The 72,089-nt window shown below is 45.1% G+C and overlaps 3 protein-coding genes across 4 annotated transcripts; all 3 read right to left on the minus strand.

Moving 5' to 3' along the window:
• Positions 1-15,213: 15,213 nt before the first annotated feature.
• Positions 15,214-21,449, minus strand: LOC123069498 (probable folate-biopterin transporter 4). 2 transcript variants are annotated; one of them, XM_044492374.1, is made up of 6 exons: positions 20,869-21,449; positions 17,804-17,871; positions 17,266-17,718; positions 16,980-17,177; positions 16,455-16,592; positions 15,214-15,792 (listed from the first exon to the last, which is right to left on the minus strand). In XM_044492374.1, exons 2-6 carry the CDS (start codon positions 17,854-17,856, stop codon positions 15,531-15,533), a joined length of 1,104 nt encoding a protein of 367 aa, XP_044348309.1. In that variant the 5' UTR covers positions 17,857-17,871; positions 20,869-21,449; the 3' UTR covers positions 15,214-15,530. The 2 variants fall into 2 exon arrangements, with proteins under 2 accessions (XP_044348309.1, XP_044348308.1); XM_044492373.1 differs by lacking the exon at positions 20,869-21,449 and having other exon boundaries at positions 17,804-18,038.
• A 225-nt stretch (positions 21,450-21,674) lies between these two features.
• Positions 21,675-23,051, minus strand: LOC123069499 (ERI1 exoribonuclease 2). Its single transcript, XM_044492375.1, has one exon. It carries the CDS (start codon positions 22,880-22,882, stop codon positions 21,884-21,886), a length of 999 nt encoding a protein of 332 aa, XP_044348310.1. The 5' UTR covers positions 22,883-23,051; the 3' UTR covers positions 21,675-21,883.
• A 27,680-nt stretch (positions 23,052-50,731) lies between these two features.
• On the minus strand, positions 50,732-55,713 carry LOC123069500 (probable folate-biopterin transporter 4). The gene is made up of 7 exons (XM_044492376.1): positions 55,374-55,713; positions 54,589-54,716; positions 53,236-53,457; positions 52,698-53,150; positions 52,414-52,611; positions 51,896-52,033; positions 50,732-51,258 (listed from the first exon to the last, which is right to left on the minus strand). Exons 1-7 carry the CDS (start codon positions 55,473-55,475, stop codon positions 50,997-50,999), a joined length of 1,503 nt encoding a protein of 500 aa, XP_044348311.1. The 5' UTR covers positions 55,476-55,713; the 3' UTR covers positions 50,732-50,996.
• Between the last annotated feature and the right edge of the window lie 16,376 nt (positions 55,714-72,089).

The following is a 72,089-nucleotide window of genomic DNA, read 5'->3' on the forward strand; positions in this document are numbered from 1 at the left end:
AATAACTTCTTTAAGCATTTTAATAGAAGTGTTATGATCAGCACTACTAGTTGGAATAGCTTCTACCCACTTAGTAACGTAATCAACAGCAACTAAAATATGTGTATAACCATTAGAGGCAGGAAAAGGTCCCATATAATCAAAGCCCCAAACATCAAATGGTTTAATAACAAGAGAGTAATTCATAGGCATTTCTTGACGTCTACTAATGTTACCTATTCTTTGACATTCATCACAAGATAAGACAAACTTACGAGCATCTTTGAAGAGAGTAGGCCAATAAAAACCAGATTGTAGTACCTTGTGTGCAGTTCTATCTCCAGCGTGGTGTCCTCCAGAGGATTCAGAGTGACACTTGCGTAGGATCTGTTCATGTTCATGCTCAGGCACACAACGTATAACAACACCATCTACTCCTTTGTAAAGGTGTGGGTCATCCCAGAAGTAATGTCTTAAATCATAAAAGAACTTTTTCTTTTGCTGGTATGTGAAACTAGGCGGTATGAATTTAGCAACAATGTAATTAGCATAATCAGCATACCAAGGAGCAGTACGAGAAGCATTAATGACCGCTAATTGTTCATCAAGAAAGCTATCATCAATAAGCAGTGGGTCATCAAGAACATTCTCTAACCTAGACAAGTTGTCTGCAACGGGGTTCTCAGCTCCCTTTCTATCAATAATATGCAAATCAAATTCTTGGAGCAAGAGAACCCATCTAATGAGTCTAGGCTTAGCATCTTTCTTTTCCATAAGATATTTAATAGCAGCATGATCAGTGTGAATAGTAACTTTGGAATCAACAATATAAGGTCTAAACTTATCACAAGCAAACACAACTGCTAAGAATTCTTTTTAAGTGGTAGCGTAATTTCTCTGGGTAGTATCAAGAGTCTTACTAGCATACTGGATAACATTCGATTTCTTATCGACTCTTTGCCCTAGAAAAGCACCTACAGCATAATCACTAGCATCACACATAATTTCAAAAGGTAAATTCCAATCAGGTGGCTGAACAATAGGTGCAGTGATCAAAGCTTTCTTAAGTATTTCAAATGCTTCTGCACAATCATCATCAAAGACAAAAGGAATATCTTTTTGCAATAAATTAGTCAGAGGCCTAGAGATTTTAGAAAAGTCCTTAATGAACCTCCTATAAAAACCGGCATGACCAAGGAAACTTCTTATACCTTTTATGTCCCTGGGACATGGCATCTTTTCAATAGCATCAACTTTGGCTTTGTCAACTTCAATACCTCTCTCGAAAATCTTATGCCCCAAGACAATGCCTTCATTAACCATAAAGTGACACTTTTCCCAATTCAGGACGAGACTAGTGTCTTCGCATCTCAGCAAAACTCGATCAAGGTTGCTCAAACAATCATCAAAAGAGGATCCATAAACGGAAAAGTCATCCATGAATACCTCACAAACCTTTTCACAAAAATCAGAGAATATAGCCATCATGCATCTTTGAAAGGTAGCAGGTGCATTACATAAACCAAAGGGCATACGTCTATAAGCAAAAGTACCAAAAGGGCAAGTAAAAGTAGTTTTAGATTGATCCTTCGCTGACACAGGTATTTGAGAGAAACCAGAATAACCATCTAGAAAGCAGAAATGTGTGTGTTTGGATAGTCTTTCTAGCATTTGATCAATAAAAGGTAAAGGGTAGTGATCTTTCTTAGTAGCTTTATTTAACTTACGGAAATCAATTACCATCCTATAACCTGTAATAATTCTTTGCAGGATCAATTCATCTTTATCATTAGGAACAACGGTAATACCTCCCTTTTTAGGAACACGATGGACAGGGCTTACCCATTCACTATCAGCAATGGGATAAATAATACCTACCTCAAGGAGCTTTAGTATATCCTTTCTTACCACTTCTTTCATCTTGGGATTTAGTTGTCGTTGAGGATCTCTAACTGGTTTGGTATCTTTTTCCACTGTAATATTGTGTTGGCATAATGTGGGACTAATGCCCTTGAGATCATCCAGAGTATATCCAATAGCTTCTCGGTGCTTCTTCAGATTTTTCAATAATCTTTCTTCTTCTTGCTCTGGAAGGTTAGCACTAATAATAACAGGATATATTTCCTTTTCATCAAGATAAGCATACTTAAGATTTTCAGGTAATGGTTTGAGTTCAAACACGGGACCACCCTTGGGTGGAGGGGGATCCCCAAGAATTTCAACGGGAAGGTTATGTTTCAGCATAGGTTCTTGTTTAAGGAACACTTCATCTATTTCCCTTCTTTCCTTCATAAACATATCGTTTTCATGGTCTAGCAAATATTGTTCTAACGGATCAGTAGGAGGCATGGCAATGGAAGCAACACCAATAATCTCATCCTTACTAGGTGGTTCCCTATCACGAGGTTGTCTATGAAACTTAGCAAAATTAAACTCATGAGACATACCATCTATGCCAACGGTGATAGTATCTTTTTCACAATCAATCTTAGCACTAGTTGTATTCAAGAAGGGCCTACCAAAAATAATGGGACAATAATCATCTTGTGGGGAGCCAAGAACAAGAAAATCAGCAGGGTATTTAACCTTCCCACACAATACTTCAACATCTCTAACAATCCCAATAGGTTTAATGGTATCCCTATTAGCAAGCTTAATAGTAACATCAATGTCTTCTAATTCAATGGGTGCAATGTCGTGCATAATTTCTTTATATAGATCATAAGCTATCGCACTAGCACTAGCACCCATATCACATAAGCCATGATAACAGTGATCTCCTATTTTAACAGAAATAACAGGCATGCCTACGACAGGTCTATGTATCTTAGTATCTGGTCTAGCAATATTAGCAGTCTCACCATAGAAATAAATAACATGCCCATCTAAATCATTATCCAAGAGATCTTTAACCATAGCAATACTAGGTTCAACATTAATTTGCTCAGGAGGTGTATAAGTCCTAGTATTACTCTTACGAACAATAGTCGAAGCTTTAGCATGATCCTTTATCCTAACAGGAAAGGGAGGTTTCTCAACATAAGTAGTAGGAACAATCGGATCACTATAGGTGATAGTCTTTTCTTCAACTGTAATAGGTGCAACTACTTTAACTTCAACAGGAGGATTATATTTAAACCACTTCTCTTTAGGGAGATCAACGTGAGTAGCAAAAGATTCACAGAAAGAAGCTACTATCCCAGGGTCAAGTTCATACTTAGCGTTAAATCCACGAAAAGCATCGGTATCCATAAAAGATTTAGCACAATCGAACTTAGGTGTCATACCTGACTCCTTACCATCGTCGGAACCCCAAACTTCAGAGTTGCATTTAATTCTTTCCAATAAGTCCCATTTGAAATCAATAGTCTTCAGCATATAAGAACCAGCACAGGAAGTATCGAGTAGGTTGCGATTATCAAGAGAAAGCCGAGCATAAAAGTTTTGAATAATCATTTCCCGGGGGAGCTCATGATTGGGGCATGAATATAACATTGAATTAAGCCTCCCCCAAGCTTGAGCGATGCTTTCTCCTTCGCGAGGCCAGAAATTATATATGTAATTACGATCACGATGAACAAGATGCATAGGATAGAACTTATGGTGAAATTCCAACTTCAATCGCTTATAATTCCAAGATCTCGTATCATCACATAGCCTATACCATGTCAATGCATCTCCCTTCAAAGATAAAGGGAAGACCTTCATTTTGACAACATCATCGGGAATACCTACAAGCTTAAATAATCCACAAACTTCATCCACAAAGATAAGGTGTAAATCGGGATGCAATGTTCCATCTCCTGCAAATGGATTAGCTAGCAGTTTCTCTATCATGCCCGAAGGAATCTCAAAGTAAATATTTTCATAAAGTTCAGTAGGCTGAGGAGCAAATCTTTGCTCTTCTGGTCGGGGTGAAGATACCCCGAACAAGCCCCTCAAAGGATTAGTTTCCATAGTGACAAGTAACAGAAAATTTCAGCACACTATATAAATGTTTCCTTACCAAGTTCCACTCACCAAAAGCGCTACATTCCCCAGCAACGGCGCCAGAAAAGAGTCTTGATGACCCACAAGTGTAGGGGATCTATCGTAGTCCTTTCGATAAGTAAGATGTCAAACCCAACGAGGAGCAGAAGGAAATGATAAGCGGTTTTCAGTAAGGTTTTCTCTGCAAGCACTGAAATTGTAGGTAATAGATAATTTTGTGATAAGATAAATAGTAACGAGTAACAAGTAAATAAAGTAAATAAAGTGCAGCAAGGTGGCCCAATCCTTTATGTAGCAAAGGATAATCCTGGATTATTTCTAATAATGAGGAAGGAGCTCCCGAGGACACATGGGAATTATCGTCAAGCTAGTTTTCATCACATTCATATGATCGCGTTCGGTACTTTGATAATTTGATATGTGGGTGGACCGGTGCTTGGGTACTGCCCTTACTTGGACAAGCATCACACTTATGATTAACCCCTATTGCAAGCGTCCGCAACTACAAAAGAAGTATTAAGGTAAACCTAACCGCGGCATTAAACATATGGATCCAAATCAGCCCCTAACGAAGCAACGCATAAACTAGGGTTTAAGCTTCTGTCACTCTAGCAACCCATCATCTACTTATTACTTCCCCATGCCTTCCTCTAGGCCCAAATAATGGTGAAGTGCCATGTAGTCGACGTTCACATAACACCACTAGAGGAAAAGACAACATACGTCTCATCAAAATATCGAACGAATACCAAATTCACATGACTACTAATAGCAAGACTTCACCCATGTCCTCAGGAACAAACGTAACTACTCACAAAGAATATTCATTTTCATAATCAGAGGGGTAATAATATGCATTAAGGATCTAAACATATGATCTTCCACCAAGTAAACCAATTAGCATCAACTACAAGGAGTAATCAACACTACTAGCAACCCACAGGTACCAATTTGTGGTTTTGATACAAGAGATGGACTAGGGTTTTGAGAGGAGATGGTGCTGGTGAAGATGTTGATGGAGATTGACCCCCTCCCGATGAGAGGATCGTTGGTGATGACGTTGGTGATGATTTCCCCCTCCCGGAGGGAAGTGTCCCCGACAGAACAGCTCTGCTGGAGCTTTAGATTGATTCCACCAAGGTTCCGCCTCGTGGCGGCGGAGTTTCGTCCCGTAAGCTTGCCCACGATTTTTTCCAGTGTAAAAGCTCTCATATAGCAGAAGATGGACACCGGAGGCCCACCAGGGGGCCCAGGAGACAGGGGCGCGCCCAGTAGGGGGCGCCCCCCACTCTCCTGGCCAAGGTGTGGGCTCCCTGATGTATTTCTTTCGCTCAATAATTCCTATAAATTCCAAAAACATGTTTCATGGAGTTTCAGGACTTTTGGAACAATGCAGAATAGGTTTCCAATGTTTGCTCCTTTTCCAGCCAGAATTGCAGCTGCCGGCATTCCCCCTCTTCATGGTAAACCTTGTAAAATAAGAGAGAATAGCCATAAGTATTGAGATATAATGTGTAATAACAGCCCATAATGCAATAAATATTGATATAAAAGCATAATGCAAAATGGACGTATCAGTGCTCACCATGCGGGAGCCAAATTGATGTTCCCATTCTGTGTAGTACGCAGAACATACAGAAAACACAAATTATTTTGTTCGATGCCAAGCCACAAAGTCCTCCGTGAGGTGTTGTGATAAAGGAATTCTGAGAATTCTTTCCGCATCCATTGGGAGGAATAGATTCCTAATCAAGGACTTGTCCCAGCTCCCCGAATATGGATCAATTAGTTCATCTACTATTTTGAATAAAATGTTCCCTCTCCTTGTATACACCATCCTTGTTGGGCTGCTCGGGATCCAATGATCAGGCACTATTTCTTATATAATCAACAAATCAAAGGTTGTGATTAGCGGGGGAAAAATACCAATGGATGTGTTAGAAGACTGGTTTTAGTCTGTTTAGTTGGTTTTGTTGGAGTTTTTTTAGAGAAAAGGCATACGCCCGACTTTATAAATAAAGCCACACGACGAAGTAACAACCAAGCAATGACCACACAGTTTACCCAAAAGCACACACGGTCAACCACCACAAATAACACGACCAGAGTTCAGTGGCATGCATGCCTAAATGACACAGATAATGGCACGTGGGCCAACCACCTACTGCTAAGGAGAGTAACATCAACTACGGGGGCGCATCGGCTAGGGGGAGGATAGAAGATTGGCAGAAGCCCGAACTTTGCTACCTTCAACCCGTCCCGGTCCACATGCTTAGTTAATAATTTCCACTGCCGCAAAAGAATAGAAATTTTAAATAAGATATCAGTAGGTGTGTTAGGAAACACCCCCTCAATGGTGAATTTATTTCTGATAGTCCATAGCGACCAGCAAAGAGCACCCAGCCCAACTCAAAAAATCCTCTTAGAACCTCCGTGAAGATTAGAGGTTAACAAATGGACATCTGCGAAAGTAGAGGGAGCCCAAGAGGTTTGCAGCCACGATCGGACATAACCCCACATCAGCTTGGCCAGAGGACAGCCAAAAAAGATATGGTGAGTGTCCTCCTACACCGAGCAGAGCTTACAAGCAGTCGAGCCAGGGCCGTTCCTTTTTCGAATCTGGTTTGCAGAGGGCAGCCGACCCCTAGTGGCCTGCTAGAGAAAGATCTTGATCTTGGGAGGGATCTTGGCAGCCCAAATGAGTTTGAACTTAGAAGTGGAGGTACCCGCAATAATCCTGGTATACAAAGACTTAACGGAAAACTTTTCGGACGCAGCATGATGTTGGGAAACATAACATGCAATTTCAAAAAAAAATCCTACGCTCACGCAAAATCTATCTAGGAGATACATAGCAACGAGAGGGGGAGAGTGTATCCACGTACCCTCATAGACCGAAAGCGGAAGCGTTTGACAACGTGGTTGACGTAGTCGAACTTCTTCTCATTTTGATCGATCAAGCACTGAACATACAACACCTTCAAATTCTGCACACATTCAGCTCGATGACGTCCCTCAAACTCTTGATCCAGCAAAGTGTCGAGGGAGAGTTCCGTCAGCGCGACGACGTGGTGACGGTGATGGTGAAGTGATCCGCGCAGGGCTTCGCCTGAGAACTACGACAATATGACCGGAGGCGTAAACTGTGGAGGGGGACGCCGCACACGGCTAACAATCATTGGTTTGTGTTTTAGGCGCCCCCTTCCCGCGTATATATAGGTGGGAGGGGGGACAGCCTTTGGGCGCCCCAAGTAGGAGGAATCCTACTTGGGGGCCTTGTCCAATTCGCCCCCTCCCCCTACCATATTATCCGGAGGGGGAAGGAAGGAGGAGGGAGGAGGGGAGGAAGGGGGAGGCTGAATCCCTTCCCTTCCTTCTCTCTTCTCCCCTTTCCTTCCTCCTATGGTCTGACCCATATGGGGGGCGCAGCAGCCCCTGCTGGCTGCTGTGTTTCCCCTCTTGGCCCATTAGGCCCATATCTTTGCCGGGGGGTGCCCGGAACCCCTTCCCGTGACCCAATACATACCCGGTACCCTCCGGAACACTTCCGGTGTCCGAATACTATCGTCCTATAGATCAATCTTTACCTCTCGACCATTTCGAGACTCCTTGTCATGTCCGTGATCTCATCCGGGACTCCGAACAACATTAGGTCACCAAATCACATAACTCATATAATACAAAATCGCCATCGAACGTTAAGCGTGCGGACCCTACGGGTTCGAGAACTATGTAAACATGACCGAGACATCTCTCCGGTCAATATTCAATAGTGGAACCTGGAAGCTCATATTGGCTCCTACATATTCTACGAAGATCTTTATCGATTGAAGCGTAATGACAACATACGTTATTCCCTTTGTCATCGGTATGTTACTTGCCCGAGATTCGATCGTTGGTATCTTCATACCTAGTTCAATCTCATTACCAGCAAGTCTCTTTACTCGTTCTGTAATACATCATCCCGCAACTAACTCATTAATCACTTTGCTTGCAAGGCTTCTTATGATGTGTATTACTGAGAGGGCCCAGAGATACCTCTCCGATACTCGGAGTGACAAATCTTAATCTCGATCTATGCCAACCCAACAAACACCTTCAGAGATACCTATAGAGCATCTTATAATCACCTAGTTACATTGTGACGTTTGATAGCACACAAGGTATTCCTCCGGTATCTGGGCGTTGCATAATGCCGAGTACTGGAACTCCAAGGTTCTATGGCGAATCATGAGTTGTTGCATCATATTACATAACATGATCATTAAAGACGAGAGAGAGATGCCTGAGAACTTTTGGTACATCACCAACGGGGCTCCGGTTGAGCTAGAGTACGATACAAACAGGATCTTGACATTCCTTGAAGGGCATCGCAAGATCGAGAACAGTCAATTTCATACTCAGCTCCAACAAGATATTGTTGAGCATCATTGGCAACGTCTAAGCGAGTCCTAGTTGTTCTATGAAATGCTATTTGCTACATTTGAACCATTCTACATGTTTAAATTCGGTTTGTAAACTTTGAATTCACTTTGTAAACTATATTTGTAATCTGGTTGAACATTCAAATTTATGTTAAGTTTATACATGTGTGCCAATATGTAGTTGCGATTTATACTAGAATTGCAAAGTTTAGAAAAACACAAATTTGCTCAGTTATATTTAGGGAATCTGCTAGGTCCGGCCAAAAACTTAATGGAGTATATATGCTCCACTAAGCCTTTTACTCCACTAAGTTTTAAGGGATCGGTTAAAAATGACCTTCGAGACTAAATGATAAAGGGATCGATTAGAGATGGTCTTACACTTATTTTTTTTCCTGGACGTAGTGCTAATAGTGTTGCTCATCTTTGTGCAAGAGAGGCACTTACTTCTGTTTCTGATGCACTTCCTTCATTCCAAAATAATAGACGTTCCCAAAATTTTAAGACAGATTAAGGTGGCGGCTGGAATCTCCTTTATATCCTTCGATTTTCTACTAGTGAGTAGTGACTGAACAACCATCGTTAAAGTGGAGGAGGAGCCGGTAGGAAAAAATGATGGGAAAGATGAACCAGTGACTCAAAGTGCAAGTATTTCGAAAAAATACTGCCCCCTCCGATCCAGATTAATTGCTGCTATTTTTGTACTCCCTCCGTTCCTAAATACTCCGTCCGTCCGAAAATACTTGTCATCAAAATGGATAAAAAGAGATGTATTTAGAACTAAAATACGTCTAGATACATCCCCTTTTATTCATTTTGATGACAAGTATTTCCGGACGGAGGAAGTATATGTTTTTAAGAGATTTTAATATAAACTACATACGGATGTATATAGACGTATTTTAGAGTATAGATTCGTCCATTGCTTCTATGTAGTCCATATTAAATGAAATCTCTAAAACGACTTATATTTAGGAACGGAGGAAGTACAACTTACCGAAAAAGGGTTTCCCCCACTTTGTATACAAAGCAACCAACCGAACATACATGGATAGGTGCTGGGGCGGAAGCAGCACAGTCACGCCCAAAAGAAACGACAGAGAAAAGCAAAAGAAACAAATGCCGAAAATGGCGGATCAACAAAACGAAGAAGCCTCGCGATCGCAGCGCCCACCATGATCTTCCACTAGACTCCAAGACTCCGAAGCGCCGGCACCTATCAACACCTCCAAGAAGGATCGCGACGATGACGACGCTGCTGTTAAGGGTTTCCCCCGGTACACGACGAGGTGAGAGGAAGGGTAGCTCCCACGCCCTCCCGGAAGGTCAGGTGGCACCCACAGGCGCCACCGCGCCGGTGTTGGCCATGCCGACAGGGGTTTCCCCCGATCCCAACCCGCACCTCGGGCGCCCCGGAGCCTGCCACCAAACCAACCACCATCGTGCGCCAACGCGGTCTTGAGGCCCCCACGTCGTCTCACCACGGCACCGCGAAGTGAGGATAGCACGACGAAGAATCAGAGCCGGGACTAGGGCATCAGCACCATCGGCACGCGGGAGGGCCCCACCTCCACCGTCCGCGACGGTAGCCGTCCGGACGCAATAGCGGGAGCACACCAGGCCCGTGGGCCCACCGGCCCGGTCGAGCCCTCGTGGGCCCGCAAAGCTCCCGCCTTCGCGCTGCTGCCGGCACACCGGCGGTGCCGCCGCCCCAATCCAAGCCGCTCATCCTCCTCACCGCGCCGTAGACAACGAGGCCACGCCCAGGGACCGGCCCGCTAGGACCCAGATGGGGCCCTAAGGGCCCAGATCTAGGCCGAGGACGCGCCGCCGGCCACCCTGCGCAACCAGGCCGCCCCGCCGCCAAAGGACAGCGCCACCACCGCGACGGGCCGCCGCCATCCACCTCCAGGCCGCCTGGCCGCCGTCAGCCGAAGGGCACCCGTCGCCACCCCTGTCCCCGGGTCAGGAGGTGCGCGCGGGGGGTAAGGGAGAGCCCGCCGCCGCCAGCCCGCCCGGCCAGATCCGTGGGCGCCACCGGCGGCGGCGGGGGGAGGGGCATGGGGGAGGAGGACGGAAAGGCGAGCGGAGGGAGCCGCCCCGGCCGCCCCCCGGGGAGGCGGCGCGGGCGCGGGGTCGAGGGAGGGCAGGAAGTACAACTTTAAAGAGGCCTGCTGAAAGATCGAGGATGTCGCCTAGAGGGGAGGTGAATAGGCGCTTTAAAATAATTACGGTTTAGGCTTGAACAAATGCGGAATAAACCTAACGGTTAATTTGTCAAGCACAAAACCTAAAACAACTAGGCTCACCTATGTGCACCAACAACTTATGCTAAGCAAGATAAGCAACTATGTGATAGCAAGATATATGACAAAGAACAATATGGCTATCACAAAGTAAAGTGCATAAGTAAAGGGCTCGGGTAAGAGATAACCGAGGCACGCGGAGACGACGATGTATCCCGAAGTTCACACCCTTGCGGATGCTAATCTCCGTTTGGAGCGGTGTGGAGGCACAATGCTCCCCAAGAAGCCACTAGGGCCACCGTAATCTCCTCACACCCTCGCACAATGCAAGATGTCGTGATTCCACTAAGGGACCCTTGAGGGCGGTCACCGAACCCGTACAAATGGCAACCCTTGGGGGCGGTCACCGAACCCGTACACTTTGGCAACCCTTGGGGGCGGTCATCGGAACCCGTCAAGATGCTCGGGGCGATCTCCACAACCTAATTGGAGACCCCGACGCTTGCCCGGAGCTTTACACCATAATGATTGAGATCCGAACACCACCAACCGTCTAGGGCGCCCAAGCACCCAAGAGGAACAAGCTCAAGGGCACCAAGAACCCAAGAGTAATAAGCTTCTCAAACTTCACTTCCACGTATCACCGTGGAGAACTCAAACCGATGCACCAAATGCAATGGCAAGGGCACACGGAGTGCCCAAGTCCTTCTCTCTCAAATCCCACCGAAGCAACTAATGCTAGGGAGGAAAATGAGAGGAAGAACAAGAAGGAGAACACAAAGAACTCCAAGATCAAGATCCAAGGGGTTCCCCTCACATAGAGGAGAAAGTGATTGGTGGAAATGTGGATCTAGATCTCCTCTCTCTTTTCCCTCAAAAACTAGCAAGAATCCATGGAGGGATTGAGAGTTAGCAAGCTCGAAGAAGGTCAACAATGGGGGAAGAACACGAGCTCAAAGGATAAGGTTCAATGGGGAAGAAGACCCCCTTTTATAGGACCTCCCGAATCCAACCGTTATGTGCTCAGGTCGTGCACAAGCGGTACTACCGCTTGGAGGAGCGGTACTACCGCTTAGCACGCTCAAAACAGCCCAAACGAGAGAGAAAACACGAGTTTTTGGTCCGGGGCGGTACTACCGCTTAGGAGCCACAGTAGTACTGCTCTGGAGCGGTAGTACCGCTCAGGAGCCGCGGTAGTACCGATCTAGAGCGGTAGTAAAAAATTACATCCGCTCTAGTCGCGGTAGTACCGCTGCAGCCTTCACCAAAACAGCCACAACTTTTGCAAACGGACTCCGAATTCGATGAAACCAAGTTTGTTGGAAATCTAGCGACAAGGGCTAACACAATCTTGAAAGAAATACCAATAATAAGAAAATGAGAAAAGGCCCAAAAGAAAATGGTGAGAACCCTTCCTCGGAGAAGACCGGTAAAACCTCCAACACCGAAAACATCATAGAAGACGCATGCAAACTCCGTTTTCGATGAACTCAAGCTTGTCATAAAGATGACCATAAGCTCTAAGACTCACAAAGAGAATCAAACAAGAACCAAGAAACATGATGCAAGGATGCAATGGTTTGAGCTCTCGACGAACGATACGATCAAGCTACTCACTTGAGAGCCCCCCTTGATAGTACGGCTATCGATCCTATAACCTGGTCTCCCAACTACCACCATGAGACCGGTAAAATAGAAAACCTATCAAGGGCAAACCTTTGCCTTGCACATGGTCCACTTGAGCTAGATGATGACGATCTTGACTCCCTCAAGTTGGACCACCTTTCTTGATTGCATTGGCTCGATGAAGACTAGATGATTGCTCCCCCATAGTCCACTATGGGTGAGCGACTCTTCAGCACATCTTCACAAGTCCATTTACACCACAATGGATGGCAAGATTCAAACTTGATTGCTCCCCCATACTCCATTATGGGTGAGCCACTCTTTGTGTTGCTCCACTTGAACTTGCACACTGCAAACTTGATGATGATCACCACTTGATGTCATCCTCCATGGGTTGTATGGGATCTTCCTCTTGACGCAAGACCATGGAAACATACCTAACCCCACAAAGAACTCTCACGTAGACAATGGGTTAGTACACAAAGCGTAATGGACAATGCTTACCATACCATGGGAACACTTGGTCCCACTCGGTACATCTTCTATGCTTTGTGAGTTGATCAACTTGATTCACTCTTGACTTAGTCTTGATCAACCTTGAATCTTTCCAACTCTCTTCATTTGGATGATGTCTTGAAGGTAAATATGAATGATCACACAATCTTCTTCTTCAAGACATGTTTGCAATAAGCTCAACACTCACATGACCAATCTTTGGATAATTCCTTAATAGCACCTTGGTCAACCCATAAACTCCTTGAAACCAACACATGGACTTCAAGAAATGCCTATGGAAACATCCTTCAAATATAACTCGATGCAACCATTAGTCCATAGAGAATGTCATCAATTACCAAAACCACACATGGGGGCACCGCATGTCCTTTCACCTGCCTTTGTTTCGCACTGTCAGGCATGCAACAGGAGATGGAGCTGCCGCAGGCTGGTATGCTCTTCACAGGAGGACAACTCATCACCTCTGCTTCCCTCACGGGACGATGAGTATCTCAATAGTTGGTGCACTTGTGCTGCCAAGTTTCTCAGTTCAGGGTCTAGGATTTCATGGGTCAATGTACATGTGTCTTCTTCATCCTGACCGGTCGTGCATGTGGGGAGAGGCAACAAAGGGTGTGTTTGAATGAGGAGCCAAATGGAATGGAATGGAGTTTCATGGTTAAACGGATCGGTTTCATTCTTTTTTGAAAGATCCAGTTTTGACCGGCTTCATTGATTTAGGAGAAAGCATACGGGAAACAGCGGGGATCAAGTGATCATGGGCACAAGAGAGGTGTGCAAACGGAGAGCAAAAGGCAAAAGAAACATAAGAGAAAGTAAATTGGGAGGCCTTTGACGCGCTATCTCGCAGCGGCGTCCCCGAATGGGGGCTCTAAGCATGTCGCTCCGGCGAGTCTCCATTGTGCAAGATCCAGCTTGATAGCCTGAAGGACGTCGTCTGCAGTGGCATTTTAGCTCTGAAAACACAAGTGTTCCTCTCCTTCCAAATGTGCCAGGCGATCAGAAGCACGCCGGTCAGTGTGCGTCTGATCATCTCCTGGCAGTGCTGCAGAGAGTTGTCGTGCGGCGGCTTGACATGTCTCATGGCCTCGCAACCATTCTAGGTCGAGGCAGTTATCCAAATCATCCAGGAGAAGGGGCATTCCCACATGAGGTGCAACGCGGATTCCAAGCTTCTGGTACATAGACTGCAGAAATAATACCCGTTTGGCCAGCCCCGCCTCTGTAGCCTGTCATTGCACCAAAGCCTGTTCTTGTGAAGCAGCCACGCGAACATCTTGACAGTCCCTGACGCCCAGCATTTCCAGACGACCTTGCTGTGGCTTGTGCTTGTCATGTCCTTGAAATGCATTTTGTATGCTGCCTGGGCAGAGTAGTAGGCGCCACCACCTACTGTCCATGCAATCTGATCGGCCACTTGGTTGTCGAGGGTGATCCCCGAGAGCTGGAGTCGCCGCCAAAGGCGCAGGTATTCAGTGATGATGGATGTTGTGTTACCGTGGCGCAGATTGCTGATCCACTGCTCGTTGGTGAGCGCTGCAGCCACCATGCGGTTCTTGCGCCTAGAGTGCTTGAAAAGGTCCGGAAAGGATGAGCGTAGCAGGGTGCCATCCAGCCAGGAGCTTGTCCAGAATCCTACTTGCTGGCCATCGCCGATCCGGGCCGTCGTGGCTCTCTCAAACATCTCTCTGTTCGTCTTGTCGCATGGCAAGGGGAAAGCCGACCAGGGTCACGCCGGCTGCTGCCAGGATAACCACAACCAGCATAGTCTTAGGGCGGAGCCAAACCGGTGCAGATCAGGTATCCCCAGCCCGCCCTTCTCTACTGGTGAGCACACCGAGCTCCATGCCACTTTGCACTTTCCACCCGTCAGCGCTTCGTCCTGCGCCCACAGGAAGCGTCGCCGAGCCTTGTCGATTTCCTTCAGTACCCTCTTCAGCACCTTGAGCACTGTCAAAGCGAAAGTTGGCAGGGAAGAGAGCACCGTTCGCACCAAAACGCATCGGCCTGCAAAATTCATCAACTTGCCCTTCCATCCCACAGGACCGGTTTCATTCATCTGTTTGGTGTTTGGTTGAAGGTACAAAATGTTATTGTTTCACTCTTGTGTTTGGTTGGAAAGATGGAATGAGACAAGTTTGATTCAGCTCACCTCTTGCATCGAGATGATGAGATTGCCTCCCATATGTAGATGTTGTACAATCAAAACAAATTTCATCAACATACTATTTGATGTGAATTTTTGGTAATATACTCAGTTTTTCAATTGCAATTTATTCATATTTCTAGCGCAATCAGTTAATATACACTCGCAAGCATAACAAGTATATACATCAATTCATTGCTCAATTTGACAGTATAAACATACTGGATCACAGTGCTAAAGGTAGAGATTTTAATATTAGACAGAGATAGAGAAAGAGATAAATAGATAGATAGGTAATGTAGGTAGATAGATAGACAGATGTATACATCAACAGCTAAATCATAAACAATAACACTTTCCATGTAACACATGTTCTTGCAAGTACATTTGATACACAGTTTTGCCATTGCTTAACGCTTGGTAATGTCAGCTATTGCACTCTTCCTCTCATTCAAGTATATGCATGTATACATATTTCAACAAAAGAGAGCTACCTTCCTGCTGGCTTCAATTTGCTTTCTCTATATGCATGTATGAGTAAGACTAGGGAATACAGACCAGACCAGTCCAGAAAAAATGATGATCAGGTCTGTAACCCATCTCCTATGATGTTAGTCCCGTAACGTCCCTTGGAATCAGAAACAAAAATCCGATAGGTAAGAGAGTTCCGATCAGCCGAACAGCTAGGCCGAGCGCCAGATTGTCAAACTGTACCGACGAGATGTTCAAAGCTGGCGTCAATGCAGCTCCAAGGAATGAACCTAATGTCGAACTGAGGTTGTTAATGGACATGAACAGAGCAAACAGTGTGCCCTCGATTCCAGGCGGGCAAAGCTGTCCTGAGAGGATTAGGAACGGCATCATCCTGCCAAATGAAAACAATAAAGTTAGAAACGCTATTGCGTAAATGTGTAGGTAAGGTGTCTGATCTTCAGCCATGAGTGCAATAATGGATTCATACTGGATAGATTGAACAATTTCTTCATTTTTTCGGTTGCTCTTTTGCAATTTTGATTAAGAGAACAGTATGAACCTACTAGCCAATGTCAATTATCATACTGGGTAAAAGTGAAGAATTTCCTCCGTTGCGTAAAAGAACATACAGTGATCTAAAGCAATTAATGACAGACAGGTCACACTGAACCATGAGCTCAAGAAGCATTCATGAGCGCCACTTGATTGACACTCGCCCAAATAAAGGGAAATAAAATAAGAGTATGCCTGGAGTATCTGTCTAGATTTAGTTGAAATAAATAAGTTTAAGTTGGTGCCTAATGAGTTACCACAACACTAAAATCTTCTAAATACAAGATTAGTCAATGAAGGATCAGTAACTCTGGGCAGCAACTTAGCATGTATAACAGAAACGCATCTCAACTGGTTCTCTAAACTACAGGTCAAGCAGATCACTCAGTTTATGGTTTGCAATCTACTCCCTCCGTCCCATAATATAAGATCATTTTGCAAGCTTGGGATGGAGGGAATAGTTCATAGGAGTATGAAAGAAATGACAGCTAGAGGATATACTTGAATTGGTTGATTGCATCGGCCAAAGCAGAGCCCCACAGCACCATGTATTTGTCTGCTATTCCATACTGAATATGTAATCTTGACACCAGTAAAATGTCCAATACAGTAATTATCACAAGGCCAACATGTGCAAACCTGTAAAATAAGGACAGCAGTTATTAAAGGTGGCACATGTAAGTACCTAATAACTTTAAAAAAGTGAATAGATTTGCATCGTAGCCAATTACGCCCCAAGAATTATGTCAGTTTTTTAACAACATTAATAAAAGAGCATACACTCACTAAAACACTGACCAAAAGGTGATCAATAAATGGCTTATACCAAAAATACCAAGATGAGAATTTAGTGCAACTCATTCAAATCATGGACAGCCAACTTACACAAAAGTTTATAGAAAGTTTCAGTTAGTACATTAAGCATATATACATAATATTTCAACTTCCTTTAAACAAGCTATGGCACTAATATAGATAGTGTTTTGACATTTGCAGAAGATAAACAGCTTGAAAAAAATGACTTACATAAGAATATTCCTGAGTTTTGTATGCTTTAAGTAGCGGTTGTAGATATATGTGCCAAGCATTAGACTGAACCACCCAATCACACGTGCAGTCCCTAGGAAGGATGCCTCCAGATGTAGAACCTCCATTTGATAATAGAACATAACTGTTGAGATATTTGGAACTGCTGCATTTGAAATGAAAAACCATGCCATAGGTCTAGAGAAAAGAAGAAAGGAAGTTACCGGTTAGGCTCTTCAGTGAAAGAGGCAAACATCAGAGAAAATGAAATTGCAGGGTTAATTACCGCAAAATTGCTGGCTGCTTAAAAGCAGTGCATAAACTGACTAAGGCTGATTTCAGAGATGAGTATAAATCAACTGATTTATTGTGCTTCTCATGAGCTTCAGATCGTTTGGATAATGATCTCCTTTTGCTCTTTTTACGAGCAACCTTTCGCTTCCTAGTGCCCTCATATTTAAAAGATTCACCTGAGCCTTGTCCAGCAAAAGCACTATCAATATTCTGACCATCAACATGATCATGTGCGGCGTTATCTGTCGTGCTTTCAAATCCTTTTGGAGATTCCTTAAGGAAAACACATGTAACTAGTTGGAACAGTGGAAGAGCAGAGAACATAATATAAATAGCATTTATTGGGAGATTGGACAATGCGTATCCTCCCAATAAGCTCCCAAATATCCCCCCTACAGCCATTGATGACCAAGATAATGACTGGAGATCACCAGCAAATTCTGGCCTGAAAAGAGAATAATTCAGGTTTCAAAGCATTGTATTGGAGTACTTGCTATACAAGGTGAGACAAGATGCACAAAATTACTCACCCTGCTGATCGAACTGCCTCTGCAATCATTGCATCTATAACAACATCTGTCATGGCAGATCCCAAGTTCTGTACAATCAACATTAGCATAAAAAGATTGCTTGAGCTCCTCAAATATTCTGATAGCCCAATGATAAGCCATGGAAATAGAGAAAGACCACTAGAAAAGACCACTAGAAATGAAAAGATCTTAATCTTTGGCACCCCGCGGCGAAGCTCCCCTCCCTAGGGTTCCCACCCCCGCCGCCGCCGGCCGCCGGGCGCGCGCCTCCCGGCCCGCCCCGCTCCCCTCCCCCTCTCCCCTTCCCCCTCTCCTCCCCCCCCCTCCCCTCCCGCGGCGCGCCCGCGCGCGCCCGGGGGGTCCCCTTGGCCGCGGCCCTCGGCCCCGTCTCCCTCCCCTCCACCCCGCCGTCGCCGGCGCGCTCCGTCGGGCGAAGCCCGGCGGGCGAGACAGCGGCGGGGCCCTCCCTCCCCGTCCGCTTGTGGGCGCCGACGCGGGGCGGCCCCTTCGAGGGACGGTGCTGGACGCCCGCGGGATCCAGCGGCGCGGCGGCAGTCTCGCGGGGCGGCGGGGTGGCCTGCTGTGGCGGCACTCCGGCGATCCTCGGGCTGCGCGCTGCGGGGCGGCTGCGGTGCTCCCGTCTCGGGAGGTGGCGCGCGACCGGTCTCGGGCCGGATCCGTCCGGATCGGGCTTCGGGGGGCAGCCAGTGGCGCCTGACTCCGGTGGTGCGTGCCCGGCGGCTCCGGCGCTTGGAGCCCGCCGGGCGACGCGGGTAGGGCAGCGGCCGGGCGTGGCTGCTGCTCCGGCCGTGGGCGGCGACATGGGTAGGTCTCGGTGGCCTACCGGTGTCGTGGCGGCTTCACGGTGACTCGACGGATCTCTCCGCGGCAACGGCCGGCTCCTCCGGCGTCGGTTTGTCTGCGTTCAGGCCGTCTCGTCCTTCACCCCATCTCGTCGTCGCCCGGGTGCTACGCCCATCAAAGGGCTGGTCCTTTCCCAGCTGCGATCCACCGCTCGTCTCGCGCCCGATGCCGCAGGACAGAGCTCGTCTCGCGCACGATGCAGCAAGACCGAGCTCGTCTCGCGCACGATGCAGCAGGACCAAGCTCGTCTCGCGCCCGATGCAGCAGGACCGAGCTCGTCTCGCGCACGATGCTGCAGGACCGAGCTCCTCTCGCGCTTGGGGTAGCAGGATGGGTCGGTGGATGCCGGTTCTGGCCGACCTATTGGGTCTCGACGCTGGGGGTTGCCCAGGGGCGCGAAAGGTGGGACCTTTCCGCTCGTCTCTTTCATTGGGGTGTGCCGGGTCACGGGTGAGGTGGTGTCGAGGTCTTGGATGCTGGGGCGGCGGCCCTGGTGGTGGTGGTGGCGCGGTGCTCTTGGACATAGCCCGCGCCTTGGTGCTGCCCGCTCATCATGGCCGTGTGGGCGGCGTGGTTGCCGGGGTGTGGCGTTCGGTGGCGGTGAATGTTGGCCGAGGTGAAAACCTGCTCTATCTTCGGACGGACCGGCGGCGGCGAAGATCGCTCCCTTCTTGAAGGCGTCGTCGCGGCTCTCATTGCCCATCATGCGGCTCCGGGGGAAACTTTGATCCTTGGATCGGGCGGTGGCGGCGCTCCGGCGTCGTTTCCTTCCTGAAGGCGCCGCCTTGGAGCGCATGGTTCGTCATATGTAGCTTCATATCTTCGGGGCGGTAGTGCTAGGAGTAGTGTTGCTGCGCTCAGCGCCTTTGTATCCCGTCCTGGGTGTGTGCGTGTGTTGCGGTGGCGTAGCGTGTGGTTGTACTGGATGCTTGTGGGTTGTTGCTTTATATATAAAGCGGGGCGAAAGCCTTTTTCGGTAAATGATCAAATAGGGTACACGCTTCCTCTGCTTAATTGGAATACAGTCCGACACAATCCTGCAAGCACAATTGATATATGGGTAAGTAAATAAAACCAGGATTTTTTTTATTGAGCGTTCAGGAATATGTCCAGTAATGCATGTACCAACGCATATATGGATGCTGTACAGCTGTCAGCAACAAGTTGTGAACCTTTATCCACAACAGGACAGCTAATGTACTGAACATAGCCAAATGGCAATGCTGCAAGATATTGGTAGACATAGTTGGATGAGAGATTATTTTTGGAGAGAAAAGATTGGTTGTCTCTTCCTGAAACATAGATACATGGCATCTCTATCTATATAGTGGATGCTTAGATCTTTTGACTTTTCCTAGCACGATACAAACTCCGCATGGTTTGACTCCTTTAATCCTACACTTGCTAATACAATAGTTTTTCCTACAAGACTCTCCTTCCTCCCGTTTCCTTGGTGCTGCAAATCCTTGTCTGACACGTGACCATCTTCTGCTACAGGCCTACGATGCACCTTTGTCCTTGGCCTCCTTGCGAGACAGCTGACTGCAACCGAACTCTCACTGGCTTGATGCAACATACTAATGCGTATAACAACACCACTACCAAAAAGCAGCGCAACTCTGTGGACACGGAAGTACTAGGGCAATCATAGATCATGGACACTAGCTAGAAATCCGGTTATGAGTTTGATATTACACGGGCCTATGTACTAGAACCGCTGAATGCCTTAATTTACAGCGACAAAGGTATTGAACAACAGATATGGGAAATACTTTCTGTCATGTGTTCCCTTTTGCATTTCCATGTTACTGTCATGTGCCCATGTGTACAAATGAACTGCTCTTGTTAATCAATTTTCTATTAAAGTAACTTGAATACAAGCTATGTTCAGATTGTTAGTGATTGGTTCTATTCATGGTAATCTGTAATTAATCAGAAATTGAAAAAAAAAACTTTAGCTCTAGTGGAATAATTATTACGTATCTATAGCTCCTTAAAAGTCCAGTAATAAACTTGTGTTGTGGTGGATGCCAATATCAAACAATAGCTAAGCTTATGCCTGAAAAAGGCGTAATTCTGAAAACTGAGATGTAACACTCATGATATAGGCCAAGGACAAGAATGATTATTTTGCATCAACCAAGGTTAAATTCTTGGTAAGCTTCGCTTCATATAAAGCAACGAACAAAAGGTAACATTACCCATATATAGGTTTTATGCTCCAAGGGGAAAATGCAGCAGAGACCAAAAACTGTGATGTTGAGGGTGACAGCTTCATGATGTCCTTCATTTGATATGAGACAGTTGTCCAGACAAAGGATCTGAAACCCTAAAACATTGAAGAATACATATTAGAACGTTTAAAATGTTAACATGTTCTTATTTGTGCAGCATTCAAGAAAAACAAACAGATTTGAAGGAGGGCCTCTTTAGTTATGCTGAATTCAGACAATGGAAACAAAGCATGCAAGTTGAACAAGTGCTAAGGATATGAATAAACAACCTTGGCCCCCTACATGACACCTTAAGGTATTTGACATGACACCAAGGCTCACTATCCTGTGCAATTATCACATCAAGTAGTTTTAAGGCATCAGAATCCAAGGCAAGACTCGCCAACACTTCTGTAGTTTCACATATCCATGGGGCAGAGAATGATTTATCGATTCTAACCGAATTTCTTAAGCGCAACTGAGTCTCTATACATACAGTAACTGATTTGGCAGCATATAAACGCTAGACGTCCATCTCAAGCTACTCTGGCAGCACGGGCTTCACATTCACAACAGGATAAAATTAGCGTGCTGTCTACAAAAAGAATATTCAAAATAGGGATCCAGGCATCCTTCATCTTGCGTGTTCTGGAAACATAAACTACGAAATGATCCTACGGACACGCATATGAGTGGCAGATCCATCTAAATCGACGGTGCGTGCGCAGAGAAATGGGTGCGATGACGAGGAGCGTCAAGGTGCCGGAGAGAGGAAGAGATCAGGAGAAGGGACATAACTAAAAAGAATTTATATTGATAATAATACTAGTCAGACACCAATTACATCAAGATTAGCCCCATTGGCCACGTTTGGTTCCAGAGACCATATTCACACCTAGACTGGCTAGAATCAGCCGAGCTAAGCTCTGATTCTAATGGCTAGCACGATTTACACTAACAGCTGAGCTACACTGATTCTAGTGCCCTGCCATGGGTGGTTCATTCAGTTGGTCCAGACGAAGTAGGGGCACACGGGTCCCATGGCCGGCGTCCAGTTGCCACACCCGAAGAAGCACTTGCCCTGCATCGGCCCTGGCACGGACACCACGCCTCCTCTGGTCGGTACCCTGCAGTAGCAGAAGCACGTCGCAGAGGAGCCGCCGCAAGGGCTTATCATGTGTGGCTGCGGCGGCTGCTGCTTCTGCTGGATCAGCGGCGGCGCCAGCGCCGATGAGCCACCGCAAGGGCTTGTGCGAAGCTGCGGCGACTGCTGCTTCTGCTGGATCATCGGCAGCGGCGCCAGCGCAGATGAGCCACCGCAAGAGCTTGTGAGAAGGTGCGGGGGCTGCTCCTTCTGCTGGATCGGCAGCGGCGGCGCCAGCGAACCGGTGATGGTCATCTTGACCCCCCGCCGCATCAGCTCAACAAGAAGCCGCGCCGTGTTGCGCGCGTCGTCCAGTCCGCAGTGCAGGCGGCCCTCCCAGTCCAGTCCCTCTGCCCTGACCGCCTCCTGAAGGGTGACCCGCCCTCCGCCGCCGAGCGCCGCCTGGAAGGGGACCCTCAGGTTGATCCAGCGATCGAAGTAGGAGGGCTTCTCGATCCCCTTGAAGCGGCACTCGGACTCGAGCATGGTGCGGCAATCCCAATCTCCCCAGGTCACAACGGCCAAGCTGCCTCCCCCCGCCGTCGCCGCCTTCAGCCAAGAGTCGTGCATCCAGAGCGCCTCGCCGAGATCCACGCCGCCGTCGACGTCCTCCTGCCGGATGCCGGTGAGTTCCCTGCAAAATTGGGTCAGCACAGGGTGATGTTTTGGACGAACGTACCTGCGAAACGCGGACTCGATGCGGCCGGTGGCGCCGTCGACGAGCACGGCGGGGAACTCAATGATTTCCTGCGGAAAGATCCGCGCGTCTTTCACGCACGTCGCCTCGAAGTCCACCACCACGAAGAAGTCGAAATCCTGCACCTGCCCCTGCCCGCGCGCCGCCATGATCGCTGCCATGTTCGACGAGGTGCGCGCAAACTCCGAGAATCGAGATCGGGGAAACTAGGGCGGGGAAGATCGGGGGAAGAGGGAATCGAGAACTAGGGCAGCGAAGGTCGGGGAAAGTTGGGATCGAAATCTGATTTGTTTCCTCCTCACGCTTGGGGCAGGCACAATTTCTAATCCAATCCGATACTTGTCGGATTGGCGCGCTTTTTTTTTGACGTGGTTGGCGCTATTCCTTTTTTTTTGCGGTGGCGCTATTTCTAGTCCAATCGACAAATCAAAAGATGTGAGAGCAACTCCGGGCGTACCGCACCGACCAAAACGGCCGCGCGTCCGTTTGTCGTTCGCCTGCCGACCCATTTTCCCTTTTTTTGTGTGCTGACATGTGTGCTGACCGCTCGCGAGTGCTCCAGCATACTGTGTGGTGATATGTTTTGAAGCCGGTATTGTATGTCGGCGCTGGCATTGGTGCCGGCATGAGACATGGCTGGCCGCATGATCTATGGCCGCGGGCCTTTTTTAAAAATTAAGTGCGGACATGAAATGGATCGGGGCGTTGAGCGCATGGCCGACCTAAATCTAAAATAGGACGGACGCCGGGCGGACGGCCGACCCAAACAGACAAAAAAGGACAAATGTGTCGTCTGTTTGGGTCGGCCGGTTGGAGTTGCTCTGATTAGTGGGAAAAGGACCAATGAATGTGCTAGAAGACTCGTTTGACTCTTCTCCGCTTTCACGTGTTCATGTTAAGTTGGTTTTGTTGGAATGTCCAAAAAAAGTTGGTTTTGTTGGAGTTTCTTTTTGATGTATCTTGCTACTTGGCTGCTTCTACTCTACTCTAGAGCCTGGGAGCATCTACAGCCGAAAAACCCAAACCCGCGTTAAATGTCTGGGCGAACGGCCCGGTCATTAACCAGTCAAAAAACGACCTACCCGAGCATCTCAAACTGCCCTCAAATCATCAGGTTGTCCGGAGACCTCATATCGAGCCCAAATGTAGGACCGATATGGGAGGCCCAGGCGCGTCCGCCACGTCAGCCCGGTCCACCTCGACCCTCCTCTGTCCCCACAAAACCCACCAATCCGGAAACCCTAACTCAGTTCACTCCGCTCTCACTCTGTCTCTTCTTCTCCCCTTACTCCGATTTCGATCCACTCCAATGACTCTGACGACCATGTCGAGTGCCGACAGCCGCTCTGACTCCGACCTTGATGTCGGTGAGGAGATGGCCCTCCGCATTGCCCTCGAGAGGTCCAAGGTGGACACTGTTGGGGAACGTAGTAATGATTCAAAAAAATTCCTACGTGTCACCAAGATCAATCTAGGAGATGCTAGCAATGAGAGAGAGGGAGTGCATCTTCATATCCTTGAAGATCGCTAAGCGGAAGCGCTACAAGAACGTGGTTGATGGAGTCGTACTCGCGGCGATTGAAATCGCGGAAGATCCGATCCAAGCGCCGAACGGACGACGCCTCCGCGTTCAACACACGTACAGGCGGGGGATGTCTCCTCCTTCTTGATGCAGCAAGGGGGAAGAGAAGTTGAGCGAGAACTCCAGCAGCATGACGGCATGGTGGTGGTGGAGCTCGTGGTTCTCCGGCAGGGCTTCGTCAAGCACTACGGAGGAGGGGGAGGTGTAGAAGGGGGAAGGGCTGCGCCGGGGGGAGAGGTGCTGCTGCTCTCCCACCCCCCTCTATTTATAGGGTGAAGGGGAGAGGGGGGCGGCCCCCTAGATGCATCTAGATGGGGGGCGGCGGCCAAGGGGGTGCTTGCCCCCCCCCAAGTGGGTGGGAGGCGCCCCCACCCCCTAGGGTTTCCAACCCTAGGCGCCTTGGGCCCTTGGGGGGCGCACCAGCCCACTAGGGGGCTGGTTCCCACCCATATTCAGCCCACTTGGTCCCCCCGAGGTAGGTGGCCCCACCCGGTGGACCCCGGACACCTTTCGGTGGTCCCAGTACAATATCAATAACTCCGGAACCTTTCCGGTGACTGAAACTGGACTTCCCATATATAAATCTTCACCTCCGGACCATTCCGGAACTTCTCATGACGTCCGGGATCTCATCTGGGACTCTGAACAACTTTAAGTAACCACATACAATTTCCCATTATAACTCTATCGTCACCGAACCTTAAGTGTGTAGACCCTACGGGTTCAGGAACCTTGCAGACATGACCGAGACATCTCTCCGGCCAATAACTAATAGCGGGATCTGGATACCCATATTGGCTCCCACATGCTTCATGATGATCTCATCGGATGAACCACGATGTCGGGGATTTACTCAATCCCGTATACAATTCTCTTTGTCCATCGGTATGTTACTTGCCCGAGATTCGATCGTCGGTATCCCCGTACCTCGTTCAATCTCGTTACCGGCAAGTCTCTTTACTCGTTCCGTAACGCATGATCCCGTGACTAACTCCTTATTCACATTGAGCTCATTATGATGATGCATTACCAAGTGGGCCCAGAGATACCTCTCCATCATACAGAGTGACAAATCACAGTCTCGATTCGTGCCAACCCAATAGACACTTTCAGAGATACCTGTAGTGCACCTTTATGGGCACCCCGTTACGTTGTGATGTTTGATACAACCAACGCATTCCTACGATATCCGAGAGTTGCACAATCTCATGGTCTAAGGAAAGATACTTGACATTAGAAAAGCTCTAGCAAATGAACTACACGATCTTGTGCTATGCTTAGGATTGGGTCTTGTCCATCACATCATTCTCCTAATGATGAGATCTCATTACTAATGACATCCAATGTCCATGGTCAGGAAACCATAACCATCTATTGATCAACGAGCTAGTCAACTAGAGGCTCACTAGGGACATGTTGTGGTCTATGTATTCACACATGTATTATGGTTTCCAGTTAATCCAACTATAGCATGAACAATAGACAATTATCATGAACATGGAAATATAATAATAACCAGTTTATTATTGCCTCTAGGGCATATTTCCAACAATCTCCCACTTGCACTAGAGTCAATAATCTAGTTACATTGTGATGAATCGAACACCCATATAGTTCTAGTGTTGATCATGTTTTGCTCGTGGAAGAGGTTTAGTCAACAGATCTGCGACATTCAGATCCATATGCACTTTACAAATATCTATGTCTCCATCTTGAATATATTCACGAATGGAGTTGAAGCGACACTTCATGCGCCTGGTCTTCTTGTGAAACCTGGGCTCTTTGGCAAGGGCAATAGCTCAAGTGTTGTCACATAAGAGAGTCGTCGGGCCCGACGCATTGGGAATCACTCCTAGGTTGGTGATAAACTCCTTCATCCAGACTGCTTCCTGTGCTGCTTCCGAAGCAGCTATGTACTCCGCTTCACATGTAGATCCCGCCATGACACTTTGCTTGCAACTGCACCAACTGACTGCCCCACCATTCAAAATATACATGTATCCGGTTTGTGACTTGGAGTCATCCAGATCTGTGTCAAAGCTAGCATCGATGTAACCCGTTACGACGAGCTCTTCGGCACCTCCATAAATGAGAAACATATCCTTAGTCCTTTTCAGGTACTTCAGGATATTCTTGACCGCTGTCCATTTTTCCATACCAGGATCACTTTGGTACCTCCCTACCAAACTTATGGCAAGGTTCACATCAGATCTGGTACATAGCATGGCATACATAATAGAGCCTACGGCCGAGGCATAGGGGATGACACTCATCTTTTCTCTATCTTCTGCCGATGTTGGGCATTGAGCTGCGCTCAATCTCACACCTTGCAATACAAGCAAGAACCCCTTCTTGGACTGATTCATATTGAACTTCTTCAATATCTTGTCAAGGCATGTGCTTTGTGAAAGACCAATGAGGCGTCTCGATCTATCTCTATAGATCTTGATGCCTAATATGTAAGCAGCTTCTCTAAGGTCCTTCATAGAAAAACATTTATTCAAGTAGGCCTTTATGCTTTCCAAAAGTTCTATATCATTTCCCATCAATAGTATGTCATCCACATATAGTATGAGAAAAGCTACAGAGCTCCCAATCACTTTTTTTGTAAATACAGGCTTCTCCATAAATCTGTATAAACCCAAAACGCTTTGATCATTTCATCAAAGCGAATGTTCCAACTCTAAGATACTTCTTTCGAGAGAAACTCTTTCTCCAGAAAGGATCCATTCTTGGCAACAAAGATCTTGCCCTCGGATCTAAGGTAGAAGGTATACCCAATAGTTTCCTTAGGGTATCCTATGAAGACGCATTTTTCCGATTTGGGTTCGAGCTTTTCAGGTTGAAGTTTCTTGACATAAGCATCGCATCCCCAAACTTTGAGAAACGACAGCTTAGGTTTCTTCCCAAACCATAATTCATACGGTGTCGTCTCAACGGATTTAGATGGTGCCCTATTTAAAGTGAATGCGGTAGTCTCTAAAGCATAACCCCAAAATGACAGCGGTAGATCGGTAAGAGACATCATAGATCGCACTGCATCCAATAGAGTGCGATTACGACGTTAGGAGACACCATTTCGCTGAGGTTTTCCAGGCGGCGTGAGTTGTGAAACAATTCCATATTTCCTTAAGTGTGTGCCAAACTCGTGACTCAAATATTCTCCTCCATGATCTGATCGTAGGAACTTTATTTTCCTATCACGTTGATTCTCTACCTCGCTCTGAAATTCCATGAACTTTTCAAAGGTCTCAGACTTCTCTTTCATTAAGTAGACATACCCATATCTACTTAAGTTATCAGTAAGGGTGAGAACATAATGATAGCCACCGCGAGCCTCAACGCTCATTGGACTGCATACATCAATATGTATCATTTCCAACAAGTTGGTTGCTTGCTCCATCGTTTCGGAGAACGGAGTCTTGGTCATTTTGCCCATGAGGCATGGTTCGCACGTGTCAAATGATTCATAACCAAGAGACTCCAAAAGTCCATCTACATGGAGTTTCTTCCTGCGTTTGACACCAATGTGACCAAGGCGGCAGTGCCACAAGTATGTGGGACTATCATTATCAACCTTACATCTTTCGGCATTCACACTATGAATATGTGTAACATCACGTTCGAGATTCAATAAAAATAAACCATTGACCAGCGGGGCATGACCATAACACATATCTCTCATATAAATAGAACAACTATTATTCTCGGATTTAAATGAGTAGCCATCTCACATCAAACGAGATCCAGATACAATGTTCATGCTCAAAGCTGGTACTAAATAACAATTATTGAGGTTTAAAACTAATCCCGAAGGTAGATGTAGAGGTAGCGTGCCGACGGCGATCACATCGACCTTGGAACCATTCCCGACGTGCATCGTTACCTCATCCTTCGCAGTCTTCGCTTATTCTGCGGCTCCTGTTTTGAGTTACAAATGTGAGCAACTGCACCGGTATCAAATACCCAGGAGCTACTACGAGCGCGGTAAGGTACACATCAATAACATGTATATCATATATACCTTTGATGTTGCCGGCCTTCTTATCCACTAAGTACTTGGGGCAGTTCCGCTTCCAGTGACCATTTCCCTTGCAATAAAAGCACTCAGTCTCAGGCTTGGGTCCATTCTTTGGCTTCTTCCCGGCAACTGACTTATCGGGCGCGGCAACTCCCTTGCCGTCCTTCTTGAAGTTCTTCTTACCCTTGCCTTTCTTGAAACTAGTGGTCTTATTCACCATCAACACTTGATGTTCCTTTTTGATCTCCACCTCTGCTGATTTCAGCATCGAATATAACTCAGGAATGGACTTCTCCATCCCTTGCATATTGTAGTTCATCACAAAGCTCTTGTAGCTAGGTGGAAGCGACTGGAGGATTCTGTCAATGGAAGATTAAGTCCCAGCTGAGACAAGCGGTTGTGCAACCCAGACATTTTGCGCATATGCTCACTGACAGAACTATTTTCCTCCATCTTACAACTGTAGAACTTGTCGGAGACTTCATATCTCTCAACCCGAGCATGAGCTTGGAAAACCATTTTCAACTCTTGGAACATCTCATATGCTCTGTGTTGCTCAAAATGCTTTTGGAGCCTCGATTCTAAGCTGTAAAGCATGCTGCACTGAACTAGGGAGTAATCATCAACACGCGACTGCCAGGCGTTCATAACGTCTTGAGTTACGGGGAAAATGGGTGCGTCACCTAGTGGTGCTTCAAGGACATATGCTTTCTTGGCAGCTATGAGGATGATCCTCAAGTGACGGACCCAGTCCGTATAGTTGCTTCCATCATCTTTCAGCTTGGTTTTCTCTCGGAACACAATGAGGTTGAGGGCAACATTAGCGTGGGCCACTGGATCTACAGGATAGATTGTAAAGAAAATTTTACACTAAGTCCATGATAATTAAGTTCATCTAATCAAATTATTTAATAAACTCCCACTCAGATAGACATCCCTCTAGTCATCTAAGTGATACATGATCCGAATTGACTAGGCCGTGTCCGATCATCACGTGAGACGGACTAGTCATCAACGGTGATCATCTCTATGTTGATCACATCTACCATACGACTCATGTTCGACCTTTTGGTCTGTCGTGTTCCGAGGCCATGTCTGTACATGCTAGGCTCGTCAAGTCAACCTAAGTGTTTCGCATGTGTAAATATGGCTTACACCCGTTGTATGTGAACGTTAGAATCAATCACACCCGATCATCACGTGGTGCTTTGAAACAACGAACTTTCGCAACGGTGCATAGTTAAGGGGAACAAATTTCTTGAAATTTTAGTGAGGGGTCATCTAATTTATGCTACTATCGTTCTAAGCAATAAGATCTAAACATGACAGACATCACATGCAAATCATAAAGTGACATGATATGGCCAATATCATCTTGCACCTTTGCTCTACATCTTTGAGGCGCGGCATGATCACCATCGTCACCGGCATGACACCTTGATCTCCATCATCATGTCTCCATGAAGTTGTCTTGCCAACTATTACTTCTACTACTATTGCTAACGGTTAGCAATAAAGTAAAGTAATTACATGGCGCTTATATTGACTCGCAGGTCATATAATAAATTAAGACAACTCCTATGGCTCTTGCCAGTTGTCATACTCATCGACATGCAAGTCGCGATTCCTATTACAAGAACATGATCAATCTCATACATCACATATATAATTCATCACATCCTTTTGGCCATACCACATCACATAGCATACCCTGCAAAAACAAGTTAGACGTCCTCCAATTGTTGTTGCATGTTTTACGTGGCTGCTATGGGTTTCTAGTAAGAATGTTTCTTACCTACGCAAAAGCCACAACAGTGATATGCCAATTGCTTTTTACCCTTCATAAGGACCCTCTTCATCGAATCTGATCCGACTAAAGTAGGAGAGACAGACCCCCGCTAGCCACCTTATGCAACAAGTGCATGTCAGTTGGTGGAACCTGTCTCATGTAAGAGTACGTGTAAGGTCGGTACGGACCGCTTCATCCCACAATGTCGCTGAATCAATATAAGACTAGCAACGGTAAGCAAATTGACCAAATCATCGCCCACAACTACTTGTGTTCTACTCGTGCATAGAATCTACGCATAGGCCTAGCTCATGATGCCACTATTGGGGAACGTAGTAATCATTCAAAAAATCCCTACATGTCACCAAGATCAATCTAGGAGATGTTGTTGGGGAACGTAGTAATTTAAAAAAAATTCCTACGCACACGCAAGATCATGGTGATGCATAGCAACGAGAGGGGAGAGTATTGTCCACGTACCTTCGTAGACCGTAAGCGGAGCGTTATGACAACGCGGTTGATGTAGTCGTACGTCTTCACGATCCGACCGATCCAAGTACCGAACGTACGGCACCTTCGAGTTCAGCACACGTTCAGCTCGATGACGATCCCCGGACTCCGATCCAGCAAAGTGTCGGGGATGAGTTCCGTCAGCACGACGGCGTGGTGACGATGATGATGTTCTACCGGCGCAGGGCTTCGCCTAAACTCCGCAATGATATGACCGAGGTGGAATATGGTGGAGGGGGGCACCGCACACGGCTAAGGAACGATCTTGAAGATCAACTTGTGTGTCCTAGGGTGCCCCCCTGCCCCCGTATATACAGGAGCAAGGGGGAGGCCGGCCGGCCCTAGGGGGCGCGCCAAGGAGGAGGAGTCCTCCTCCTAGTAGGAGTAGGACTCCCTCTTTCCTACTCCTACTAGGAGGGGGAAAGGAAGGGGGAGAGGGAGAGGGAAAGAGGGGGGCGCCGCCCCCCCTCTCCTAGTCCAATTCGGACCAGAGGGGGAGGGGGCGCGCGGCCCATCCTAGCTGCCCCTCTCTCTCTCCACTAAAGCCCATAAGGCCCATTACTTCTCCCGGGGGGTTCCAGTAACCCTCCGGCACTCCGGTTTTCTCCGAAAACCCCCGGAACACTTCCGGTGTCCGAATATAGTCGTCCAATATATCAATCTTTATGTCTCGACCATTTCGAGTTTCCTCGTCATGTCCGTGATCACATCCGGGACTTCGAACAAACTTCGGTACATCAAAACTTATAAACTCATAATAAAACTGTCATCGTAACGTTAAGCGTGCGGACCCTACGGGTTCGAGAACTATGTAGACATGACCTAGAACTATTCTCGGTCAATAACCAATAGCGGAACCTGGATGCCCATATTGGCTCCTACATATTCTACGAAGATCTTTATCGGTCAAACCGCATAACAACATACGTTGTTCCCTTTGTCATCGGTATGTTACTTGCCCGAGATTCGATCGTCGGTATCCAATACCTAGTTCAATCTCGTTACCGGCAAGTCTCTTTACTCGTTACGTAATGCATCATTCCGTAACTAACTCATTAGCTACATTGCTTGCAAGGCTTATAGTGATGTGCATTACCGAGAGGGCCCAGAGATACCTCTCCGACAATCGGAGTGACAAAACCTAATCTCGAAATACGCCAACCCAACATGTACCTTTGGAGACACCTGTAGTACTCCTTTATAATCACCCAGTTACGTTGTGACGTTTGGTAGCAACCAAAGTGTTCCTCCGGTAAACGGGAGTTGCATAATCTCATAGTTACAGGAACATGTATAAGTCACGAAGAAAGCAATAGCAACATACTAAACGATCAAGTGCTAGGCTAACGGAATGGGTCATGTCAATCACATCATTCTCCTAATGATGTGATCCCGTTAATCAAATGACAACACATGTCTATGGTTAGGAAACATAACCATCTTTGATTAATGAGCTAGTCAAGTAGAGGCATACTAGTGACGTTATGTTTGTCTATGTATTCACACATGTATCATGTTTCCGGATAATACAATTCTAGCATGAATGATAAACATTTATCATGATATGAGGAAATAAATAATAACTTTATTATTGCCTCTAGGGCATATTTCCTTCAGACTCCCACTTGCACTAGAGTCAATAATTACACAGTAATGATTCTAACACCCATGGAGTCTTGGTGCTGATCATGTTTTGCTCGTGGAAGAGGCTTAGTCAACGGGTCTGCAACATTCAGATCCGTATGTATCTTGCAAATCTCTATGTCTCCCACCTGGACTTGGTCCCGGATGGAATTGAAGCGTCTCTTGATGTGCTTGGTCCTCTTGTGAAATCTGGATTCCTTTGCCAAGGCAATTGCACCAGTATTGTCACAGAAGATCTTCATTGGTCCCGATGCACTAGGTATGACACCTAGATCGGAAATGAACTCCTTCATCCAGACTCCTTCATTTGCTGCTTCCGAAGCAGCTATGTACTCCGCTTCACATGTAGATCCCGCCACGACGCTTTGTTTAGAACTGCACCAACTTACAGCTCCACCGTTTAATAAAAACACGTATCCGGTTTGCGATTTAGAATCGTCCGGATCAGTGTCAAAGCTTGCATCGACGTAACCATTTACGACTAGCTCTTTGTCACCTCCATATACGAGAAACATATCCTTAGTCCTTTTCAGGTATTTCAGGATGTTCTTGACCGCTGTCCAGTGATCCACTCCTGGATTACTTTGGTACCTTCCTGCCAAGCTTATTGCTAAGCACACGTCAGGTCTGGTACACAACATTGCATACATGATAGAGCCTATGGCTGAAGCATAGGGAACATCTTTCATTTTCTCTCTATCTTCTGCTGTGGTCGGGCATTGAGTCTGACTCAACTTCACACCTTGTAGTACGGGCAAGAACCCTTTCTTTGCCTGATCCATTTTGAACTTTTTCAAAACTTTATCAAGGTATGTGCTTTGTGAAAGTCCTATTAAGCGTCTTGATCTATCTCTATAAATCTTGATGCCCAATATGTAAGCAGCTTCACCGAGGTCTTTCATAGAAAAACTTTTATTCAAGTATCCCTTTATGCTATCCAGATATTCTATATCATTTCCAATTAATAATATGTCATCTACATATAATATCAGAAATGCTACAGAGCTCCCACTCACTTTCTTGTAAATACAGGCTTCTCCAAAAGTCTGTATAAAACCATATGCTTTGATCACACTATCAAAGCGTTTATTCCAACTCCGAGATGCTTGCACCAGTCCATAAATGGATCGCTGGAGCTTGCACACTTTGTTAGCACCTTTTGGATCAACAAAACCTTCTGGTTGCATCATATACAACTCTTCTTCCAGAAATCCATTCAAGAATGCAGTTTTGACATCCATTTGCCAAATTTCATAATCATAAAATGCAGCAATTGCTAACATGATTCGGACAGACTTAAGCATCGCTACGGGTGAGAAAGTCTCATCGTAGTCAACCCCTTGAACTTGTCGAAAACCTTTCGCAACAAGTCGAGCTTTATAGACAGTTACATTACCATCAGCGTCAGTCTTCTTCTTAAAGATCCATTTATTCTCAATGGCTTGCCGATCATCGGGCAAGTCAACCAAAGTCCATACTTTGTTCTCATACATGGATCCCATCTCAGATTTCATGGCCTCTAGCCATTTTGCGGAATCTGGGCTCATCATCGCTTCCTCATAGTTCGTAGGTTCATCATGGTCAAGTAACATGACTTCCAGAATAGGATTACCGTACCACTCTGGTGCGGATCTTACTCTGGTAGACCTACGAGGTTCAGTAGAAACTTGATCTGAAGTTTCATGATCAATATCATTAGCTTCCTCACTAATTGGTGTAGTTGTCACAGGAACCGGTTCTTGTGATGAACTACTTTCCAATAAGGGAGCAGGTACAGTTACCTCATCAAGTTCTACTTTCCTCCCACTCACTTCTTTCGAGAGAAACTCCTTCTCTAGAAAGGATCCGAATTTAGCAACGAAAATCTTGCCCTCAGATCTGTGATAGAAGGTGTACCCAACAGTCTCTTTTGGGTATCCTATGAAGACACATTTCTCCGATTTGGGTTCGAGCTTATCTGGTTGAAGTTTCTTCACATAAGCATCGCAGCCCCAAACTTTAAGAAACGACAACTTTGGTTTCTTGCCAAACCACAGTTCATGAGGCGTCGTCTCAACGGATTTTGATGGTGCCCTATTTAACGTGAATGCGGCCGTCTCTAAAGCATAACCCCAAAACGATAGCGGTAAATCAGTAAGAGACATCATAGATCGCACCATATCTAGTAAAGTACGATTACGACGTTCGGACACACCATTTCGTTGTGGTGTTCCGGGTGGCGTGAGTTGCGAAACTATTCCGCATTGTTTCAAATGTAAACCAAACTCGTAACTCAAATATTCTCCTCCACGATCAGATCGTAGAAATTTTATTTTCTTGTTACGATGATTTTCCACTTCACTCTGAAATTCTTTGAACTTTTCAAATGTTTCAGACTTGTGTTTCATTAAGTAGATATACCCATATCTGCTCAAATCATCTGTGAAGGTGAGAAAATAACGATACCCGCCGCGAGCCTCAACATTCATTGGACCACAAACATCAGTATGTATGATTTCCAACAAATCAGTTGCTCGCTCCATAGTTCCGGAGAACGGCGTTTTAGTCATCTTGCCCATGAGGCACGGTTCGCAAGTACCAAGTGATTCATAATCAAGTGATTCCAAAAGCCCATCAGTATGGAGTTTCTTCATGCGCTTTATACCGATATGACCTAAACGGCAGTGCCACAAATAAGTTGCACTATCATTATCAACTCTGCATCTTTTGGCTTCAACACTATGAATATGTGTATCACTACTATCGAGATTCAATAAAAATAGACCACTCTTCAAGGGTGCATGACCATAAAAGATATTACTCATATAAATAGAACAACCATTATTCTCTGACTTAAATGAATAACCGTCTCGCATCAAACAAGATCCAGATATAATGTTCATGCTCAACGCTGGCACCAAATAACAATTATTTAGGTCTAAAACTAATCCCGATGGTAGATGTAGAGGTAGCGTGCCGACCGCGATCACATCGACTTTGGAACCATTTCCCACGCGCATCGTCACCTCGTCCTTAGCCAATCTTCGCTTAATCCGTAGTCCCTGTTTCGAGTTGCAAATATTAGCAACAGAACCAGTATCAAATACCCAGGTACTACTGCGAGCATTAGTAAGGTACACATCAATAACATGTATATCACATATACCTTTGTTCACTTTGCCATCCTTCTTATCCGCCAAATACTTGGGGCAGTTCCGCTTCCAGTGTCCAGTCTGCTTGCAGTAGAAGCACTCAGTCTCAGGCTTAGGTCCAGACTTGGGTTTCTTCTCTTGAGCAGCAACTTGTTTGCTGTTCTTCTTGAAGTTCCCCTTCTTCTTCCCTTTGCCCTTTTTCTTGAAACTGGTGGTCTTGTTGACCATCAACACTTGATGCTCCTTCTTGATTTCTACCTCCGCGGCTTTTAGCATTGCGAAGAGCTCGGGAATAGTCTTGTCCATCCCTTGCATATTATAGTTCATCACGAAGCTCTTGTAGCTTGGTGGCAGTGATTGAAGAATTCTGTCAATGACACTATCATCAGGAAGATTAACTCCCAGTTGAATCAAGTGATTATTATACCCAGACATTTTGAGTATGTGTTCACTGACAGAACTATTCTCCTCCATCTTGCAGCTATAGAACTTATTGGAGACTTCATATCTCTCAATCCGGGCATTTGCTTGAAATATTAACTTCAACTCCTGGAACATCTCATATGCTCCATGACGTTCAAAACGTCGTTGAAGACCCGGTTCTAAGCCGTAAAGCATGGCACACTGAACTATCGAGTAGTCATCAGCTTTGCTCTGCCAGACGTTCTTAACGTCGTCAGTTGCATCAGCAGCAGGCCTGGCACCCAGCGGTGCTTCCAGGACGTAATTCTTCTGTGCAGCAATGAGGATAATCCTCAGGTTACGGACCCAGTCCGTGTAATTGCTACCATCATCTTTCAACTTTGCTTTCTCAAGGAACGCATTAAAATTCAACGGAACAACAGCACGAGCCATCTATCTACAACAAACATAGACAAGCAAAATACTATCAGGTACTAAGTTCATGATAAATTTAAGTTCAATTAATCATATTACTTAAGAACTCCCACTTAGATAGACATCCCTCTAATCCTCTAAGTGATTACGTGATCCATATCAACTACACCATGTCCGATCGTCACGTGAGATGGAGTAGTTTCAACGGTGAACATCAATATGTTGATCATATCTACTATATGATTCACGCTCGACCTTTCGGTCTCCGTGTTCCGAGGCCATATCTGTTATATGCTAGGCTCGTCAAGTTTAACCTGAGTATTCCGCGTGTGCAACTGTTTTGCACCCGTTGTATTTGAACGTAGAGCCTATCACACCCGATCATCACGTGGTGTCTCAGCACGAAGAACTTTCGCAACGGTGCATACTCAGGGAGAACACTTCTTGATAATTTTAGTGAGAGATCATCTTAAAATGCTACCGTCAATCAAAGCAAGATAAGATGCATAAAGGATAAACATCACATGCAATCAATATAAGTGATATGATATGGCCATCATCATCTTGTGCTTGTGATCTCCATCTTCGAAGCACCGTCGTGATCACCATCGTCACCGGCGCGACACCTTGATCTCCATCGTAGCATCGTTGTCGTTACGCCATCTATTGCTTCTACGACTATCGCTACCGCTTAGTGATAAAGTAAAGCAATTACAGGGTGTTTGCATTTCATACAATAAAGCGACAACCATATGGCTCCTGCCAGTTGCCGATCACTTCGGTTACAAAACATGATCATCTCATACAATAAAATATAGCATCACGTCTTGACCATATCACATCACAACATGCCCTGCAAAAACAAGTTAGACGTCCTCTACTTTGTGGTTGCAAATTTTACGTGGCTGCTACGGGCTGAGCAAGAACCGTTCTTACCTACGCATTAAAACCACAACGATAGTTCGTCAAGTTAGTGCTATTTTAACCTTCGCAAGGACCGGGCGTAGCCACACTCGATTCAGCTAAAGTGAGAGAGACAGACACCCGCCAGTCACCTTTAAGCACGAGTGCTCGTAACGGTGAAACCAGTCTCGCGTAAGCGTACGCGTAATGTCGGTCCGGGCCGCTTCATCTCACAATACAACTGAGCCAAAGTATGACATGCTGGTAAGCAGTATGACTTGTATCGCCCACAACTCACTTGTGTTCTACTCGTGCATATGACATCTACGCATAAAACCAGGCTCTAATACCACTGTTGGGGAACGTAGTAATTTAAAAAAAATTCCTACGCACACGCAAGATCATGGTGATGCATAGCAACGAGAGGGGAGAGTATTGTCCACGTACACTCGTAGACCGTAAGCGGGAGCGTTACGACAACATAGTTGATGTAGTCGTACGTCTTCACGATCCAACCGATCCAAGTACCGAACGTACGGCACCTCCGAGTTCAGCACACGTTCAGCTCGATGACGATCCCCAGACTCTGATCCAGCAAAGTGTCGGGGATGAGTTCCGACAGCACGACGGTGTGGTGACGATGATGATGTTCTACTGGCGCAGGGCTTCGCCTAAACTCCGCGACGATATGACCGAGGTGGAATATGGTGGAGGGGGGCACCGCACACGGCTAAGGAACGATCTTGAAGATCAACTTGTGTGTCCTAGGGTGCCCCCCGCCCCCGTATATAAAGGAGCAAGGGGGAGGCCGGCCGGCCCTAGGGGGCGCGCCAAGGAGGAGGAGTCCTCCTCCTAGTAGGAGTAGGACTCCCTCTTTCCTACTCCTACTAGGAGGGGGAAAGGAAGGGGGAGAGGGAGAGGGAAAGAGGGGGGCGCCGCCCCCCTCACCTAGTCCAATTCGGACCAGAGGGGGAGGGGGCGCACGGCCCATCCTGGCTGCCCCTCTCTCTCTCCACTAAAGCCCATAAGGCCCATTACTTCTCCCAGGGGGGTTCCGGTAACCCTCCGGCACTCCGGTTTTCTCCGAAAACCCCCGAAACACTTCCGGTGTCCGAATATAGTCGTCCAATATATCAATCTTTATGTCCCGACCATTTCGAGACTCCTCATCATGTCCGTGATCACATCCAGGACTTCGAACAAACTTCGGTACATCAAAACTTATAAACTCATAATAAAACTGTCATCGTAACGTTAAGCGTGCGGACCCTACGGGTTCGAGAACTATGTAGACATGACCTAGAACTATTCTCGGTCAATAACCAATAGCGGAACCTGGATGCCCATATTGGCTCCTACATATTCTATGAAGATCTTTATCGGTCAAACCGCATAACAACATACGTTGTTCCCTTTGTCATCGGTATGTTACTTGCCCGAGATTCGATCGTCGGTATCCAATACCTAGTTCAATCTCGTTACCGGCAAGTCTCTTTACTCGTTACGTAATGCATCATTCCGTAACTAACTCATTAGCTACATTGCTTGCAAGGCTTATAGTGATGTGCATTACCGAGAGGGCCCAGAGATACCTCTCCGACAATCGGAGTGACAAAACCTAATCTCGAAATACGCCAACCCAACATGTACCTTTGGAGACACCTGTAGTACTCCTTTATAATCACCCAGTTACGTTGTGACGTTTGGTAGCACCCAAAGTGTTCCTCCGGTAAACGGGAGTTGCATAATCTCATAGTTACAGGAACATGTATAAGTCATGAAGAAAGCAATAGCAACATACTAAACGATCAAGTGCTAGGCTAACGGAATGGGTCATGTCAATCACATCATTCTCCTAATGATGTGATCCCGTTAATCAAATGACAACACGTGTCTATGGTTAGGAAACATAACCATCTTTGATTAATGAGCTAGTCAAGTAGAGGCATACTAGTGACGTTATGTTTGTCTATGTATTCACACATGTATCATGTTTCTGGTTAATACAATTCTAGCATGAATAATAAACATTTATCATGATATGAGGAAATAAATAATAACTTTATTATTGCCTCTAGGGCATATTTCCTTCAGATGCTAGCAATGAGAGAGAGGGAGTGCATCTTCATACCCTTGAAGATCGCTAAGCGGAAGTGTTACGAGAACGCGGTTGATGGTGTCGTACTCGCGGCAATTCAAATCACGGAAGATCCGATCCAAGCGTCGAACGGACGGCGCCTCCACATTTAACACATGTACAACCCTGGGACGTGTCCTCCTTCTTGATCCAGCAAGGGGGAAGGAGAAGTTGAGGGAGAACTCCGGCAGCACGATGGCATGGTGGTGGTGGAGCTCGTGGTTCTCCGGCAGGGCTTCGCCAAGCACTAGGAGGAGGAGGAGGAGGTGTAGGAGGGGTAAGGGCTGCGCCAGGGGGAGAGGTGCTGCTGCCCTCCCACCCCATCTATTTATAGGGTGAAGGGGAGAGGGAGCCAGCCCCCCTAGATGCATCTAGATGGGGGGGCAAGGGGGGGTGCTTGCCCCCAAGTTGGTGGGAGGCGCCCCCACCCCTAGGGTTTCCAACCCTAGGCGCCTTGGGGCCTTGGGGGGCGCACCAATCCACTAGGGGGCTGGTTCCCACCCATATTCATCCCACTTGGTCCCCCAGCGTAGGTGGCCCCACTCGATGGACTCCCGGACACCTTTAGGTGGTCCCGGTACAATACCGATAACCCCTGAAACATTTCCGGTGACTAAAAATGGACTTCCCATATATAAATATTCACCTCCGGACCATTCTGGACTCCTCATGACGTCCGGAACCTCATCCGGGACTCCGAACAACTTTCGGTAACCACATACAATTTCCCATTACAACTCTAGCGTCACTGAACCTTAAGTGTGTAGACCTTACGGGTTCAGGAACCATGAAGACATGACCGAGACATCTCTCCGGCCAATAACCAATAGCGGGATCTGGATACCCATACTGGCTCCCACATGTTCCACGATGATCTCATCGGATGAACCACGATGTCAGGAATTCAATCAATCCCGTATACAATTCCCTTTGTCCATCGGTATGTTACTTGCCCGAGATTCGATTGTACGTATCCCCGTACCTCATTCAATCTCATTACCGGAAGGTCTCGGTCCCATCGAAATGAGCGAATCGGTCCCACCAAGTTTGTCTGGCCAACTCTCTATGTGCCTATTACTAAAATCTGTTCCACCGAGTTCATGTGATCGGTCACACCGAGATTATGTTATTCCCTAACCCTAATGCATCGGCCTCACCGAGTTGATCATATCGTTCCCATCAAAAATCCTAACATTCATATTTTTACCTAAATCAGTCTAACCGAGTTTTACCATTCGGTCTCACCGAGTTTGGGAATCTGTGTGTAACGGTTAGATTTTTTGTGGAGGCTATATATATCCCTCCACCCATTATTCATTCCTGGAGAGAGCCATCAGAATGTGCCTACACTTCCACCATTCATTTTTTGAGAGAGAACCACCTACTCATGTATTGAGACCAAGACATTCCATTCCAACCACAAGAATCTTGATCCCTAGCATTCCCCAAGTTGCTTTCCACTCAAATCATCTTTCCACCATAGCCAAATCTATGAGAGGGAGTTGAGTGTTGGGGAGACTATCATTTGAAGCACAAGAGCAAGGAGTTCATCATCAATGCACCATCTATTACCTTGTGGAGAGTGGTGTCTACTAGATTGGTTAGGTGTCACTTGGGAGCCTCTGTCAAGATTGTGGAGTTGAACCACGGAGTTTGTAAGGGCAAGGAGATCGCCTACTTCATGAAGATCTACCCAAGTGAGGTAAGTCCTTCGTGGGCGATAGCCATGGTGGGATAGACAAGGTTGCTTCTTCGTGGACCCTTCGTGGGTGGAGCCCTCCGTGGACTCGCGCAGTCGTTACCCTTCGTGGATTGAAGTCTTTATCAGCGTGGATGTACGATAGCACCACCTATCGGAACCACGCCAAAAATCTCTGTGTCAACATTGTGTTTGCTCCCTCCAAACTCCTCTCATTTACTTTCTTGCAAGTTGCGTGCTTTAGTTTCCGCTGCTCATATACTCTTTGCATGCTTGCTTGAATTGTATTGTGATTGCTTGACTTGTGCTAAGTTGCTAAAATCTGCCAAGAATTAAAATTGGGAAAAGGCTAGGTTTTTAATTGCTCAAGTAGTCTAATCAGCCCCCCCCCCTCTCGACATACTTTCGATCCTACACATCCCAATTGCCAGCCACTCTCTCATGAATGATTAGTGAATAAACACTAATCATGAGATAACCCACCTAGCATGGAAGATACTGACAGCCCCTAGTTGCTACATGAGCGATTCAGGCATATAAAACAGATTATTATTTGAAGGTTTAGAGTTTGGCACATGCAAATTTACTAGGAATGACAGGTAAATACCGCATATAGGTAGATATGGTGGACATTCATGGAAGAAACTTGGTTCAAGGATTTTGGATGCACAAGCAGTATTCCCGAGTACATAAATTTTGGCTACGAAGGATTCTAAATAGCAAGCACCACATGTTGGAGGATCCATAACAATATAACTTCTATACAAATATACCCAAGCATAACTCATTATGTTGTCTTCCTTGTACAACTTCAACTAATTTGCTCAGGTTTGAAAAAAATTAATGGGGCTCACAATCATAGAAGATGTCCAAGATAGTATATTTATATGTGAAATCTCTCTTCCTTCAATATTATTTCATGAATTGTTCAAGTGACCAATACAATGTTTGGTAACTTTCAATAAATTTACCACCTCTACTTCTTATATGTGAAGTCATTACTCCCATGAAGTAAGCATATGAAACATATATAATTTCAGATTTATGACATTCAAATCATTCAACCATTTACTCATAGGATGTAAGTGAAGCACGTGAGTAAATGACAAACTACTCCAAAAGATATGAGTGAAGATCAATGAGTAGTCAAATAATTATTTAGCTATGTGAGGACTCTCTCTCATTTAAGTATTTTGGATCTTAAGTACTTTGTTCAAACAGCAAGCAAATCCTACTAAAATAAAATGACGCTCCAAGCAAAACACATATCATGTGGTGAATAAAAATATAGCTCCAAGTAAAGTTACCTATGAACAAAGACGAAAGAGGGGATGCCATCCGGGCAATCCCAAGCTTAGTTGCTTGGGTATTCCTTGAATATTACCTTGGGGTGCCTTGGGCATCCCCAAGCTTAGGCTCCTGCCAATCCTTGTTCCTTATTCCATCGAAACTTCACCCAAAACTTGAAAACTTCACAATGCAAAACTCAACAGAAAATCTTATGAGATCCATTAGTATAAGAAAGAAAATCACCACTTATGTACTGTTGTGAACTCATTCTAAATTTATATTGGTGTTATATCTACTGTATTCCAACTTATCCATTGTTCACACCCTCCGATACTAGTCATAGATTCATCAAAATAAGCAAACAACACATAGAAAACAGAATCTGTTTAAAACAGAATATGTTTAAAATAGAACATTCTGTAGTAATATGAAAACTTTCCATACTTCTGTAACTCCAAAAATTCTGAAAATTTAGTAAAATCTAGGAAATTTGTATATAAATCGTGTGTAAAAAATTCAGATCAAAATCACGTTTCGGTGAATTTTCAAAATTCCTGGACTGAGAGCAAAAGTTTTTGTTTTTGCACAGAATCAAGCTAACTATCACCATAAACCATCCCAAAGGTCTTACTTGGCACTTTATTGAAACAAAAGCTATAAACATGATTACTAAATTATCTTAATCATGTGAACACACAAAAACAGTAGGGGTAAATGTTGGGTTGTCTCCCAACAAGTGTTTTTCTTTAATGCCTTATTAGCTAGGCATGATGATTTCAATGATGCTCACATAAAAGATAAGAATGGAAACACAAAGAGAGCATCATGAAGCATAATACTAGCACATTTAAGTATAACCCACTTTTTTATGCATAGGGATTTTGTGAGCAAACAACTTATGGGAACAAGAATCAACTTGCATAGGAAGGTAAAACAAGCATAACTTCAAGATTTTCAACACATAGAGAGGAAACTTGATATTATTGCAATATGTGGAAGGATAAATTCCTCCCTCATAATAATTTTTAGTAGCATCATGAATGAATTCAACAATATAGCTATCACACAAAGCATTATTTTCATGATCTACAAGCATAGAAATTTTACTACTCTCCACATAAGCAAAATTCTTCTCATCAATAGTAGTGGGAGCAAACTCAACAAAATAACTATCATGGGACTGAAAATTAAAGTCAAGATGACAAGTTTCATGGTTATCATTATTCTTTATAGCATACATGTCATCACAATAATCATCATAGATAGGAGGCATGCTTTCATCATAATAAATTTGCTCATCAAAACTTGGGGGACTAAAAATATCATCTTCATCAAACATAGCATCCCCAAGATTATGGCTTTGCATATCATTAGCATCATGGATATTCAAAGAGTTCATACTAATAACATTGCAATCATGCTCATCATTCAAAGATTTTGTGTCAAACATTTTATAGACTTCTTCTTGTAACACTTGAGCACAATTTTCCTTTCCATCCTTTTCACGGAAGACATTAAAAAGATGAAGCGTATGAGGAAACCTCAATTCCATTTTTTGTAGTTTTCTTTTATAGACTAAACTAGTGATAAAACAAGAAACTAAAAGATTCGATTGCAAGATCTAAAGATATACCTTCAAGCACTAATCTCCCCAGCAACGGCGGCAGAAAAGAGCTTGATGTCTAATACGCAACCTTCTTATTGTAGACTCGTGTTGGGCCTCCAAGCGTAGAATTTTGTAGGACAGTAGAAAATTTCCCTCAAGTGGATGACCTAAGGTTTATCAATCCATGGGAGGCATAGGATGAAGATGGTCTCTCTCAAACAACCCTGCAACCAAATAACAAAGAGTCTCTTGTGTCCCCAACACACCCAATACAATGGTAAATTGTATAGGTGCACTAGTTCGGCAAAGAGATGGTGATACAAGCGTAATATGGAAAGTAGATATATGTTTTTGTAATCTAAAAATATAAAAACAGCAAGGTAAATAGTAACGAAAGTGAGCAAAAACGGTATTGCAATGCTTAGAAACAAGGGCTAGAGTTCATACTTTCACTAGTGCAAGTTCTCTCAACAATGATAATATAATTAGATCATATAAAAATCCCTCAACATGCAACAAAAATTCACTCCAAAGTCACTAATAGCGGAGAACAAACAAAGAAATTATTGTAGGGTACGAAACCACCTCAAAGTTACTCTTTCTGATCGATCTATTGGGCTATTCCTATAAGTGCCACAAACAGCCCCAGAGTTCATACTAAAATAACACCTTAAGATACACATCAACCAAAACCCTAATGTCACCTAGGCACTCCATTTTCACCACGAGTACCCGCGAGTTTGATTATACGATATGCATCACACAATCTCAGATTAAGCTATTCAAACCAACACAAAGAACTTCAAAGAGTGCCCCAAAGTTTCCACCGGAGAGTCAAGACGAAAACGTGTGCCAACCCCTATGCATAAGTTCACAAGGTCACGGAACCCGCAAGTTGATCACCAAAACACACATCAAGTGGTTCACGTGAATATCCCATTGTCACCACAGATATTCATATGCAAGACATACATCAAGTGTTCTCAAATCCTTAAAGACTCAATCTGATAATATAACTTCAAAGGGAAAACTCAATTCATCACAAGAAGGTAGAGCGGGAGAAACACCATATGATCCGACTATAGTAACAAAGCTTGCGGTACATCAAGATCGTGCCAAATCAAGAACACGAGAGAGAGAGAGAGAGAGAGAGAGAGAGAGAGAAAGAGAGAGATCAAACAGATAGCTACCGGTGCATACCCTCAGCCCCGAGGGTGAACTACTCCCTCCTCGTCATGAAGATCGCCGGGATGATGAAGATGGACACCGGTGATGGAATCCCCCTCCGGCATGGTGCCGGAACGGGCTCCCGATTGGTTTTTTGTGGCTACAGAGGCTTGCGGTGGCGGAACTCTCGATCTAGGTTCTGTTCTGGAGGTTTTGGGATTTATAGGAAGTGCTGGCATCAGGGACAAGTCAAGGGGGCCCACAAGGCGACGACAAGGACGGGGGGACGCCCTAGGGGGCGCACCCTCCACTCTTGTGGTGGCCTCTGGACTCTTCTCCGACATCTTTTTGTTCCAATATTTTTTATATTTTCCAAAAATATTCTCCGTAAATTTTCAGGTCAATTGGACTTCGTTTGATACTCCTTTTCTGTGAAACTCAAAAACAAGGAAAAAATAGAAACTGACATTGGGCTCTAGGTTAATAGGTTAGTCCCAAAAATCATATAAAATAGCTTATAGATGCATATAAAACATCCAAGATAGATAATATAATAGCATGGAACAATCAAAAATTATAGATACGTTGGAGACTTATCATCTCTCGGGCAGGAGGGCCGGGCCGAGTACTCCCGTAACGATTTACTAGTGGGACACGTTTTTCAGGCCTATGGGGCTAAGAAGGGATGTTTCCGAAGGCTTGGCACGTACTCCAAGACTTAGAAGTCGTCTACATCATGATTACCCTAGATGTAACCAACCTATGTGTAAACCCTAGACCCCCGGGCATCTATATAAGTTGAGGGGGAGGGCTAGTAGACGACACACAGTGATCTCGTGGTAGATCAACCCATAATCTGTACTCCCTTGAAATTAATATAATCAAAGCAGGACGTAGGGTACTATCTCTTCGAGCGAGCCCGAACCTGGGTAAGTTCAAGTGTCCCTGTTATCATCGCACCAAGGCTACCTGTTGGGAACCCCCTACCCGAGAGATCTGCTAGATTTTACTCCATCATTAGAAAGATTCAGTTTTCATGGGAGCAAATTCACACCACATATTAATAATGTATATATTCTGGGAGCAAATTCACACGTCATGCATGTCATAATGAAATATATGTTAACTAGGTTCCTATATTCAAATTTATGCATAACCTTTTATTTATAAACTAGTGAAGGCTTTGGTATACACCAAACCAAACTAGTCACACTCTAGATGAGCTTATCAAATATCAAATCATATGTGTGCAAAGTAGAGTCTTCAATTTTCCATGTTCTTTGATGATTACTATAACTATGTTATCTAAAGTATAAGTACAAATCATGCACATGTTGCCAATTTGTTAATGAACTCAAGTTGCAAGACACATTTGGCATACCCTACAAGTTTGTATAAGCTTACCAAATAATACACTAGAAACGGAAATTCAATTCGGCTCCCGGGCTCAAAAATAATTTTCAAAATGTCAAAAAAATAAAGACAAAATTTTTATATGTTGTTAAACACATCCAAATGCTACCTGCAAATTTTGAGGCAAAAAAGTTAAGAATTTTGGCCTGTGCCAAAAAAAAAATAGAATGAACACCAAATGTTACCGCCAAATGTCACCTCAAATTTGTTTTATTCACCGACGAAACACTGCTACTCCATTTCGCATGAAAATTGTCAAGCATGCTTATGACACTAACACTAACATCCAAAAAATTCATAATTTTTTGAGAACATTTACTATTTTTTTCGCGTTACTGTTCACTCGAGAACATGTGCTCCCGGGAGCCAAAACGCCCATCCCCACTAGAAACCACTGTTAATATCATAATATGTATGTTGGATTGTATGCTTTACAAATCTCTGTCATGATATTTAATGATATTAATATATACGAACACACACATGAAAATGTATATTTATACACGCTATAGCTAACACTCCCTTTGTAACTTAATTAATATAAGACGTTTCTTGACACAACGATAGTGGCAAAAAACGTCTTATATCAAGTTACGGAGGGAGTAATTTAAAAAAATCAAAGAGATTTTTTTTTATATTATGCAATTTAAATTTAGGAGAAGCGATTTTTTTTGTGATATACATTTAAACTACATATCAACCGGAGAACACTATAAGTATTATTTAGTGAAATTTTTATGTTGTTGACTACGCTAGCTAAGTAATATCAAAGTGTACTAATTAAAGCTACATTATTATACAACTAGTTTAAATAAGTACAAAAGTTTATTATAATGATATGTATTTCACTACGCCTGGTGTCCTACCAGCCACCCCGATCAGCACATTCAAAAGCGCCTCTGAGAACTTCTTGTACGAGAGTTGATGCGCCAGCCCGAGCCATTGCGTGCCTTTTGCAAATAGATGACAATCCTCTATATTATTAGAACACATAGATGCATGCAACAGCAGGATGCATTGATCGACAAGACCGGTTGCATGTACACTTACTACACGCAGTGTCTTGTCGTCGCCGTCGTAGTCCGTCCGAGCAAAGACCCCATCTCTGGCTGACACATCGCCACCGTTGAGCAGCACCACCACCACCAGCCCCACCAACAGCAAGGCACTCTTCAGTGCCATCTCTCATAGTGGCTGCCCACTCCCACTGAGAATTAATGTTCTGCTACTAAACACAAAATATTACTTGCAGTTTGTGTTGCAGGGAGCGGTTGTTATATAAGGGAAATGCAACACTTCTATTTGGCCATACCGGTCAAACAAACCTCCAATATTATCTTGTCGTGAAGGCATGGATATGGATGCCATGCCCCTACATGCACTCTTTTTTACCATATGTACACAATGCATACAAATTCTGCTGATGCTATGATATATATGATGCAGTCTTTTGACCACTACATCCACGCATATTCCGCCTGGGAAAGTAGTGGCTATGCTCATGTTGGATGCACCCACGCTACACCCCCCTTGCCTCCACTGTATTGGCATCTGTTCCCTGAGAATTGTGCCAAGCATAGGAGACTCAAATCACGAGTCAGAGAGGGTGGTAGACATAAAGGAAACCCTAAGCTATGGAAGGGGAAGCAAAAGGAGCACATATCTTTCAAGACGTTGTTCGCGCTCAACATCTTTCCACATAACAATACTGGAGAAGGTTTGGCTTTCATACTCACAAATAGCCCGTCATTGCCAAGGAACAGTAATAGCCAGTGGCTCGGCGTATGCAACAACTAGGCAGATGGCACACCGATGAACCGAATAGTAGCCATGGAATTCAACACGAGGAAGAGCTATGAGGATGAACTTGATGGCAACCATGTCGGGCTCGATTTGAAGAGCATCAAATTTGTTATCAGTGCCCACTCAACAATCCTTTTATCATCCTATCAAGTGTTCATGATGTCTTGGTCAGTACATCTACAACTGAACATCACATGTTTTTGTATTGTATATAATCCAACCTAACACAAGTGACAGTAGGGGACATAATTGGTGAGAGAGTTGACCCGTTGATCTATCACAATACCTATTAGACAAAATATATCTAGGATTCACAGGTCCCACATGTGATTTGGAAAAGATAAAAATCTTGAAACTTCACCACGATAGACGACATACTCATGGCTAAAAGAACAAGACATGGGAAGCGGGTGTTTTTGCTCTCATTGCCTTGGTTTTGCTTTTTGCGTGTTCATCATTGCTTGTTGCCAAGAGCATGCAGTATTTTCTCCGGTTTTTTCTTCATTGATAATACATAGTGCCGGTCGCCGAAACACCAAACATGGGCAGTTTTTTTATTCTGATCGTGCCAACCCACGACCACTGACCCACAACCAACTAGCTACCACTGGTGCAACGACATCCTACACAAACGGTTTTTACCCCATTTCGGCGACACGGTTTTAAACCGTCACCTTGCCTATGTGGGCGATATGGGGTCCATCACACACGACCCAGATAAATCGTCTACAATAGTGATCGATGATGCAAATGCTCTGCCAAATGCAATCGTATGCGTTGCAGGAACATGTCGCCCACACACTATATTTTGACAAACACGTGGGATTGAGGGTCCATCGCACATGTCTCTAACGAGTCAAACACGTCTAATTGCTCGGGGAACCCAAACAGTGTGTGACTTTTGACCATTTTGCGAAATATTACCTAAGCCTGGACAAGCTCTTGTTTGCCAATGCCACGACAACCACGTCCTCGTGAAACGGAATAATCTGTGATGTGGCATCTGCGCGCGACTACCTTCACCACTACAGCAACAAGAGGATCCTCCACGGGGACGTCAAGGCCAGCAATGTGATGCTCGACGAGGAATACAACGTGCGGCTGGGCGACTCTGGCCTCGCCCATGCCATCTAGCTCGACGGAGCGACACACCACTCGATGCAGGCAGTTGCAGCACTCGGGGCTACGTGGCGCACGAGAGCTTCTTCACCAGTCGTGCCAGCCCTGGCATGCACATGTGTGCCTTCGGCATCTTTGCCATGGAGTGGGTGTGGGTGTGGGTGAGACAACTAAGGGTGTGTTTTGGATGAGAAACCAAATAGAACGGAATGAAATTTCATGGTGCAACGGGTAGGTTTCATTCCTGTGTTTGGTTGAATCTATAAAATGGAATGATTTCCCTTCTTGTGTTTAGTTGGAAAAATGGAATGAAACAAATTTGATTCAGCTCACCTCTTTGATAGAGATGGTGAGATTGCGTCCCATATGTACATAGGTAGATCTTATACAATCACCCCGCAAAAAAAAGGTAGATCTTATACAATCGAAATAATTATAGCCTTCGTAATTTCAGCAACATACTACTCCCTCCGTTCCAAAACAAGTGACTAACTTTATACTAACTTTGTACTAAAATTACCATGTGACATATGTGGTAATCAATCGAAACAATTCAAAAAAGAACTTTATACTAAAGTTAGTACAAAGTTAAGTCACTTATTTTAAAACGGAAGGAGTATTTGATTTGAACTTTCGGTAATATACTCGACTTTTCAATAGCAATTTATTTGTATTTCTAGCGCAATCAATAAGTAATATACACTTGCAAGCATAATGAATATATACATCAATTCACTGCTCAATTTGAGAGTATAAATACATACTGGATCACGGTGCTAAAGGTAGACATTTTTTAATATTAGATAGAGACAAACAAAGATCCAACTCGGTGTTCGGGCTCCAGTGAAGAGTAATGCGATTTAAAATAGAAAAAAAATAAAAAAAACTGAATCTTTTTTTGCAAGCAAGATGTGCATGTGTGTGATGTTCATGCAAAATTTGGTGATGTTTGGATATTCAAGTAGCGCACAGCAAAAAAATAAATCCAGGCATGAACAGTGATGTATTTCAAATGTTTCCCTCAGACCTGAATTTGTTTTTCTTTTTGTCACAAGCTCCTCGAAAGTTCAAATTCTCCAAATTTGGCACGGACATCACACACTCCAACATCTTTCACCACAGAAAAATGAATTTTTTAATTTGTTTTCCATCTTAAATTGCGTTACTGTTCACTCCCTGGATCGTCTTTGCCCGGCAGCCAAAACGCTGCTGAGAAAGAGATAGATAGACAGATAGATAGGTAATGTAGGTAGATACAAGCAGATGTATACATCAAAAGCTACTCCCTCCGTCCCATATAGGACGTTTTTGCAGTTTAAATTGAACTGCAAAAACGTCTTACAATATGGGACAGAGTAGTAAATCTAAACAATAACTGTTTCCATGTAACGCATGTTCTTGCAAGTACATTTGCTACACAGTTTTGCCATTGTTTAACGCTTTATAATGTCAACTATTGCACTCTTCCTCTCATTCTAGTATATGCCTGTATACATATTTCGACAAAACTGAGCTGCCTTCCTGCTGGCTTCAATTTGCTTTCTCTATATGCATGTATGAGTAAGACTGGGAATACAGACCAGACCAGTCCAGAAAAATGACGATCAGGTCTGTATCCCTTTTCCTATGATGTTAGTCCCGTGACGTCCCTTGGAATCAGAAACAAAAATCCGATAGGTAAGAGAGTGCCCATCAGCTGAACAGTTAGGCTGAGCGTCAGATTGTCAAACTGTACCGACGAGATGTTCAAAGCTGACGTCAATGCAGCTCCAAGGAATGAACCTAATGTCGAACTGAGGTTGTTAATGGACATGAACAGAGCAAACAGTGTGCCCTCGATTCCAGGCGGGCAAAGCTGTCCTGAGAGGATTAGGAACGGCATCATCCTGCCAAATGAAAACAATAAAGTTAGAAACGCTATTGCGTAAATGTGTAGGTAAGGTGTCTGATCTTCAGCCATGAGTACAATAATGGATTCATACTGGATAAGTTGAACAATTTCGTCAATTTTCCAGTTGTTTTGGTTAAGAGAACAATATGAACTTACTAACTAATGTCAATTATTATACTGGATAATGTGAAGAAGTTTCCTCAGTTGCAAAATAGAACATACAGTCATCTAAAGAAATTAATGACATACAGGTCACACTTAACCATGAGCTCAAGAAACATTCATGAGGGCCACTTGATTGACGCTCACCCAAATAAAGGAAATAAATAAATAAGAGTATGACTGTATCTGTCTAGTTTTAGTTGAAACAAAGAATTTTAAGTTGGTGCCTAATGAGTTGCCACAACACTAAAATATTTTAAATGCAAGATTAGTCAATGCAGGATCAGTAACTCTGGGCAGCAACTTAGGGTTTCTAACAGAAACGCATCTCAAACTGGTTTTCTAAACTACAGGTCAAGCAGATAACTCAGTTTATGGTTTGCAATCTACTACCTCCGTCCCAAAAAGCTTTTCGGGATGGAGGTAATAGTTCGCATGAGTATGAAAGAAATGACAGCTAGAGGATATACTTGAATTGGTTGATTGCATCAGCCAAAGCAGAGCCCCACAGCACCATGTATTTGTCTGCTATTCCATACTGGATATGTAATCTTGACACCAGTAAAATGTCCAGTACAGTAATTATCGCAAGGCCAAGATGTGCAAACCTGTAAAATAAGGACAGCAATTATTAAAGGTGGCACATTTAAGTACCTAACAACTTCAAACAAGTGAATAGATTTACATTGTAGCCAATTAACCCCATCAGTTTTTTAACAACATTAATAAAAGAGCATGCACTTGCACTCACAAAAACACTGAACAAAAGGAGATCAATAAATGGTCTATACCAAAAATACCAAGATGAAAATTCAGTGCAATTCATTCGAATTATGGACAGCCAACTTACGAAAAGTTTATAGAAACTTCAGTCAGTACATTAAGCATATATGCATAACATTTCAACTTCCTTTAAACAAACTATGGCACTAATATAGATAGTGTGTTGACATTTGGAAAAGATAAACAGCTTGAAAAAATGACTTACATAAGAATATTCCTGAGTTTTTTATGCTTTAAGTAGCGGTTGTAGATATATGTGCCAAGCATTAGACTGAACCACCCAATCACACGTGCAGTCCCTAAGAAGGATGCCTCCAGATGTAGAACCTCCGTTTGATAATAGAACATTACTGTTGAGATATTTGGAACTGCTGCATTTGAAAGGAAAAACCATGCCATAGGTCTAGAGAAAAAGAGAGGAAGTTACCGATTAAGCTCTTCAGTGCAAGAGGCAAACATCAGAGAAAATGAGATTGCAGGGTTAATTACCGCAGAATTGCTGGCTGCTTAAAAGCTGTGCATAAACTGAAGAAGGCTGATTTCAGAGATGAGTATAAATTAACTGATTTATTGTGCTTCTCATGACCTTCAGGTCGTTTGGACAATGTTCTCCTTTTGTTCTTTTTACGAGCACCCTTTCGCTTCCTAGTGCTCACATATTTAAAAGATTCACCTGAGCCTTGTCCAGCAAAAGCACCATCAATATTCTGATCATCAGCATAATCATGTGCAGCATTATCTATCGTGCTCTCATATCCTTTTGGAGATTCCTTCACGAAAACACATGTAACTAGTTGGAACAGTGGAAGAGCAGAGAAAATAATATAAATAGCATTTATTGGGAGATTGGACAATGCGTATCCTCCCAATAAGCTCCCAAATATCCCCCCTACAGCCATTGATGACCAAGATAATGACTGGAGATCACCAGCAAATTCTGGCCTGAAAAGAGAATAATTCAGGTTTTAAGGCATTGTATTGGAGTACTTGTTATACAAGGTGAGACAAGATGCACCATATTACTCACCCTGCTGATCGAACTGCCTCTGCAATCATTGCATCTATAACAACATCTGCCATGGCAGATCCCAAGTTCTGTACAATCAACATTAGCGTAAAAAGATTGCTTGAGCTCCTCAAATGTTCTGACAGCCCAATGATAAGCCATGGAAATAGAGAAAGACCACTAGAAATGATCAAATAGGGTACACGCTTCCTCTGCTTAATTGGAATACAGTCCGACACAATCCTGCAAGTACAATTGATATATGGGTGAGTAAGTAAAACCAGGATGTTTTTTATTGGGCGTTCAGCAACATGTCCAGTAATGCATGTACCAAGGCATATATGGAAGTTTAACAGCTGTTAGCAACACGTTGTGAACCTTTATCCACAACAGGATAAGTAACGTACTGAACATAGCCAGATGGCAATGCTGCAAGATATTGGTAGACATAGGTTGGATGAGAGATTATTTCAGAGAGAAAAGATTGGTTGTTTCTTCCTGAAACATAGATACATGGCATCTCTATACAGTGGATACTTAGATCTTTGACTTTTCCTAGCACGATACAAACTCCTCATGGTTGGACTCCTTTAATCCTAGACTTGCAGTCCTTCCTCCCGTTTCCTTGGTGCTGCAAATCCTTGTCTGACACATGACCGTCTTCTGCTACAGGCCTACGATGCACCTATGTCCTTGGCCTCCTTGCCAGCCAGCTGGCTGCAACCGAACTGCCACTGGCTTGATGCAACATACTAATGCATACAACAACACCACTGCCAAAAAGCAGCGCAACTCTGTGGACAGGAGAGTACTAGGACAACCATAGATCATGGACACTAGCTAGAATACCGATTACGAGTTTGATATTACACGGGCCTACGTACTAGTACCGCTGAATGCCTTAATTTGCAGCAACAAAGCTATTGAACCAACAGATGTGGGAAATACTTTCTGTGATGTGTTCCTTTTTGCATTTCCATGTTACTGTCATGTGCCCATGTCTACAAATGAACTGTTCTTGTTAATCAATTTTCTATAGAAATAACTTGAATACGAACTATGTTCAGATTGTTAGTAATAGGTTCTATTTACGGGTAATCTGTAATTAATCAGAAATTGAAAAAAAATGTTTAGCTCTGGTGAAATAATTACGTATCTATAGCTCTTAAAAGTCCAGTAATAAACTTGTGTTGTGGTGGACACCAATATCAAACAATAACTAAGCTTACGTCTGAAAAAAGGTGTAATTCTGAAAACTGAGATGTAACACTCATGATATAGGCCAAGGACAAGAATGGTTAGTTTGCATCAACCAAGGTTAAATTGTTGGTAAGCTTTGCTTCATATAAAGCAACGAACAAAAGGTAACATTACCCATATATAGGTTTTATGCTCCAAGGGAAAAATGCAGCAGAGACCAAAAACTGTGATGTTGAGGGTGACAGCTTCATGATGTCCTTCATTTGATATGAGACAGCTGTCCAGACAAAAGATCTGAAACCCTAAAACATTGAAGAATACATATCAGAACGTTTAAAATGTTAATGTGTTCTGATTTGTGAAGTAATCAAGAAAAACAAACAGATTTGAAGGAGGGTCTCTTTAGTTATGCTGAATCCAGACATGGAATTTGCAACTGAGACATATCATCAAAGCATGCAAATGGAACAAGTGCTAAGGATATGAATGAACAACCTTGGCCCCCTACATGACACCTTAAGGTATTTGACATGCCACCAATGCTCAGCATCCTGTGCAATTACCACATCAAGTTGTTTTAAGGCATCACATTTCCATGGGGCAGAGAATGATTTATCGCCCCCAACCGAATTTATTGAGCACACCTGAGTCTCTCTATACAGAGAGTGACTGATTTGGCAGCATATAAACACTAGACGTCGATCTCAAGCTACTCTGGCAGCACGCCCTTCACATTTGCAACAAGATAAAATCAGCGTGCTGTCTAGATTCTAGAAGAAGAAGAAAAAGTATCCTTCATCATCTTGTGTGTACGCACACACAAACCCGGAAAAAATAAAATACGAAATGGTCCTAACACACGCATACGGGTGAGCAGATCTCTCTAAAACGACGGTGCGTGTGCGGAGAAATGGGTGCGGTCACGAGGAGCGTCAGGGTGCCGGGAGAGAGGAAGAGACCTGGATGAAGTAGATCAGGCAGACGAGCCAGAGGAACGGCGCCCCGAACGCCGCTGCCATCCGCCCCGCCCACCACGGCGAGGCCGGCGCCGCCTCCGCCATGGTCACCACTCACAGGCGAAACTGATTTGTTCCTCCTGATCTGGCAAGAGAAACCTCCGCGAGATCTCAGACGTCTGGATGGATCGGAAGTGGGGGAGAGAGACGAATCGGAGTGAGGGCGGTGCGAGAGATGCGGGAATGCGCTCCCCGTATTACACATGCACGGAGACGTCGGAGGATGGATGTCCTCCGGCTTGACGGGGTTTGTGAGGGCTGACTGAGACGCCACCCGGGGCCCTGGCCGTGTCACAGCTCATCGACATGTGCCGTTTGATTGGCGCGACAGTTTCGGACAACCACTCAGACTCTGCCACGTCGGGAGCTCCAGCAAAGCTTTGCTCTACCTTCGTTGACTAGGACGGTCCGTGTAAGCTAAGATGAAATGTTTTCCTCCTTTCCTCCGTCCATTTTCTACCCCCTCCATACCAAAATATAAGACATTTTTCAAAACTGTACAAACGTTTTATATTGGGAAATCCTCTAAATCAACCGGCTGATTTTCTCTCTCGTAAACCACCGTCTCTGCACGCCACGTGCCCCTGTGATGGTCCACCAACCGCTCTCCTCCGAGCTTGTCTCGTTCCACTCGTTTCTTTCTTCCCTTTCCCCCTTTCTCTTTCTTCGTTTCGTGAGCCAGCTAGATGAGAGGATCAGGAGAGGAACCGAGAAGGGACCGCCGTCGGAGTTGAGGAATCAGGAGGGACCGCCACGACCGTTGCCTGATGTCCTCCGCGCGGTGCTGCCCCAACACCCGTTGCTTCAAGGTGACCCCCAATCCGGCTGCTTCCATGGATGGCGACGGTGGTGCAGGAGTTGGTCGCGCGCGCGCGAGCTGCTGCTAGGCGGTCGGTCGCCGGCGTACTTCTATCTGACGCAAAGACCTCAGGTGTTGTGATTTGACCGGCGCCCGCCCGTGTTATAACCGGGGCTCGGTGATGCAGCTAATCCAGGAAACTGCTGCAAGTCGTGCTGCGACAAGCCGCCGCCGACGGTTCGACGAGGGTCTCGAGCGAGGTGCTGCCATGGAGCTGCCATGGAGCGCCGCTGGGGTGTCACTGCTGCGATGGAGCTTTCTTGCCCCGTGTGTTGCTGCCATGGAGCTTCAATGAAGCATCGCCGGGACCGTCGGTGCTGCCATGGAGCTTCAATGGAGCATCGTCGGGACCATCGGTGCTGCCATGGAGCTTCAATGGAACATCGTCGGGACCGTCGGTGCTGCCATGGAGCTTCAATGGAGCATCGTCGGGACCGTCAGTGCTGCCATGGAGCTTCAATGGAGCATCGTCGGGACCGTCGGTGTTGCCATGCAGCTGCAATGGAGCATCGACGGAGCTGCAATGCAACGTGGGTGGTGCTGCCCTGTGACCAGCGGTTCTTGCCAGCGTCAGAGCTGCAATGCGATGTGGTGCCCCGACCTGCTTCATCTCATCGGCGGCAGAAGCTTCAATGCAACGGTCTATTTTATAGCTGCGGGGAAGCAGACCTGCTGTTCTTGGCTTCTTGCTGGCCGTCATTTGCTACAAGGCGACGATGATAGCTGGCCTGTGCGGCAGGCGGCAACACGAGACGGTAGGGGCGACGAAGCAATGGATTGGCTTGAGTTGCAGAGACGACTAGTCAAATCAGACGGCTGCGCAGTGCCTAATCCAACGCGGGCGAGGCGGTTTACAATTAGCTCCAATCATCCGGATGATTTCTAGCATCGGCCTTTTATATTTGAATATAGAGATAGTATAAAATTAGACATTCGTACTTGTGAAATCGTTTGCGCTAATTATCCACTAGCTTTTAAAATGTCTTTCCCCAGTCACCTGAGCTAAAATTTTGGTACACATGTAGTACAAATGAACAAATAACCTGGATGCAACAAATGATACGTCATAATTCACCCACATGAATCTACGATAAAGGGAGACAAGTGGGCATGAACAAATGTGAGGAAAACATACCTTCAGCTAAATTGTTGAACACCTTGGGGTCGTCGGGATCTAGCGGGCGAGATGTGGCACTACTGGAAAGCTAGACTACGCGAGAGGAGTTGATGGCAGCGGACGGTCAGCGTGTGATGCCGGCCTCCTTGGCAAGCAATGGAAGGGAGGAACTCTGGTAAAGAGAGGCCCACGTCAAACTCTCGTGATGCTGACATGGTGGCGGTCAAGCATACAATAGGAAGTTGGTATGAAGCTGAGGCGAAATGGGATAGGGCGGGGAAAGGGTCAACAGCAGTGAGCTATGCCAAATGGTGTCAGGTTAGGCTTTGAGGTGACAGCAAACGGCACATCGAAGGCATGCCCATCCTAAAATGTCCCCGCACAAAAAAAATCGATGGATGGAAGGAGCTCTGTATTTACAACGCGCTTCAAAAATTGTGAGGATAGAGTGCATGATAACGAATCTTCTAGAGCAATTTAACTAAAAAATCAAAAATAATTACTATTGAGTTCGGATGAATACAACGACTTTGCTAGAATTGGTCTTATAGGTACAATTATGGAGTGTGTTCAACCTTTTTGTACCATCTCCGGTCTATGTTACAACGTAATGTTTCTTTGCTAACATGAAACAAATGAGTTATAGTTATATGCAACAACATGCAAAACTAGTGACATAGACTGTTGTCGGCGTTCTGGATACGGGGGTATCCAGACTTGTCTGCCTGCAGCCCAGTGCGCGGCTCCATCGACGGCCTGGTACGGCCCAGCTCCAGCATCAACAGCTCAAGACCCTCGCGAGGGGCCAAGCCTCGCGAGGCAGACGACGCCAAGACCCCCGAGGGATCGGCCTCCTCAGGCTGGCTTCCGAGGGGCGGAGAGTTCTATGCAAGGTGCACCTCACGAGGCTCAGGTGACGTGAGCCATGACGACCAAGTCCAAGCGGGCGTCAGCGCGCGCAGAGTGCCAGTTCCTCTTTGATGCAAAGGAGGCAGGCGGTAGGTGCGGAGTCCCGAGGAATCAGCCAAAGGTTTCCATTCTGGTGCAACAAGACCAAGACCGCCAGGACGGTAGGACGGAGGTCATCACTGAGCCCACCGCAGCGTCACGATCAGAAGCTTTTCGCAGGCGAAGACCACTTTTTAGTCAGGATAGGATGTACTACTTGTCCCCCTTCAAATCTGGCCGTTGTGGGATCCCTTCCCGCCAACATTTGGAAAGAGGACCAATGCCACTATAAATAGGACTTAGCCACCAAAGAAGGAGGAGGGACGAACAGGTGAGATCCCTTCTCATCCAACCACCTCACCAGCTCTCTTGAGCTCAAGAACACCTCACCTCCTGAGGCTAGTTCATCCACTGTACTAGTTCATCCTCAGCACTTCGAGGCAATCCACCAAAATGCTGGAGTAGGGTATTACACCGCAAGGTGGCCCGAACTAGGATAAACTGTTGTGTCTCTTTGTCTCTTTGAGCTCGACGCGCTAGGCTTAGGAAGATCGCGAGTAGGCAGGCTGGGTAGGTTGAGATCTCCGCACGCACCCCAGAGTTCAAACCTGTCAAGGGTTTGCGGAACCCGAAATCTGACATTTGGCGCGCCAGGTAGGGGTGCGTCGGATCCTCTCTTCCGTCGATCGATCCATCGCTACTCCGACACTTCCATGGCTGACGAGCGTCAGGCACGCGCTGAGCGCCGGGCCGCGCTTGCCGCTTGCGTCGCTCAGACAGCTCCGGCGGGCGACGACTGTCCTCGTCGTCCCCGGTCACCGGCAACAAACGCTGCCATGGGGCCTGCTGGCCACGAGCAGCAAGCTTCATCGCTGCACCCCTCGGTGCGCCGTGACGGGCGCATCGCCACTCCGTCGCTGATCCCGACAGCTTCGTCCTCCCACGCACGTTGCGGCCCGGCGAACATGCAAGCTACTCTGCTCATGGCGCGGAATCTCCTCCGCTACCTCCCAGTCGACGACCTTTACGAGGAGTGGCTCGAGCGCATCGCCGAGCTCGTCAGTGCCGCCGGAGACTCCACTGCACCGGCCCGCTCGATGCCTCAGCAGCCGCCTGCCGCGGGCGACGTGGCTCATGGGGCACCTCCACCACCTCCAGCCCAGGGCGCCATTGTCGAACCAAGGCGTGTGGCACCACGGCGCGACCCGCCGCGCCAGGCGCTTGCGCGCGAAGAGGTGAGCTGCCAAGTGGTGCAGCGGCCTCAAGAAGATGCTCGTGTGTTCCCAGCACCCCCATGCCAAGACCGTGTGCTGCCGGTAATGATGGTGGCGCGCTCCCATGACCACATCAAGGTGCCGCGCGTTCACCCCGGAGATTCGCATCGTCGTTTGGCTCGGCAATTTCAAGCCTGGACTGCCCCCATGATACGTCTCCAACGTATCTATAATTTTTGATTGTTTCATGCTATTATATTACCCCTTTTGGATGTTTATGGGCTTTATCTTACACATTTATATCATTTTTGGGACTAACCTACTAACCGGAGGCCCAGCCCGTATTGCTGTTTTTTTTGCCTATTTCAGTATTTCGAAGAAAAGGAATATCAAATGGAGTCCAAACGGAATGAAACCTTCGGGAGCGTGATTTTTGGAACGAACGTGATCCAGAGGACTTGGAGTGCAAGTCAAGAAGCAGCCGGGACGACCACGAGAGGGTAGGGAGAGCCCCCCCTATAGGGCGCGCCCCTTGTCTCGTGGGCCCCTCGGGCGGCCACCGACGTACTTCTTCCTCCTATATAAGCCTACGTACCCCGAAAACATCCAGGGAGCCAACGAAACACAATTTCCACCACCGTAACCTTCTGTATCCGCGAGATCCCATCTTGGAGCCTTCGCCGGCGCTCCGCCGGAGGGGGAATCGACCACGGAGGGCTTCTACATCAACACCATAGCCCCTCCGATGAGTTGTGAGTAGTTTACCTTATCTTATCATACCATCTCTATTAGATCTCACTTTCACAAGTGGTCATGAAGGGATTGACAACCCCTTTATTGCGTTGGTTGCGAGTTCTTTGTTTGTTTGTGTAGGTGCGTGGAACTTTTGAGGAGCCTCCTACTAGATTGATACCTTGGTTCTCAAAAACTGAGGGAAATACTTATGCTACTATTGCTACATCACCCTTTCCTCTTCAAGGAAAACCAACGCAAGCTCAAGACGTAGCAAGAAGGATTTCTGGCGCCGTTGCCGAGGAGGTCTTCGCTCAAGTCAAGACATACCAAGTACCCATCACAAACTCATCTCCCTCGCATTTACATTATTTGCCATTTGCCTCTCGTTTTCCTCTCCCCCACTTCACCCTTGCCGCTTTATTCGCCCTCTCTTTCCCAATATCCTCCTCTCTTTTCGCTTGCCTTTTTCTGTTTGCTTGTGTGTTGGATTACTTGTTACCATGGCGCAAAATAATACCAAATTGTGTGATTTCTCCAATACCAATAATAATGATTTCCTTAGTACTCCGATTCCTCCTCTTAATGATGTTGAGTCTTGTGAAATCAATACTGCTTTGCTGAATCTTGTTATGAAAGATCAATTTGCCGGCCTTCCTATTGAAGATGCCGCTACTCATCTAAACAACTTTGTTGATTTGTGTGATATGCAAAAGAAGAAAGATATGGATAACGATATTGTTAAATTGAAGTTATTTCTATTTTCACTTAGAGATCGTGCTAAAGTTTGGTTTTCGTCTTTGCCTAAAAATATTATTGATTCTTGGAACAAGTGCGAAGATGCTTTTATCTCTAAGTATTTTCCTCCCACTAAGATTATCACTCTTAGGAACGATATTATGAATTTTAAACAACTTGATCATGAGCATGTTGCCCAATCTTGGGAAAGAATGAAATTGATGATTCGCAATTGCCCTACTCATGGTTTGAATTTATGGATGATCATACAAAATTTTTATGCCGGTTTGAACTTTGCTTCTAGAAATCTCTTAGATTCGGCCGCGGGAGGCACGTTTATGGAAATCACGTTAGGATATGCTACAAAACTTCTTGATAATATTATGGCTAATTATTCTCAATGGCACACCGAAAGATCTTCTAGTAAAAAAGTGCATGCTATAGAAGAAATCAATGTTTTGAGTGGAAAGATGGATGAACTTATGAAATTATTTGCTACTAAAAATACTCCTCTTGATCCCAATGATATGCCTTTGTCTACTTTGATTGAGAATAATAATGAATCTATGGATGTGAATTTTGTTGGTAGGAATAGTTTCGGTAACAATGCTTATAGAGGAAACTTTAATGCTAGACCGTCCCCTAGTAATTCCTCTAATAATTATAGAAATTCCTACAATAATTCTTATGGTAATTTTAATAAGATGCCCTCTGATTTTGAGAACATGCGGTTCCCCCATGTTTGGTTTTGGTAATTGATGACAATCTCTATGGACTAATGGTTGTCTTGAGTTATATTTGAAGGATTTGTCCATAGGCTTTTCTTGAAGTCCATGTGTTGGTTTCAAGGAGTTTATGAGTTGACCAAGGTGCTATTAAGGAATTATCCAAAGATTGGTCATGTGAGTGTTGAGCTTATTGCAAGCATGTCTTGAAGAAGAAGGTTGTGTGACCATTCATGTTTACCTTCAAGACATCATCCAAATGAAGAGAGTTGCAAAGATTCAAGGTTGATCAAGACTAAGTCAAGAGTGAATCAAGTTGATCAACTCACAAAGCGTAGAAGATGTACCGAGAGGGATCAAGTGATCCCATGGTATGGTAAGCATTGTCCATTGCACTTTGTGTACTAACCCATGGTCTATGTGAGAGTTCTATGTGGGGTTAGGTACGTATCCATGGGCTTGCGTCAAGAGGAAGATATCATACAACCCATGGAAAGGATGACATCAAGTGGTGATCGTCATCAAGATTGCCATGTGCAAGTTCAAGTGGAGCATCACGAAGAGATCAAGTGCTTGAATCTTGCCATCCATTGTGGTGTCAATGGACTTGTGAAGATGTGCTAAAGAGTGGCTCATCCATAGTGGACTATGAGGGAGCAATCATCTAGTCCTCATCGAGCCAACGCAATCAAGAAAGGTGGTCCAACTTGAGGGAGTCAAGATCGTCATCATCTAGCTCAAGTGGACCATGTGCAAGGCAAAGGTTTGCCCTTGATAGGTTTTCTATTTTACCAGTCTCGTGGTGGTAGTTGGGAGACTGGGTTATAGGATCGTTTGCCGTACTATCAAGGGGAGCTCTCAAGTTGGTAGCTTGAACGTATCGTTAGTAGAGAACTCAAACCATTGCATCCTAGCATCATATTTCTTGGTTCTTGTTTGGTTCTCTTTGTGAGTCTTAGAGCTTATGGACATCTTGATGACAAGCTTTAGTTCATCGAAAATGGAGTTCGCATGCGTCTTCTATGATGTTTTTGGTGTTGGAGGCTTTACCGGTCTTATCCGAGGAAGGGTTCTCACCTTTTTCTTATGGGCCTTTTCTATTTTGATTCTTATTGATATTTCTTTCAAGATTGTGTTAGCCCTTGTCGCTAGCTTTCTAACAAACTTGGTTTCATCGAATTCAGAGTCCGTTTGCATAAGTTGCGGCAGTTTTGGTGTTCTGAAAAGGCTGCAGCGGTACTACCGCGAATTGGAGCGGATGTAATTTTGTTACTACCGCTCCAGAGCGATACTACCACGGCTCCTACAGCGGTATTACCGCTCCGGACCAAAAAAACTCGTCCCAAGTCCTGCGAAGGTAGGTACGGAAGTATTTTTTTGTACCACTCGCAAGCAGTAGTACCGCGATCCCTAGCGGTAGTACCGTGAGGACGAGCGGTAGTACCGCTCTGTGCGGGCTGTGAGCATAACGGTTGGATTTTCCCCCACCTATAAAAGGGGGTCTTCTTCCCCATTGAACCTCATCCTTTGAGCTCGTGTTCTTCCCCCATTGTTGACCTTCTTCGAGCTTGCTAACTCTCAATCCCTCCATGGATTCTTGCTAGTTTTTGAGGGAAAAGAGAGAGGAGATCTAGATCCACATTTCCACCAATCACTTTCTCCTCTATGTGAGGGGAACCCATTGCATCTAGATCTTGGAGTTCTTGGTGTTCTCCTTCTTGTTCTTCCTCTCATCTTCCTCCCTAGCATTAGTTGCTTCAGTGGGATTTGAGAGAAAAGGATTTGGGCACTCCGTGTGCCCTTGCCATTGCATTTGGTGCATCGGTTTGAGTTTTCCACGTGATACGTGGAAGTTACAAGTTGAGAAGCTCATTACTCTTGGGTGCTTGGTACCCTTGAGCTTGTTACTCTTGGGTGTTTGGACACCCTAGAGCTTGTTCCTCTTGGGTGCCTTGGCACTCTAGACGGTTGGTGGTGCTCGGAGCTCAATCATTGTGGTGTAAAGCTCCGGGAAAGCGTCGGGGTCTCCAATTAGGTTGTGGAGATCGCCCCGAGCAATTTGACGGGTACCGGTGACCGCCCCCAAGGGTTGCCAAAGTGTACGGGTTCGGTGACCGCCCTCAAGGGTCCCTTAGTGGAATCACGACATCTTGCATTGTGCGAGGGCGTGAGGAGATTACGGTGGCCCTAGTGGCTTCTTGGGGAGCATTGTGCCTCCACACCGCTCCAAGCATAGATTAGCATCCGCAAGGGTGTGAACTTCGGGATACATCATCGTCTCCGCGTGCCTCGGTTATCTCTTACCCGAGCCCTTTACTTATGCACTTTCTTTCTGATAGCCATATTGTTTCTTGTCGTATATCTTGCTATCTCATAGTTACTTATCTTGCTTAGCATAATTTGTTGGTGCACATAGGTGAGCCTAGTTGTTTTAGGTTTTGTGCTTGACAAATTAACCGCTAGGTTTATTCCGCATTTGTTCAATCCTAAACCTTAATTACTTTAAAGCGTCTATTCACCCCCCCCCTCTAGGCGACATCCTCCATCTTTCACCGGCCTCAGAGCAACACTGCCCTTCCTCCACTGCCTCCACCACCAAGAAGGAACGAAGATCGTCACCAGGACGAGGGGGCTGGGGGCTTCCAGGAGCCTCGAGCCATCGCTTGCATGCTAGGCGGCTCTCAGACCCCAGCCTCTCACCGCATCTTCAAGCAGTTCGCACGCGAGGTGAACGCAATGCTCCCCAAGCCCGAGGCAACTCGCCCGCTCAGGTGGTCCAAATACGCCATCACCTTCAACTCCTCCGATCAGCTCAAGTGCGCGGCCACTGCTGGCGCGCTCCCAATGATCTGCTCGCCTATCATCAGCAACGTGGTCGTCACCAAGACCCTCATTGATGGTGGAGCAGGGCTCAATGTTCTCTCTGTCCAGACGTTCAACAGACTCCAAGTGCCATACCACCAGCTTCAGCCTACCATGCCGCTCTCAGGAGTGACCGACGGTTCCACGCATCGGATAGGGCAGATCCGTCTCCCTGTCACCTTCGGCAAGCACGACAACTACCACACCAGCTCATCGACTTCGACGTCGCCGACATTCGTTTACCATACAACGCCATCCTTGGGTACCCAGCGCTGGCCAAGTTCATGGCAGTAACGCACCACGACTACAACATCCTCAAGATGCTAGGGACTGGCGGCATCATCATGGTCGCCTGCAAGGAGAAGGACGCGGTGTGCTCCCTCGAGCGCGCCTACCAGGCTACGGTGGTCGAGAACCCTGAAGACGAGGGTGGTGTCCACCCCCCTGAGGTCGCCCCCAAGACGAAGAAGTTGCAGCTGGGTCAGTGATCTCACGATAAGGCATCACCCGACAGCACCGCGCTGAGCCTCGCGTCCCTGGATGGGGCACATTCTCCTATCTCATAGGAAGGCGCGCCCGGTGCCCCTCTCAGGCTGGGTTCGGGGGCTATCCTCTAGAGGGCCTCAGACCTAGCCAACGTCATGAGGGAGGCGCTCGGGCACCATGTGGAGGCGAGCTTCAGCGCACGCTTCCCAGGAGAAGGCGCAGGGCGTAAGGCGCCATGCGCTCAGGAGTTCATCAGCAAGGCAGTCGAGGAGATTCAAGAGGCAATGATTCTGCAGGGCGATCGCTGCCCACCGCAGGGCGCGGCTCATTGCCCTAGAGAGGGTAAGGCGTTCTGCATCTGCATCGACATCCCAGGGCTCAACAAGGCCGCATCTCGGCAGCTCTTCTGGCCGTCCCGTGTCGGCCGATGCGCGGGTCCACCTCACAGCTACGTTCGCATGCCCTTCGGCCTATCGAGCGAGGCTGTGGTGTTCCAGGACTGCATGCGGGACGTCCTGGCAGCTCGAGGGGCTAGGCACCAGGCGATCCTAGCGGATATGGAGATGCACCTTCAGGAACCCCACGGGCCCCCGGAGCCTCCTGAGGCTCGGGGCCAAGCCGACTCGTGAGGGACGACCTCAGCGGCGCACGTCTTCTGCTACCCCGACATCTCTCCAGCAACGGTGCTAGGTGACATCTTTTTTCGTTCAGTTTGGGGGCATCCCTCGGGCTGCATTATCCCCAAGTCGCGGGGGTCCGTCCCTGTGGTATGTATCTCTTTTGCATCTATCAGTGCTAGTTTACCTTCCCATATGAGCTGCATTGAGATTATCAACTGCCTGACCGGTGCTTCGTCACCAAGAACATCTCGCGCCCTTACGAGCCCACACACGACCGCCTCATGATTAAGGACTGGCACGGCGTCTGTTGATACGTCTCTGATAACCCACAAGTGTAGGGGATAATTGTAGCCTCTTTCGATAAGTAAGAGTGTCGAACCCAATGAGGAGCTAACGGTAGAACAAATATTCTCTCAAGTCCTATCTGCCATTGATACGACTCTACGCACGCTTAGTGTTTGCATTACCTAGAACAAGTATGAAACTAGAAGTACTTTGTAGGTGTTGTTGGATAGGTTTGCAAGATAAAGAAGAGAACGTAAATAAAAGCTAGGGGCTGTTTAGATAAAGAAGCAATAAAGTAAATATAGCGAGTGTGGAAAAGTGGTGGTAGGAGTTGTGAAATTGTCCCTAAGCAATTGACTAATTTACTAGACCAATAGCAAGTTTTATGTGGGAGAGGCATAAGCTAACATACTTTCTCTTCTTGGATCATATGCACTTATGATTGGAACTCTAGCAAGCATCCACAACTACTAAAGATCATTAAGGTAAAAGCCAACCATAGCATTAAATCATCAAGTCCCCTTTATCCCATACGTCACAACCCCCTTACTCGGGTTTATGCTTCTGTCACTCAAGCAACCCACTATAAGCGAATCATGAACGTATTGCAACACCCTACAGCGGGAATCCCTCACGCTTGCGCGACACGGAGGGCACAATAGGATAGCAACATAACCACAAGCAAATTAAACCAATAATAGCAATTCATCAATCACCGATAGGACAACGAAAATCTACTCAGACATCATAGGATGGCAACACATCATTGGATAATAATATGAAGCATAAAGCACCATGTTCAAGTAGAGGGTACAGCGGGTTGTGGGAGAGTGGACCGCTGAATATAGATGGGGGAAGGTGATGGAGATGTTGGTGAAGATGGCGGAGGTGTTGGTGTAGATCGCGGTGATGATGATGGCCCCCGGCGGCGTTCCAGTGCCACCGGAAGCAAGGGGGAGAGAGCCCCCCTTCTTATTCTTCTTCCTTGACCTTCTCCCTAGATGGGAGAAGGGTTTCCCCTCTGGTCCTTGGCTCCCATGGCGTGGGAGGGGCGAGAGCCCCTCCGAGATTGGATCTGTCTCTCTGTCTCTCTCTGTTTCTGCGCTCCCAGATTCTGCCCTGGCACCGTTTCTTTTATATCTGGAGATCCATAACTCCGATTGGATTGAAACCTTCGCGCAGATATTTTTCCAAAAATTAGCTTTCTTGCGGCCCAAGAAGAGCAGCAACCACCTTACGAGGGGCCCACGAGGGTCAGGGGCGCACCCAGGGTAGGCAGGCACGCCCCCTGCCTCGTGGCCACCTCGAGCACCGTCTCGCGTTGATTTTACTTCCCAAAAAATCATAAATATTCCAAAATAATTCTCCGTCTGTTTTTATCCCATTTGGACTCCGTCTGATATTGGGTTTCTGCGAAACATAAAACATGCAACAGACAGGAACTGGCACTAGGCACTGGATCAATATGTTAGTCCCAAAAATAATATAAAAAGTTGCCAAAAGTATATGAAACTTGAATAATATTGGCATGGAACAATCAAAAATTATAGATACAACAGAGACGTATCAGCATCCCCAAACTTAATTCCTGCTCGTACTCGAGTAGGTAAATGATAAAAAAGATAATTTTTGATGTGGAATGCTACCTAGCATAATCTTGATCGTATATCTAATCATGGCATGAATATTAAGACACGAGTGATTCAAAGCAATAGTCTATCATTTGACATAAAAACAATAATACTTAGGGCATCCCAACAAACAATCATGTCTTTCAAAATATCAATGCTTCCAGAACGTTATCCCTACAAAATCATATAGTCTTGTATGCTCCCTTTTCTTAACACAAGGTACCCCTCATGCCTATCCCGATGTCAGCCAAGAAATTGTTTCATACTCTAGTATTCTCAAACTTTTTCAACTTTCACGCAATACATGAGCGTGAGCCATGGATATAGCACTATAGGTGGAATAGAATATGATGGTGGGGGTTATGTGGAGAAGACAAAAAGGGAGAAAGTCTCACATCAGCGCGGCTAATCAACGGGCTATGGAGATGCCCATCAATTGATGTCAATGCGAGGAGTAGGGATTGCCATGCAACGGATGCACTAGAGCTATAAGTGTATGAAAGCTCAAACTGAAACTAAGTAGGTGTGCATCCAACTTGCTTGCTCATCAAGACCTAGGGCATTTGAGGAAGCCCATCGTTGGAATATACAAGCCAAGTTCTATAATGAAAATCCCCACTAGTATATGAAAGTGATAACATAGGAGACTCTCTATATGAAGAACATGGTGCTACTCTGAAGCACAAGTGTGGTAAAAGGATAGTAACATTGCCCCTTTCCTTTTTCTTTTTTTCCTTTTTTTGAATGGGCTTCTTTGCCCCCCTTTTTTATTTAGGCTTCTTTGGCCTTTCAATTTTTATTTTTTTCATGGTGCAATGCTCTATAATGATGATCATCACACTTTTATTTACTTACAACTCAATATTACAATTCGATACTAGAACAGAGATATGACTCTATATGAATGCTTCCGGCGGTGTACCGGGATGTGCAATGATCTAGCGTAGCAATGACATAAAAAAAATGGACAAGCCATGAAAATATCATGCTAGCTATCTTACGATCATGCAAAGCAATATGACAATGAATGCTCAAGTCATGTATATGATGATGATGGAAGTTGCATGGCAATATATCTCAGAATGGCTATGGAAATGCCATGATAGGTAGGTATGGTGGCTGTTTTGAGGAAGATATAAGGAATCTTATGTGTGATAGAGCGTATCGTATCACGGGGTTTGGATGCACCGGCGAAGTTTGCACCAACTCTCGAGGTGAGAAAGGGCAATGCACGGTACTGAAGAGGCTAGCAATAACGGAAGGGTGAGAGTGTGTATAATCCATGGACTCAACATTAGTCATAAAGAACTCACATACTTATTGCAAAAATTTATTAACCCTTGAAACAAAGTACTACACACATACTCCTAGGGGGGAGGTTGGTAGGAGTTAACCATCGCGCGCCCCCGACCTTCATGCAAAGATAAACAATCAAAATACAATGCACGCCAATTTGGTTACATAGTTAGTAGACCATGCGTGCATGCTTTGGGAATCACAAAGATTAACACCAATATCCTTACTAAACACTACCATCTACTAGTACCTCCCACATATTATCATCTCTATATCGCAAAACTATTGCAAGGAATCAAACATATCATATTCAGTGATCCACAAGTTTATGTAGGATTTTATGACTAACCATGTGATTGACCAATTCCTGTCATCTCTCTAAATAGATATAAGTGAAGCAAGAGAGTTTAATTATTTCTGCAAAAGATATGCCCATGCTCTAACAAATATAAGTGAAGCAAAAGAGCATTCTACAAATGGCGGTTTTCTATGTGAAGAGAAACAGGCAATCCAAACTTCAAATGATATAAGTGAAGCACATGAGAGCATTCTATAAAGTCATACTCAAAATATTTAAGTGAAGTGCAATGAGAATTCTATAAATCAACCAAGGACTATCTCATACTAGCATGGTGCATAAAAGAAAAGTGAAAACTAAATGCAAAAGACGCTCCAAGACTTGCACATATCATGCGAATCTGAAAACATACCGATACTTGTTGAAGAAATAGGGGATGCCTTCCGGGGCATACCTAAGCTTAAACGCTTGAGTCTCCTTGAATATTTACTTGGGGTGCTTTGGTCATCCCGAAGCTTGAGCTCTTGCCTCTCTTCCTTTTCCTCATATCGAGACCTCCTCGATCAAACACTTCATCCACACAAAACTTCAACAGAAATCTCGGTAAGATCCGTTAGTATAATAAAGCAAATCACTACTCTAAGTACTGTAGCAAACCAATTCATATTTTGTTTTTGCATTGTGTCTACTGTAATATAGCTTTTCCATGGCTTAATCCACTGATATAAATTGATAGTTTCATCAAAACAAGTAAACTATGCATCAAAAACAGAATCTGTCAAAAACAGAACAGTCTGTAGAATTCTGAACATTCACCATACTTCTGCTACCCTAAAAATTCTACAAAAATTAGGAAAAATACAAAAATTGTATAGAAAGACAGTGCAAAAAGAATCAGAACCGTTTGACATCGCAGTAAACAATGTAAAATCACACACTACAGCCAAAGTCTCTGTCCTGCACCGTACAAACCAACAAGCATTGTAAACATCCTAAAGGCAAACCTTGGCACATTATTTTTATAATACAATGGAATTGTATAAGGGTATAATTATTTTTGATGAAAAGTTTCTGTAATTAAGATTCACAAAGTTTCTGTGAGCATGAACAAAGTTCAAGGAGCTCTCCCACTTTAACAATGCTAGTCTCTCTCACTTTCAGTTTCCTTTTTGAAAAGTTTTGGGTTCCCCTCTTTATTTTATTTTGTTTTCAGACTATATGAAAGCACCCAATAGAAATAATTAACTCTCTAAAACTTCCGGGTTGTCTCCCTGGCAGCGCTTTCTTTAAAGCCATTAAGCTAGGCATATAGTGCTCAAGTAATAAATCCACCCGGATCCCAAGGTATACCAAAGCCAATTTTAATTAACAATGATTTGTAATTTAGTAGTGAGCACAAAGTAACATATATCATGTAACAACAAAGTCTAACTCTCTTCCTATGCATCGGCATGTCATAAAAGAATAATTCATGCACACATAGTAAAGGCTAATGCATAGTATAAACAGTTTCTTGCAATTTCATTGTGTTGGAAACATAGAGAGGTGGAGATATAGTTCCTCTCTCATAATAATTGCAAGTAGGAGCAGTAAGAACATGCATATTATATCTATCAAAATTATCATGTGCAATGGTAAAAGGCAACCCATCAATATAATCCTTAATAAGCACAAACTTCTCCGATATAGTGTAGTTTGGAGAATTCAAAAAGATAATAGGACTATCATGCGTGGGTGCAATAGAAACAATTTCATGTTTAACATAAGGAACTATAGCAAGTTCATCTCCATAAGCATAATTCATATTGGCATCTTGGCCACAAGCATGGCAAGCATCATCAAAAAGGGATATTTCAAGAGAATCAACGGGATCATAACAATCATCATAGCAATCATCTTTAGGTAAGCATGAAGGGGAATTAAACAATGTATGAGTTGAATAGTTACTCTCATTAGAAGGTGGGCACGGGTATCTAATCCGCTATTCCTCCTTTTGTTCTTCGCTCTCCTCATCATCTTTTTCATTCAATGAGCTCACAGTTTCATCAATTTCTTCTTCCATAGACTCCTACAAAATATTAGTCTGTTCTTGGACAGCGGAGAATTCCTCAATATATGGTTTAACATAGGCATTAGAAGCATAATTATCATAACAATATTCAAGTATGACAAGATTTTCAGATTTTTAAAGAGTGGCATCATACTTTTCAATCAAAGAAGCAATTTCATAAGCACCCTTAAAAGCAACAAATTCTTCAATTTGTTGAACATCATAGTAATTATAAACACCCTTAGCATGCGAAGATACGATCCCATTATCAATAAACTCACATTGGTAGGGAAGGTGTTTCTTAGGGTTTTCAGAACAACAAGTAACATCATATATTTCACATAAATTCCAAGCATAGCATTGCAAACGATGAATTTGATCCAGTAAAAGTTTCCCTTTTTCAGATATATGGTGTCGCACATAACAAGCATGCTCATCTAAAGATTTGCCCTCAACTAAGCTAGTTGGGGTTTTAGCACAAGCACAAAGGGATCGAAGATGATCCAAGTAAAAAGCTTCAGGAGTGTGATAGATTTTGAGTGGTTCTCCAACCATTGGTGTAGTAGGTACAACTATTTTTTTTTGGTATTTTGCGTTTCCTACCCATAACTAAAGATAGCAAACAACTAAGAACAACAAATAAAAATTACTTAGTGATAAAGCAAACAAGCACACACGAGAATATTCACCCCACGCTATGACTCCCCGGCAACGGCGCCAGAAAAAGGTCTTGATAACCCACAAGTGCAGGGGATAATTGTAGCCTCTTTCGATAAGTAAGAGTGTCGAACCCAACGA

Source organism: Triticum aestivum, chromosome 3B (assembly GCF_018294505.1).
Source record: "Triticum aestivum cultivar Chinese Spring chromosome 3B, IWGSC CS RefSeq v2.1, whole genome shotgun sequence".
NCBI classification, from domain to species: Eukaryota; Viridiplantae; Streptophyta; class Magnoliopsida; order Poales; family Poaceae; genus Triticum; species Triticum aestivum.

Bases quoted from the DNA above. Each gene is read 5' to 3' on its own strand.
- LOC123069499 (XM_044492375.1), bottom strand. From the start codon at position 22,882: ATGGCAGCGATCATGGCGGCGCGCGGGCAGGGGCAGGTGCAGGATTTC.
- LOC123069498 (XM_044492373.1), bottom strand. From the start codon at position 17,892: ATGCTAATGTTGATTGTACAGAACTTGGGATCTGCCATGACAGATGTT. The intron at 17,719-17,803 runs GTGAGTAATTTT...TTCTCTTTTCAG, and splicing joins GAGGCAGTTCGATCAGCAGG to GCCAGAATTTGCTGGTGATC. The intron at 16,593-16,979 runs GTAAGTCATTTT...CTTATTTTACAG, and splicing joins AAACTCAGGAATATTCTTAT to GTTTGCACATGTTGGCCTTG.
- LOC123069500 (XM_044492376.1), bottom strand. From the start codon at position 55,475: ATGGCGGAGGCGGCGCCGGCCTCGCCGTGGTGGGCGGGGCGGATGGCA. The intron at 53,458-54,588 runs GTAATGTTACCT...TTGTACTTGCAG, and splicing joins AGCATAAAACCTATATATGG to GATTGTGTCGGACTGTATTC. The intron at 53,151-53,235 runs GTGAGTAATATG...TTCTCTTTTCAG, and splicing joins GAGGCAGTTCGATCAGCAGG to GCCAGAATTTGCTGGTGATC.